At 37.8% G+C, this 72,089-nt stretch overlaps 4 protein-coding genes across 5 annotated transcripts; 3 read left to right on the top strand and 1 right to left on the bottom strand.

Moving 5' to 3' along the window:
• On the top strand, positions 1-3,390 carry LOC113295131. Its single transcript, XM_026543481.1, has 5 exons — positions 1-226; positions 289-1,029; positions 1,185-1,870; positions 2,003-2,883; positions 2,991-3,390. Exons 1-5 carry the CDS (start codon positions 1-3, stop codon positions 3,388-3,390), a joined length of 2,934 nt encoding a protein of 977 aa, XP_026399266.1.
• Positions 3,391-4,125: 735 nt separating this feature from the next.
• Positions 4,126-5,167, top strand: LOC113295130. Its single transcript, XM_026543480.1, has 2 exons — positions 4,126-4,916; positions 5,029-5,167. The coding sequence occupies exons 1-2, from the start codon at positions 4,126-4,128 to the stop codon at positions 5,165-5,167; spliced, it is 930 nt and encodes a 309-aa protein (XP_026399265.1).
• Positions 5,168-38,680: 33,513 nt separating this feature from the next.
• Positions 38,681-41,799, top strand: LOC113298276 (aldo-keto reductase family 4 member C10-like). Of its 2 annotated transcripts, none has more exons than XM_026546975.1 (4): positions 38,681-38,815; positions 39,299-39,877; positions 40,476-40,730; positions 41,359-41,799. In XM_026546975.1, the coding sequence occupies exons 2-4, from the start codon at positions 39,311-39,313 to the stop codon at positions 41,614-41,616; spliced, it is 1,080 nt and encodes a 359-aa protein (XP_026402760.1). In that variant the 5' UTR covers positions 38,681-38,815; positions 39,299-39,310; the 3' UTR covers positions 41,617-41,799. The 2 variants fall into 2 exon arrangements, with proteins under 2 accessions (XP_026402760.1, XP_026402761.1); XM_026546976.1 differs by having other exon boundaries at positions 39,277-39,877.
• Positions 41,800-43,587: 1,788 nt separating this feature from the next.
• LOC113298275 (phytosulfokine receptor 1-like) lies at positions 43,588-47,376 on the bottom strand. Its single transcript, XM_026546974.1, has one exon. It carries the CDS (start codon positions 46,974-46,976, stop codon positions 43,902-43,904), a length of 3,075 nt encoding a protein of 1,024 aa, XP_026402759.1. The 5' UTR covers positions 46,977-47,376; the 3' UTR covers positions 43,588-43,901.
• Positions 47,377-72,089: the final 24,713 nt, after the last annotated feature.

The following is a 72,089-nucleotide window of genomic DNA, read 5'->3' as shown; positions in this document are numbered from 1 at the left end:
ATGAATATTTTGAAGAACCAGTGGAAGCTAACTGGAGATTGTCTCTTAATTCCTTTGGGTAAAGGTTTTTTCACGATTAAGCTGTCTAATGAAGTAGACAAAAATTATATCAACAACAGTACCTGGGATGTGGAGGATCAGGTTTTGAAAACTAGAAATTGGATTCCAAATTTTCGTCCTGAAAATCAAAGAACATCTCATGCTCTGATTTGGGTGTCTCTACCTGGTCTAAGTCTTGAGTATTGGGATGAGAAGACATTATTTACAATCTGTGAATTGGTAATCCAGTAAAAGTTGATGATGATACCATTAAATATGCAAATGGGTATGCTGCAAAAGTCTTGGTTGAAATTGATCCTGCAAAACCAGTTCCTAACAAATTATGGATTATAACTAAGTGTGGAAGCTTCTCACAAGGAATTATTCTTAATAAGCCTCTAAAGTTCTGCACCAAGTGTAAAATTGTAGGTCATCTATTAACTGAATGCAGGTTTAACAAGCATCCTCATATAGATCATCCTTCTGGAGAACATGGGAGAAATGCTGGAGGTCCTAAAGAAAATTCATCAGTTGGAAGTGTTGAAAAAGTAAATGTTCCACCAAAAATGTCTCAAAAACCATTTGATATTGCTCCAAGTGGTCAAGGCAGTTCTCATAAGAATGGCTCAAAATCAAGCAATGAAGCTTTTACTACTAATGGAAGTTTTAAGTCTTTACAAGAAAATGAAGTTTTGGTTAACTCTGGTGAGGAAACTTTGCCTCAAGAAGGTCTTACTCCAACAAGGATACTTCAAGTGGTAGAGGATAACTCAGTCGAAAAAAGTGTAATTAAATTCATTAATGGAAAAGATGGTACAGTTTCATCAGAAAAAGTTCATGTTACTTCTTGGTCAAGGGTAGTTCAAAAGCCTTCAAATGTTAATGCTACTTCAACCAGTACTGAATCAGTTAAGGTAATAACTCAAGCTTCTTCTAGTACTGAATCAGTTAAGGCAATAAATCAAACTTCTTCTGGTACTCAAATTCCAAGTAAATATAATTTTAGGAAAAATCAAGGAAAGGGGGGCACTAATGGCCTCCATTCCAAAAAATGAAAGTATTATTTTGGAATTTAAGAGGCCTTAGAAGAGCCAGGTCTCCAAATAAATTATGGGCTCTTATAAATCAGTTTAATCCTTCTGTAGTATGGGTTGCAGAACCCAAAGTAGTATGTAATTCTTCATTTTGTAATAAGTTGAACCTACCAGGTATAAAAAGTATGGTACACAATTCAGTAGCAAATAAGAAAGGGAATATATGGTTAGTTTGGAATAAAAATTTACCCACTCCTTCAGTAGTATCTATGTCAAGTCAGATAATAACAGTTGAGATAGGAAGTTTTCTAGTATCAGGTATTCATGCTCATGTTGGTGAAGTTCAAAGAATATTTTTTTGGTCTGAGATGGAGATGATTAGTGGTTTAAATCTCCCTTGGTTAGCCATTGGAGACTTCAATGTGATTACTTCAGTTGATGAGAAAATTGGTGGTAAAACTCCAAATAAAAGAGCAATGCTGGATTTTAATAATTGTTTAGACACATGTGAATTATTACAAGCTCCCAGAACTGGCATTCAGTATTCTTGGTCTAACTGTCAACAGGGAAGTAAAAGGATACTATACAATCTTGACAGAGCAGTTTTCAATCAATTATGGTTACAAAAATTTCATGATTGGGAATATAAAGTGGGTTTAAGAATTGCATCTGATCATGCTCCATTGTTGGGGGGTTGTACAAGTATACCTAAACCACAGAATGCTCCTATGAGGTTTCAGAAAATGTGGATATCTCATCCAACCTATATGGAAGTTGTGCAGCAATGTTGGTCTGAGGTAATTGAAGGAGATCCAACTTTTGTATTTCAGCAAAAATTAAGAAAACTTAAAAAGATTCTCAAGGATTGAAATTGGGAAGTTTTTGGTAATATAAATGTTCAAATAAAAGAAGTTGAAGGTAAATTGCAGGAGGTTATGGAAGTTTCAGATAACAATCCATTTGACGAGAATGCTCTTGGGAATTTGGTAGAAGCTCAAAATTTGTTTCACTCAAAAGAAGTGCAGTTGAATACTTTTTTGAAGCAAAAATCAAGAATTAAATGGGTAAAAGAAGGTGCAACAAACAATGGCTTTCTACATACAAATATCAAGATAAAACAAGCAAGAAACAACATTAGTGAGCTGGAGGATGAAAATGGTGAGATAATATCTGATCAAAAGAAAATTTCTGAAGTTTTAGTTAAACATTTTGAAAATAAATTCAAATGTCAAGAAGTGGAAAATGTGGAGCATATGGTAAATGCAATTCCTGAAGTAATAAATAGTGAAGATCAGGATATGTTGGAAGCTATGCCAGATGAGAATGAAATTAAATCCACCTTGTTTGATATGGATCCTGATAGTGCACCTGGACCTGGTGGTTTTTCAGGTTGTTTCTATAGAGCTTGTTGGCACATCATTCATAAGGAAGTTGTAGAAGCAATACAATTCTGTTGGAAAAGAAAATTTATTCCCATAGGACTTAATTCTAACTTTTTAGTGTTAATTCCAAAGACTGAAGGTGTTAGAAATCCAAATCAGTTCAGACCCATTGGTCTAAGTAATGTGAGTTTCAAAATTTTCACTAAAATTATAGCAACCAGAATGGGAAAGCTTATGCACAGGTTGGTATCTCCTCAACAAGTGGCTTATGTTAAGGATAGATGCATTCAAGATCAAATTATGTTAGCCTATGAAATGGTAAATGAGATGGAAAAAAAGAGAAGATGTGGAAATGTGGGTCTTAAGCTGGATATATCTCAAGCTTATGACTCAGTTAGTTGGGATTTCTTGTTTAAAGTCCTTATAAAGTTTGGCTTTTCAAAGAAGTGGTGTGAATGGATCAAAATATTATTTCAGTCTGCAAAATTTCAGTAATGGTTAATTGGGGTCCTTGTGGCTTCTTTTCATTGGGCAGAGGATTGAGACAGTTTGATCCCCTGTCCCCCATTCTCTTTGTATTAATGGAAGAAGCATTGAGCAGGAGACTAACACAAATGGTTAATGAAGGTTTAATCTCTTCAATGGTTGAAAGAAAGGGTATACATCCAACTCACCTTCTATTTACAGATGATGTATTTATCTTCTGCAATAGATCTAAAAAGAGTATTTTAAATCTGATGAAGTTGCTAGAAGATTACCAGAAATGTTCAGGTCAGATCATAAATAAACAAAAGAGTAAAATGTTCATTGATGGAACATCTGAGGTAAGGAAAAATCAACTTAAAGAACTTATTCAGATGGAAAGAAGTGAGTTTCCTGACAAGTACCTTGGAGTTATTCTTTGTGTTGGTAGAGTTAAAATTTCAACAGTATGACCTATGGTGGAAATGTTGCAAAAGAAATTAGCTACTTGGAAAGGAAAATTGTTATCCTTTCAGGAGAGAGTGGTGTTGATTAAATCAGTTATATGTAGCATTCCAATCTACAGTATGGCAATTTATAAGTGGCCAGCATCAATTATCAAGAATTGTGAAAGGATCATTAGGAACTTCCTTTGGTCTGGTGATGGGGATACAAGAAAATATTATAAGTTCTCATGGAAGAAAGCTTGCACTCCTGTAAAGGAAGGGGGTTTGGGGATTCCTAGACTTGAAGTTTTGAACAAAGTATTTCTGATGAAGATGATGTGGAAAATACATAAATCCAAAGAAGACTGGGATTTATTTTTTCATGCTAAATACAAAGACAAAAATGGGCAGTGGAGCAAAAAATGGCAGTTATCCTCTGTTTGTCCAGGCTTGAAATGGGCATGGGAAACTCTTAAAGAAGACATAAAATGGAGAATTGGGGATGGTAAGCAGATATCTTTATGGTTTGATACCTGGACTGAGGGTGGTGCACTTATAGATAACACTGGTTATACTGATTTTGTGAAGGACAGCATTCATTTAACAGTTGTTGATATTATTTCAAATGGAGACTGGGCAATACCAAATGACCTCCAACAACTAATGCAAAACTGGAGTTTACCTGATATTAATGGTGGTGAAGATGAATCAATATGAACCGGTAACTTAAAAGGTAAATTCTCAGTTCCAGATGCTGTCAACATGATTAGACACAAGGAACAAGAAGTTGTTTGGTCTAAGCATATTTGGAATTCTTATCTACACCCTTCAATTGCTAGCAATGTGTGGAAACTTCTTCAATGTGTGTACTCTGATGATACTGTAATGGTTAAAAATGGGCATGATATGGTGTCAAGATGTTGCATTTGTGCATCTGAACAAGATAGTATGCAACATCTGCTCTGGGAATGCAAATTCAGCACAGACATTTGGGCTTGGATATGCTCAATATTCAAATTTAGTCAGCCAAAATCTTTTGATGATGTCTGGAAATGTGCTGCACATTTTAGCTCTCTAATCAAACAGGTATGGATTACAACTGCTTGTTCCATTTTAAAAGAGTTGTGGTTCCAGAAAAATAAGTGTTACTTTGAAGGAAAAAATCCAAATGCTCAAGCTTTTAAATGCAGAATTATGAAACTAGTGAATGAAGGGGGATTGAGAATTACAGGTACCAAGTGGAATCAGAGTTATGATGCTGAAATAATTGCAAGATTTAACTTAGGTACTAGAAGCTCCAAATTTCAATGTATTAAGAGCTGCCATTGGTATCCACCTGAAAAAGGATTTGTCATGTTTTGCTGTGATGGATCTTCATTTGGTAATCCAGGTTCTGCAGGTTTTGGAGTGGTGGTAAGAGATCCAGATTTTCAGGTCATTGCTACACTTACTGGAGGTATTGGTATTTCTTCAAACTATTTGGAAGAAACTTATGGTGTTATGTGTGCAATGGAATTAGTAGTTGAATGGAAAATGCAGAAGATCATAATAGTGTCAGTCTCTAAAACAGTAATTTGTTGAAGGAAATGTTCCATGGTTTATTAAAGGAAGATGGTTGAAAGCTATGAAGAGGTTTAATCAGATAAATTTTTTACAATGTTACAGGAAAGTCAACTTTTCAGCTGACAATGTTGCAAAAAAAGGTGCTTCTCTTGCTGCAGGAGATAAAATAGTTCACATAGGAAGGACTCAATTTTTGCCCAGAGTTGAAATGCCTGATGTTGTTTACTATAGATTTTGTTGATCAAAAGAAATTGTCTTTGTTTATTTTCATTGAGTATGTAAATGTTTAATGAGCTCTGCTATGTGAGTTGTAATCTTCCAATTTGATAAATGAATTTTATGTGATTTAGCAAAAAAAAAAAAAAAAAACACGGTTTGCAAAGTTAATTTGCATTCCATATATCATAAATGTTTTAGTTCATGATTATGAGAATCATACATTACCGATTTTAGAACTTAACCACTATTTTCGAAAACTGGGTACGCGAACAGGAGTTCCGGACCTTGGCCTAGTCAAGCCGTTTGCAAATACGGTTCGCGGATAACCTTTCCGGACCCAACTCAGATAAACCGTTCGCATACTAGGTAAATCCGCAAACAAGAGTTCCAGACCTTCTCAGGTAAATCCGTTCGCATACTAGGTACCCAAACAAGAGTTTGGGACCTGAATCATCACAATACACTTCGCATACTGGGTATGCATACCGTGTTGTATCCAGACATGGGTAATCGTTCTAAACTCTTATGTCAATCATTGAAATATCCTTAGAAGACGACAGTACTGGTAATCTTACACATACCATTAGTTTCAAGTAATTTTCAAATGATCAAATGATCAATACGAAACTTCCCGAGCTAACATCAAATGACTTTTTCACACAAATCATGTAAGATGTTCAAGGTAATTTTCACATGATCATCTTTTAACTTAATCTTTAGTTTCCAACAAATAAATTATTTCCAACTAAACTCGTCAAGAATACGATGAACATAGCTAAAGCAAAAAGCTTCCAGCACATATTTCAAGAAATAGATAAGCGAGATAAACTCGGATCGAAATATCAATTGTGTATAATGTAAAAGTATATATAGCTATACTTAGTCTCATTAGAAGATAGAATAGAATAGACTTCTGAGTGATAGATAAGTTTTAGTCTCCACATACCTTTTGTTGATGAAGTTCCTCCAAGTTCTTCAGTAGATCTTCATCTTCAGTTGTAAGCGTCGTAAAGTCTAAAGCTCAACTACACAATCTATCCTAGTCCGAAAATCCTATAAGTAGACTGGAAATCAAGACTATTGTTTTGATCAACTAAACTTGACAAGCAAGCTTGAGATGGAAACACTTGCGAGTTCGACCGAGCAGTGCTCTAACGATCTCCCCCTTTGTCAATTTTAGTGACAAAACTATCAATACATATGGATTACAAAATAAATAAAATTTTAGCTTCTCATCCATCATGCTTGATTTCATTGGCTCTTCAAATTTCCTTGAATTCTTCGTTACTCCAAGTACTCCAACGATTCTAAACATGCTCAACCCAGCATCATTGTTGTTGAAGATCCGTAGCCATAACAATAAGAAAACATGTTCTCAATAATTGTTATACAATGTCATAGTATTATTATATAGAATCAAAGTCCAATTGTATCACAACTTTGAAATAATACTATAGTGACATGTATCACTCCCCCTAAGTCAATACTTCCATCTTACAACGAAAAACACTCCCCCTTACATAATGATCCGTAAACCATATGTATGTAGTGTGAATTACCAAATAATTCTCCCTCTTTTTGTTAATATAAATTGTCAAAGATACGAAAACTACGGGATCATAATGAAATTTCCAAAAGGAATTCATGACTAAAAGAGAACATATCAACTTTGTTTCGATGATTTCACAAGTCGAAACTTAGTGTATTCATCAAGGAGTTTATAAAGATATAAGATAACTCCTACAATATTCCACAGTCGCACTCCCCACAAAGATATGGAAATTAAGCACAAGTTCAATTAAGAGCTCTTTCCCATTTGATGTCATTTCCAAGAGAACAACATGAGCGCCTTACTTTTACAAGAAAAGAAGGATTTCTTTGGACATTAACAAATCACATCGATTTGTATCCAGTAAACTCGAATAAATTAACCACACGAATATATTATTGATTAATTTAACCGGAAGGGCTCAACATAAGAAAACTTACGGAACCATACAGTATTTTCACATAAAAGTGGATCATGGAAAGATCAATACTGCGGAACTTTTCAAAAGTTCATTTTATCTTTCATCAATATTTGCATAAAGACATAATAGACTTAACTTGTGAGAATATATGAGATAAGCATATTTCATGAACATAAACACATATATATCTCATAAGAAATTGCAATATATGAAATCAAAAAGATTAAATACTGCAAAAAACCATCTTCCAAATAACTTTAGAATTTAAATAAATAAATCTAAAAACATTGCAAGATGAAAATCATTGAAATAGCTATGTCTAATCATAAATAATGCTATTCCAAACCCTAGTTATCCTTTTTAAACATATAATAAATTCTCATACGAAGTTTCCTAGACGACAAAACGAAGAGACAAACTTGTAAAGAACATACAAGATGATTTGCCCTTAGAAGGTATAATCAATCTTTTTCGTACATATTTACACCAAGAATGGCTACCAAAGGTGTATAAAAATATTTTCTTAAGAAAGAAGAAAATACAAAGTCATTAACGACCATGCATCGTAGTTCACATAAGAGGATGGTGAACATTCAAGAATCCCAGAGTAACGTGTACTACTGCCCATTCTTGAACTTTCTTCTTTGTGATTCACCAACAACATTCTTAAAAAAGCTACAAATGAGCTTAGAGGAGAAGTACTCCAAGAATCCAAGTGCCCAAGTCCAAGAGAAGTGGTACAAGTGCGACGAGGAGCACTCAAAAATAAGAGACGGGACAAATACCAATCTTAAGTCATCCAAATTCAGGATTTCTCATCACCATTTTGAAGACAATTCAAAGAGGAAGAGAATGCAAAAATAATGAGGTCATTTCGAGTTCGGACGAAGAGGTTACGACCAAAACAAGTTGTCAAATATTAACGTCTACAGGCCAGTTCGCAAACGGGTGTAACTGAATTTCGTGAACTGGAGCTGTTCGCAACAGTATTCGCGAACTGAAGTACCTGGATTTTAATTTTAAATGATAGTATGTGTACCATGAAGGCCAAATATCCCGAACTAATATTTTCAAACCTAAACGTTTAAGAACCTTAAACACAAATCCAGATAGGTAGACATGAACGATAAACAAGGTACATGGATTATTGTAAGTACTTTAGGCAAATAATAAAAACATAAATCTTGCTCAAGTTTATAGACATACCTTTTTAGAGGAATCTAATCGAATTCTACAGCCTTACCAAATATTCAAAATCTTAACCAACATAATATGTGCGTCCCAATTCTTGTGCTTCCCTCACCGTATACATAACAAGACATTTCTTGGTGAGGATGCACTTCTAACACAATCAAGTTGTGTTGAGGTGAACAATGCTTTTCTCACCACAGATGACAGAAACCAACTTTTCTGCAACTATGGATTTTTCACAATCTATAGTCTTTGGCTTATTTCGTTTCTTCTTCCACCAACTATTGTGTTTCACTTTTGAATTATCATGAAAGAGATCACTTTTAGAACCTTTCATATCCAAATTCATTTTTCCAAAGAAATTTGTAACTTCCAACATCATGGATTTTTCCTTCTCCATAGTCATGGAATTTTCTAGGAGATCATTCCTTTTGACACTGAGTGCATCTGCGTCATTGAATTTCTTTGGTACCCACTAGTGAGTCCGTTTAGGAACAACCAGAACCTTCTTCGCATTACTCTCTTCTAGATTTATTATAAGAGAATTGGATTGACTATTCTTTTGCAAGTTAGCTTTTCTCCAATTGGGAGCATCCGATCTTGTCTTCATCTTTGCAAAGTTATCCTTTTGATAACCATTATGATTGTGAAAAGGATTTGTATGACGTTTATAGGAAAATCTAGGTTTACAACAGTACCGATCCCTTAGTCTAAAGGTTGGACCGTTACGACCTGTAACGTTAAGGGGATTAGCTTTAACATATGATCTTGGTTTCACAACTTCTTGTCATGCCCAAACAAGAACATCATGAAGTTTCTCATTCCTTATACGAAAATAATATCTCCTTTCCAGGTGACCTTTATTTCCGCAATACTGGCAAACATAAGGAATGTTCTTACCTCGATCTGTGTGTGCTGACTTTGGAGGTTGATATACTTTGCTCTTTTGAACCTTAAATGTCGGTGAAGGTATTTCACTTTTGCCATTAGTGGAAACTTTTTGTTGAGAAGAATCACTAGCCTTGACAAATTTTATCTCTTTGCTAATACTTGGAGCATATATTCCCTTATAGTCCAATCCTCATGTATCACGATGATTTTTACTTGCTCCTAGTATAGTGGTTAATTTTCTTGAACTAATATTGAACTTTTTCAAGTGTTCTTCCAACATCTTGATTTTATCAAGAGCAGCAGCTAAATCAGCCTCAAGGCGTTTTCCTCGAGCGAGACAAGAGCTTTCCCTGTCATCAGAACTTATTTGCTGAGAGTTAATCCTTGCTTCAGTTGCTGCAAGTTTTTCTTCCAACTTATAGAAATCTTGACGAAGATTATCACATTCAAGTGAATTTTTACTTAGGTCATTCACACGATCTTTGAGCATCGAATCGTTAATAGTATTCTAAGAATAAAGACCTGAGTAAATTCTTCTCAATTTCTTATTTTCTCGACAGAGATGGGTTAGAAAAGGAGTGACATAAGAATTCGTCAACTTTTTCATCGGTTTCAACAACTTAACATACTCTGAGATTTCCTCATCAACATCTCTATCAATATTTGAGTCAACTTCGTCAGAAAGTTCATCCAACTGTTTTTCTAGGCGTGTTTCCCAGTTATCAAAAATTTCTACATCACGAGGATGTTTAGATATTGACCTAGATGTGACAGTTCTCTTAGGTGAATTTAAGATTTGAAAAACATCTGGTAATTTCTGAACTAGTACGTTATAGAGATAGACTCGTCCATAAAATTCAGATTGCTTCAAATACAGACTTATCAGGTCTTAGAGTGTTTACCTGCTCTGATACCAATTGAAAAAACGGTGGTATAACAACCACACCCAATATTTCGTTCGACAATCAGTATGGACTAAACTCCAATATAATTCCGAGAGCACCAACTTAAAAGTGAGACTCATTCAAGAAATATATCAAAGAGCTTTATCTCTTTCTCGATACAATCAACAAATCAATGATAGCATTGATAGGTGTCTAAAATACCTTAATATTTATCTATTGTTTATTCTTTTCTTGCTAAGTTTTCTTGTAAATTATGTATCTTATGTTTGCTTTTGAGTGTTTAGGTACTTTGGAGTCATTTGGAACAAAAGAAGAGGAAACAGGGCAAAAGTGTTGGAGGCGGATTATTTCTCATTATTTGCTTTTATTTCTTCATCTCTATCTGAAAAGCATGTCAGCTTTAGTGATGCAAATTCATTGTCTGAAAAGCATGAAAGCTTTAGTGATAATAGAAGTTGAATAGAAGAAGTGGATTTGAGAAATAAAAGACGGCAGCTGTTGGCGGAAGAATTCGAAGAAGAGCAAAAGCGTCATTTCTCACATGCAGGTGCTATTGGAAGCACAATGGAGAAAAAGGAGTTGTCATTCTCTGATGGCTCGTAACAACTCTTAGGGTACATAGAGTCATCTGGGTACCCCTTATCTACTCTCACTGGGTGGCCATATCCAAAACCATTCCTACACTAAACCTAGATTTCATAGACAAATGATTTCTCAATCATTTCCCATCAAAATTTCAGAGATAAAGGTCGATGGTTGCGCACATTATTGTGTCCGAGACAGATCTGTTGCTAAAGAATCAAAAGGAGATCGAAGAAAACGAAGACGGGTTATGAAGCTTTGGTTGATGTTAGTAAGAGAATTCAGAGATTCAAGAAGAAATCATATTAGGGTTTCGATAGTTGCTGGTGATTTTGAGGATCGATGGATAGAAGAGAAGATCTCTTTGTCAGTTTAATGAGTTTGAGATATGTTCACAGTTCAGGAACATGAAGAATTATGGTTTGAACTTTGAGGAAATTGGTGGTGTTGTTGAACCGAGAAGTGGAATTGAAGCTATGATGAACTGAGATGAATTCAGTGGAAGAATGGGTTTTGGAAATGATATTCCGGTGATACTGTGAACGGATGAAAGATGTGGAGTTTCATGGGTTGAAACTGGTGAAGATACAGATAAAGTTCTTGAGCTGTGATGGAAGAAAACAAGTGAATACTGGCGATGAATTGTGGTGGTAATTGTGATCTGGGGTTGCTAGGAATGGTTGAAATAAGGTTTAATTGAATCATAAAAAGAAGAAAATGAGGGGTTTGATGTGAATCTGAAGGTTAGGGGTTTGATTTGGAGTTCACAGTGAGATGGGTTGAATTAGAAGATGCAGGAGCAATTGCAGGTGATGGGTGCAGCTGGAATGGAGGAACTCAATGAGAAATTAGGGATGTAGATGGATTTGTTGTGTACCAGGTTGTTGAAATTTATGGGTTTGATATGCTTGGAGAGATGGTGCAGTTAATGGAATGAAATGGAGTACATACTGTTGCTTCTGGTGATAACAGGTTTGTGGCGCTTCTTATTGTTCAGTTCAGTGGAGAAAAGAGAATTGAAAGAGAAGTGTTGATGTTGTACCAAGTCAAGGAAGAAATGGAGAAAAGAGTTGAGAACATCGATTCTGATAAGGAATTGAAGAAACCCATACAGGGTTTGAAGTGAATGTCCTGCAGGCGAGAACGGGTGAAGCTATGATGCTGGAATTGAATTTGCAAGAAGGAAGCAGATTAGTTGGATGGAATTGGTGTTGCAATGGCTAGACAGAGAGGATGCAAGCAGTGATGGTGTGAGCCTCAAGTGGATTTTCCAGGGAGTTACCGGTTAGATGAAGTTATTGCCGTTAGTTACAGAAAATATGAAGCTCAGGTTGTTGTTACCGTGAAACTGGAGCTGAGATTACGAAGCAATAATGCTGGTTGTTGTTGAGTTTATAGGGAAGCTGGGATGGATGCAGTTGCTGTCTTGAACTAAAATTGGTGAACGCAGGTGGAGATAATGGCTATGATGGTGCTGCTCCTGTTGGAATGGTGCGACTGCACTGGCTAGGTAATGAATGAACTGAACTACATGAATAAATAATTGAAATGGTCCGATTCTGTGTGGAAGATGGGATTGCAGTTGGAATTGGTGCCATGTTGGTTACAGTGAAGTCATGGGAGGTTGCAAGGCTGAGATTGTGTTTGTTGCAGCTTAGATGGAGTTGTGCAGTGAGCTATAGGTGATGGGATTGGAAGGTTTGAGTACGCGGCAATGATGCGGAATGAATGACTTTGAATAGATGAATGTTAGGAATTGTGTGAAATGGCTTGATTAAATGTGCAGGGAAGAGACAGAATTTGGCAAGGAGAACAACCAGAAATAGATGCGACTCTGCTGGATTTTCTTCACAGTGAGTAGACTCAGTGATTCCTGTTCCTACTCATCTGACCCGGTTCGATCCAGAGAAGAACTTGTACTTGGGCTTGACTCTTTTGGGTTGTTGCTAAACCGATCGGAAAAAGGCAGGGGAATATTATAAAACAGCCGACACTTCTCTCTTTTAGAATAATCTCTTTCTCTACTTTAGTTCTAGGGTTTAGAAACATGATAGGTTTTCTCTTCCTTCTTGTTATGAACTCCATGATTATGAGTAGATAATTTATTTTTATTGGTTAAAGATGTAGTTGGATTTTGCAAGCATGCTTTTTGATATAATGAGTTAGTTTTCTCTCCATATTATCGTTCACTTTCTATCGCGTTTAACAATTTCATGATTAACGTATTGCAATATGATTGAATGTTTGTTTAGTTAAGTCTAGAATTGATTGAACTCACATCCATGTCTATAGCTAATTTAGGGTTCATCATCAAGCGATAACCTTGAATACGAATAGCATGATATGATTATGGTTTGTAGTGATACATTCTCGTAATCATATGTAGATTTTTACCTTTGTCCGAATTGTTATGCGCAATGGATGAGAATTGCATTGATTAGCCTATTTCACAAATCTTAATGCTCTTTGGGAATTGAACTTGATTAGCGCTAGGCGTCGAGTTATTCTTTAGGTAGTATTCATACTTGTATCGTTTTACATAGAAGTGTGATGACTTAGGAAATTTATGGAGTATTCTTGCAATAAGGTATTCTAGGACTTTTGATAATAGAGAGATTAAATACGAATTCTATTCATACATTCAAAAACTTGTTTACAATTGAAGATGAAACCTTTATCCAATATTTTCTCGTCCTTGATTTGCTTTTATTTTACTTTTAGTTTATAAAAATCATAAAACCCCCACTTATAAGATACCGAAACAAATTGACATTCCAAGTCCTCTCTGTGGGAACGATCCTTTCTTGCCCTTGCTTCATTATATATTTTGAGTAGTAAGAAAGTGTAATTATTTTTGACGCCTACGACAGCGATCAAATTTTGACGCCGCTGCCGGGGAGGCAGCGGGTTGTTATTTGTTTTTGGTTTCTTATTTTTGTTTTTATTTTTTATTTATATTTTTCTTATTTTCTGGTTCTTAACCGAGTTTTGAGAATCTCGTTTCAGGTATTCTATGGACGCAACATATTGGAGCAATCAATACGGCTTTCAACCTCAACAACATGACAACTATCACCCTTATGGGGAGTACAATCAAAACCAATCATTTGGTTATGGTCAATACTCCGCGTACCCTTTTAGTTATTCTCATACATGCCAACCTTTTTATGGTGGGTATGTAAGTGAGCAACCACAAAGAGGGGATGATACTTGTGTTACTATTAATATTTCCTCTAGTTTAGTAGATGAAATGCAACAATTTATGGTCATCCTAGAGTCAGTTTGTAGACAACCAAGCATGAAACCAGTTTCATCGACCGAATATGCTCATAGTATGTTTGGCCCAATTTCTGATCGTAGTTATGATCATTCACCCATTCAAAGGGAAGATAATTGTCCTAACAATACTGAAGTAAGTGACTCTACTTTTGCCTTGTCGAACGAGCTTTACAAACAAATGGAACATTATATTCAGAATTTGGATGGATCACTCCAAGAGCTTCAAAAAGGTGTTTCCAACTTAAAAAAGGGCATTGATGAATATACAGAGGAAATGAATAGTTGTGTTGAAAATGACCAACCTTTGGAGATATTTGATGACATTAGTGTAGTTGACTCAACTCTTGATCTTTATAATGATCAAGCACCTATTCAAAAGGTACATGAATGTGATGAAACTAGTGTTCTCAAGAATTTCCTTGCAACAAGGTTTGAGTCTACCAAAGAGGAGTATGTTGAGAACGGAACAGATTTAACCAATATTGTGGAAGACCCAATTGAGCTTGCAAAGGATTGTAATGATGATGTTGATGCCGAGGCTTTAGTTGAGGCAAAGACGAATGAAGAATTGTTGCAAGTTTTGATAGGGGACAACGATGTGCAAGAGGTAAGTAATTCACTTGAATTTTCTAAGGATGAAGAGGATACCGTAATACAAAATTTGCAAGGTTTGTCTACCCTTTGCTTATTATTTCTTCTCCTTTACCTCTTATTGGTTTGAATGTATGTGCTTCAGAGATATTGTTGAATGACTTTGTTTCCCGATATCCACCATTGCAAACATTTGATTCTCATACTATACAGGTTTTGGAACAAGAAACCGTGGAAGTTCCTGAATTCTAAGTTCTTTATACACTTCCAAGTGTGGACAAGAATAAGTGTGGGGGAAACTTTTATCGGTCAATAGCTTCATTTCTGTTTTATATTACTAATATTTGTGTGAAGCTAGTGTTTGCAAACAGGTACTATGAGTGGATTCTCAACTTTTCAGATTATTGGTGTATGTGGCATTCGTCTTGCAAGTCGGGCTGACGACTTTAAACCAAGCGCTAAGTGGGAGGCAACCCATCGGTTTTGTATCTTTATCTTTTTATTTTTAAGCATTTTATCTTTGTTTTTGCATATCATTTGCGGAATTTCCCACCTTGAACTTTACTTCGAATGACTAAATTTTACATTGAGGACAATGTAAAGTTTAAGTGTGGGGGAGCATTTATATGTTTGTATAGTTAGTTGATTTGATGCCTTTAGTGAAAAAAAAATAGAAAAATAGGAAAAAGAAAAAATTGCCTTATAAACTCCGAAATCTAGCAACTTGTGCCTTACACTAATGAAAACATAGGAGTTGAGGAACCCATTAGTAGAGTCTAGTCATATGAAAACAAACAAAATATAAAAATAAATAACATGTTAGTTGTCACCATATCTCGGAGTCGTCACCATATCACGTTCTATTTTTATTTTTCCATGTTTATCTATTGTTTCTCTAAGTGATTTGGTGGGGCACCAGCATCGAATTGTTATCATTGCTAGGATGAAATTGAGTGATTCAGTTACTACAAAAAAAAAAGACCAAACCAATTTGACCAAACAGTGTACATAAAAAAAATTGACACTTGGATAGCAATATGTGTGTATTCTCCCTGTCTCCGTCTCCTAAACAAGCGTGGAATGCAGGATCCATGGGAATTACCATGTAATCTGCTGACAAGAATCATGTGCTTGGATTCAAAAAGATCCAATCATGTTGTCGATTTGAAAAAAAAATTGAAAAAAGAAAAGAAAAAGAAGTTGGAGTACAGTTCGTTGCTCGGCTCCCATCCATTCATGTAAAAACCGATGATATTTGTTAATAATAGCCCCTGGTGGAAATCATTATTGAAAAGAAAAAGAAGAAAAAAATAATATTATTATTGTGTTGAATAAAATCGATCACCGGTTCCCTTGTATATGCCAGTGAATTGATCTAGAATTAAGTTTGTCGACCGTTGGTTCCCTTGTATATGCCAGCAGCTCAATCCAATATGATTTTTAGGTTTGTTTTGGCAGTAACCTTCAAACAAATATGGAAAACACCGTTCACCTTAGTCAACAGTCCGCCACCATATACTTTCTATATCCATCTTCTTAATCTTTTCATGTCATTGTGGTTGATTCGATTCCGAGTATTGTGGTTGTGTTGAACTTTCTGATAAAGCTATGTTACTAATTTATGAATTGGATTTGAAAGTGGGTACTTCCTCCTGTAATCATTGATAGTATTCCAATTACAAAATGTTTAATGTCATTTTTAGACTTTTCACAGGTAGCTGGATTTTGGAAGTAAAGGTTTTGTAGGTAGACCTCTTTTAAACCTTCACGAGACTATAACTCGTCCACTAGGGACACCTAGGGGTTCAAAGGCTTGTTATGCGTGCTAAGTGTGACCGTAGCCTCGACGACACAGAGTTGTATGTATGTTTTAGAATTATTTTGTTTGATTTGCTCGAGGACTAGCAAAGTCTAAGTGTGGGGGAATTTGATAGGTGTCTAAAACACCTTAATATTTATCTATTGTTTATGCTTTCTTTGCTAAGTTTTCTTGTAAATTATATATCTTATGTTTGCTCTTGAGTGTTTAGGTACTTTGGAGTCATTTGGAACAAAAGAAGCGGAAACAGGGAAAAAGTGTTGGAGGCGGATTATTTCTCATTATTTGCTTTTATTTTTTAATCTCTATCTGAAAAGCATGTCAGCTTTAGTGATGCAAATTCATTGTCTGAAAAGCATGACAGTTTAGTGACGAAAAAAGTTAAAGATAAGAAGTGGATTTGAGAAATAAAAGACGACAGCTGTTGGCGGAAGAATTCAAAAAAGAGCAAAAGTGTCATTTCTCACATGCAGGTGCTATTGGAAGCACAATGGAGGAAAAGGAGCGGTCATTCTCTGATGGCTCGTATCAACTCTTAGGGTGCCTAGAGTCATCTGGGTACCCCTTATCTACTCTCACTGGGTGGCCATGTCCAAAACCATTTCTACACTAAACCTAGATTTCAGTGACAAATGATTTCTCAATCATTTTCCCATCAAAATTTCAGAGATAGAGGACGATGGCTGCGCACATTATTGTGTCCGAGACAGATCTGCTGCTAAAGAATCAAAAGGAGATCGAAGAGAACGAAGATGGGTTATGAAGCTTTGGTTGATGTCAGTAAGAGAATTCAGAGATTCAAGAAGAAATCATAATAGGGTTTCTATAATTGCTGGTGATTTTGAGGATCGATGGATAGAAGAGAAGATCTCTTTGTCAGTTTAATGAGTTTGAGATATGTTCATAGTTCAGGAACATGAAGAATTATGGTTTGATCTTGGAGGAAATCGATGGTGTTGTTGAACCGAGAAGTGGAATTGAAGCTGTGATGAACTGAGATGAATTCAGTGGAAGAATGGGTTTTGGAAATGATATTCCGGTGATACTGTGAATGGATGGAAGATGTGGAGTTTCATGGGTTGAAACTGGTGAAGATACAGATGAAATTGTTGAGATGTGATGAAAGAAAACAAGTGGATACTGGCGATGAATTGTGGTGGTAATTGTGATCCGGGGTTGCTAGGAATGGTTGAAATAAGGTTTAATTGAATCATGAAACGAAGAAAATGAGGGGTTTGATGTGAATCTGAAGGTTAGGAGTTTGATTTGGAGTTCACAGTGAGATGGGTTGAATTAGAAGATGCAGGAGCAATTGCAGGTGATGGGTGCAGCTGGAATGGAGGAACTCAATGAGAAATTAGGGATGTAGATGGATTTGTTGTGTACCAGGTTGCTGAAATTCATGGGTTTGATAGGCTTGGAGAGATGGTGCAGTTAATGGAATGAAATGGAGTACATACTGTTGCTTCTGGTGATAACAGGATTGTGGTGCTTCTTATTGTTCAGTTCAGTGGAGAAAAGAGAATTGAAAGAAAAGTGCTGCTGCTGTACCAAGTCAAGGAAAATGGAGAAAAGAGCTGATAACATTGATTCTGATAAGGAATGGAAGAAACCCATACAGGGTTTGAAATGAATGTCTTGCAGGCGAGAACGGGTGAAGCTCTGATGCTGGAATTGAATTTGCAAGAAGGAAGCAGATTAGTTGGATGGCATTGGTGCTGCAATGGCTAGACAGAGAGGATGCAAGCAGTGATGGTGTGAGCCTCAAGTGGATTTTCCAGGGAGTTACCGGTTAGGTGAAGTTGCTGCCGTTAGTTACAGAAAATATGAAGCTCAGATTGCTGTTACCATGAAACTGGAGCTGAGATTGCGAAGCGATAATGCCGGTTGTTGTTGAGTTTACAGGGAAGCTTAGATGGATGCAGTTGTTGTCTTGAACTAAAATTGGTGAACGCAGGTGGAGATAATGGCTATGATGGTGCTGTTCCTGCTGGAATGGTGCGACTGCACTGGCTAGGTAATGAATGAACTGAACTGCATGAATAAATAATTGAAATGGTCCGAGTCTGTATGGAAGATGGGATTGCAGTTGGAATTGGTGCCATGTTGGTTACAGTGAAGTCATGGGAGGTTCCAAGGCTGAGATTGTGTTTGTTGCAGCTTAGATGGAGTTGTGAAGTGAGCTGTAGGTGATGGGATTGGAAGGTTTGAGGATGCGGTAGTGATGCGGAATGAATGACTTTGAATAGATGAATATTAGGAATTGTTTGAAATGGCTTGATTAAATGTGCAGGGAAGAGCCAGAATTTGGCCAGGAGAACAGCCAGAAATAGATGCGACTCTGCTGGATTTTCTTCACAGTGAGTAGACTCAGTGATTCCTGTTCCTACTCATCTGACCCGGTTCGATCCAGAGAAGAACTTGGATTCTTTTGGGTTGTTGCTAAACCGATCGTAAAAAGGCGGGGAAGATTATAAAACAGCCGACACTTCTCTCTTTTAGAATAATCTCTTTCTCTACTTTTGTTCTAGGGTTTAGAAACATGATAGGTTTTCTCTTCCTTCTTGTTATGAATCCGTGATTATGAGTAGATAATTTATTTTTATTGGTTAAAGATGTAGTCGGATTTTGCAAGCATGTTTTTTGATATGATGAATTAGTTTTTTCTCCATATTATCGTTCACTTTCTACTGCGATTAATAATTGTCTGATTGACATATTGCAATATGATTGAATGTTTGTTTAGTTAAGTCTAGAATTGATTGAACTCACATCCATATCTATAGCTAATTTAGGGTTCATCATCAAGCGATAACCTTGAATACGAGTAGCATGATATGATTATGGTTTATAGTGATATTCGTATGTAGAGTTTGACCTTTGTCCGAATTGTTATGCGCAATGTATGACAATTGCATTGATTAGCCTATTTCACAAATCTTAATGCTCTTTGGGAATTGAACTTGATTAGCGCAAGGCGTCGAGTTATTCTTTAGGTAGTATTCATACTTGCATCGTTTTACATGGAAGTGTGATGACTTAGGAAATTTACGGAGTATTCTTGCAATAAGGTATTCTCGGGCTTTTGATAATAACGAGATTAAATACGAATTCTATTCATACATTCAAAAACTTGTTTATAATTGAAGATGAAACCTTTATCCAATATTTTCTCATCCTTGATTTGCGTACTTTATTGTTTCGTTTGCTTTTATTTTATTTTTAGTTTATAAAAATCAGAAAACCCCCCTTGTTACTTATAAGATACCGAAACAAATTGACAATCCAAGTCCTCTCTGTGGGAACGATCCTTTCTTGCCCTTGCTTCATTATATATTTTGAGTAGTAAGAAAGTGTAATTATTTTTGACTTCTACGACAACGATCAATCAACTAGATAAAAATCCGTGAGACTGATTGATATGAGAATAACTCTGATGGTACCAAAGACCAATGCCCAAGTGTCAATCAAGTTCTATCCAACAACCAAGGTGATTTATCAACTGATTGAACTACGCATAACCTGTGATATTTCAATTATACAAACAAATATAATGTGGAAAAAAAATAACACAAACACCAGAAATTTTGTTAACAAGGAAACCGCAAATGCAGAAAAACCCCGGGACCTATTCCAGATTTGAGCACCATACTGTATTAAGGCGCTACAGACTCTAGCCTACTACAAGTTAACTTCGGGTTGGAATGTAGTTGATCCCTAACCAAGTCTCACACTGATTAAGGTACGGTCGCGTTCCTTACGCCTCTAGAACCACGCCGAATTTTCGCACTTGATTCCCTTAGATGATCTCACCCACAACTAAGAGTTGCTACGACTCAAATTCGAAGACTTATAAACAGATTTGTCTCCCACATATATATATGTCCTTTATTCTTTTTGTTCCGCCTTTTGGTACAAAGATCAAGGTGAACAAGAACCAACTAATAATCCGGTCTTATACTCCCGAAGAGCAGCATAGAAATATTAGTCACCTCATAATAACCTAACTGATTAGCAGAAGAACAGTTAACCGAAGCTAGCCATATGAACACTTTTGACTTAGACATATTCATCTAACACTTCTAGATCAAATATGATGATCAATTAATCATGATAGATAACCAAATGAATCTGATTGTGTTTCAAATAGAGTTCAATTCAATTGTTCACTATCTCATAGAAATATTCATGAACAAATTGAAACAAATCGGTTTGATTCGTGATCGTACAAAGTACTTATACAAGAATCAATTCATGAACATTAAGCCACGGGTTACAAAGTTAATTTGCATTCCTTAAATCGTAAATGTTTTAGTTCATGAGTATGAGAATCATACATTACCGATTTTAGAACTTAACCACTGTGTTTGCAAACTGGGTACGTGAACATCAGCTCCGGACCTTGGCCTAATCAAGCCGTTTGCAAATCCGGTTTGCGAACAACCGTTCCGGACCCAACTCAGGTAAACCCGTTCGCATACTAGGTACACAAACAAGAGTTCCAGACCTGAATCATCACAATACAGTTCGCACACTGGGTATGCATACCGTGTTGTATCCAGACATGGGTAATCGTTCTAAACTCTTATTTCAATCATTGAAACATCCTTAGAAAGCGACAATGGTAATCTTACAGATACCATTAGCTTCAAGTAATTTTCAAGTGATCAAATGATCAATACGAAATTTTCCAAGCTAACATTAAATGACTGTCTCACACAAATCATTTAACATGTTCAAGGTAATTTTCAATCGTTTGACTTAATATTTAGTTTCCAACAAATAAATTGTTTCCAACTAAACTCGTCAGGAATATGAAGAACATAGCTAAAGCAAAAAGCTTCCATCACATATTTCGAGAAATAGATAAGCGAGGTAAACTCGGCTCAAAATATCAAATGTGTATAATGTAAAAGTCTTTATAGCTATACGACATAGTCTCATTAGAAGATAGAATAGAATAGACTGATAGATAAGTTTCAGTCTCCACATACCTTTTGTTGATGAAGTTCCTCCAAGCTCCTCAGTAGATTTTCTTATTTAATTGGTGAACGTCATGAAGTCTAAATCTCAATTACATATTCTATCATAATCCGAGACATAGCTATAAGTAGACTAGAAATCAAGAAAATAGTTTTGATCAACTAAACTTGACAAATAAGTTTGAGAGAGAGTAACGCTTGCAAATTCGACTGAGCAGTGCTCTAAAAAACACAAATGTAACAACAAGTCCATAAATCTACTAATTTATGCAATGTTCTGTGAACCAATTGACGAACCAGAAATGTCTCCTGGTCAGGTTCAACTAGGGTCACTTGGTCAGTATATAATATTAGCCAATGTCTATTTGGATATCAAAAACTCAACTTTGCCACCTTGAAATACTATTACTTTGAACCTATAACGTGAAAATTGTTGCTTTAAGGAGTATATCAAGTTATCAAATTAGAGTCACGCCAAAAACATGTCAGTCCAACTCAATCATGACTCAATTCACATTTCACTGAAGTGAATTAGTGATCGATTCTCCTCACACTCGACAAAGACAATATGAATTGACACCTCAAATCTTTATCACCTTTTCAATGTATGATCCCTTCAACCTTCTTCACACAAAGAGCTTCGTTACTTCTTCAATTTCTTAGTTTCATCGATCAAAGAGTTTGAATGAAACCCTTTCATTTTTTCAAAATTCTTTTGATGCCCACAAGTCAATTAAATTATAAGATATTTGAACTGTATGAAATTGGAGTGTTCTCTTGAAAAAGAAGATTCGGATCTTAATTAACGAGTCATCGGCTACATCAAGAACAGTTTTATGAGGATAATAGAAAGATCATGTTTGAAAGGGCCCTAGTCTTAGGTCCTCACCGACGAAAAATCCAACTGGATCAGTCGGTTCACTAGCTGGGTCTACCGGTTCACCCGGTTTAACAATTCTGTCGTGTGTTTTTTTCAAAAACTGGTGGGTCAGTATCAAACCAACTAACTTTTTAACTAGATCACTGGTTTTCTTTTTTTTTTTATAAGTAAAAAAATTATAATAAATATAGAATGATTACAATAAATTACAGGAAAAGAGGCCACAACAACCCCAAAAACCTATAAACTATTTAAATCTAAAATAAGATACATTTGGAAATTCAATTGACGTAAGAAACCAAGGACGGACTTCATATGCCATACAAACTCCATTGTCAAGATTACGCCCTCTTAGCCATAGTGTTAACGGTGAAATTTGTTTCTCTAAAAGTGTGCTCCAATCTAATAACGTCATAATTCTATTGGACGAAAACTCAACCAACTGGTCCAATCTGATTTCAAAATACTATGTAATGTTTTTAATATGCGATAAACCCGTCTTTCTCCCAGAAATGTAATGTCTTCTTTTTGAATAAAATTCTTTATCCTAGAAAAAATAAATAAAAATAATAATAATGTTTTTAATATGCAAGAGATTAACTAAACCGTTGTATACTACACTTTTCAGTAAAAAGAATGCCGTTATGTTGAAAACCATACGAAAGTATACCGCAGACCAAAGTTCGGGGAAAAGGGAATACTCCATGTATAGTTAAAGATGCGAGCCGGATATAAAACGGTACATCTTTGGTCGCCTTCAAATGACAAGACAGACAACGTTGACACACCTATACCTCATATGATTTGGACTAGAATTTTATGAGAGCTTAATTGGGGCCCCGAAAAATAATTAGGGGCCTCACATTAGAGGACAAAAAAAGTCACTAAAACCTAATTTGAGTCACCCCTTATCCATTTTTTAAAAAAAAATACTAATCTACCATTATTTAATTAGTGATAATTTTATCTAATTAGTGTTAATCTCACTTAATTTGATTTTAACCTTCTTCTTTTTCCAAAAATTTTGTTTGCAAATTTCCTTTTTTAAAAAAAAATACTAATCTGCCCAGACCTGCATGAAAAGTCGTCAAGGTAGTGAAGTATTTCAATAACGACTCTTAACAGTCGTTAAAGTTTCAAAAACGACCCTTATAATTCGTCATTACTCCTTGACGACTCTGAACAGTCGTTAATGCTTATAAAAGAGTCGTTATCTTCTTTGAAGAGCCATCAATGGCGGAAATACATTAGAAGAAGATAACGACTCTTTTATAAGCATTAACGATTCAGGGTCGTAAATCAACAAAGACGACTCATGAAGGTCGTTGACGACCCTTTAATGTATCTTAGAAGAGGATAACGACTCTGTTATAAGCATTAACGACTGTTTAGAATCGTCAAGAAACAATGACGAATTATGAGGGTCGTTTTGAGGGTCGTTTTTGAAACACTTCAATATCATGACGACTCTACCAAATTTGGTGACGATTCTCCAACAAACAATGACGTTCCTACCATTTTTTTGGACAGAGATATAGTTTTTGGTCATAAAGAGTCGTTAGTGTATAAAAAGGGGACGTCAAAACCCAAAAAAAGGGTCGTTATCTCGTACATTCTAGACATCAACGATTTTTCATACAAATAACATGCATATGAAAAATCGTTAGGGTATATAACTATGAGGTTGACGACTCTTATTTTTCAGTTGTGATGGAGAGTCGAGAGGGAGGGGAGGAGGGGACTGATTATTTTTTTGGGTTTAAAAATGAAAATGAGTTGGGGTTTAGAGTTAAGGGTTAATAGAATTTTAAGTTTTGGGTTTAGTGAAGGGTAAAACAGTATTTTCCCTATATTTTGGGGTGGAAATATATTTTTTGGGGTGAGAATAAAATTTCTGAGTCCCCTAATTATTTCTTTGGGTCCCCAATTAAACCCTGAATTTTATATGAGGTGACACATCTTGTTGCATGGACACTGAAATGATTCACCAAGAAAGAATCAACTCTCTTTCTGTATTAATCTATGATTCAGGATCCAAAATTGCATAATTCAGTAGTACTTTCATTCATCATACTTACACTGTGCCAAATAAATTGCATTTTTTTTACAATTTTTTTTTTTTTAAGAAAACTTAGGCGGAGCCTAAGGATTAGGATTGCTAATAATGCAAGTGTGGTCATTGTTTAGACAAACATTAGACCCACTGCTAACATTCTTACAAGTTATAGCCAAACTCAAAGCTTGGAGATTTTGGGTTATATGTAACAGTTTAAGACCCAATAAAACAAAAGTTACAGGTTTGATATGTAATAGGGATTCTTCATTCGATGTCTGTTTTTCCTTGTGGTAGTTTCTACTGAATCTTCCTTTGGTTGCTTGGATGTAGAGAGTGTTTAAGTGCTCCAGGATTTCACTTGTTTCAGCATGTATTTCTATGCTCATGTGCTGCTTTTCCTCTTCCCATTGAAAGGCTAAGTCTGCTCCTCCCGTGGCTCCTTCTGCTCCCACTGTCCTGTGTGTCCTCTGCTATCAACATAGTTGCCTGCAAAATCAGTGATAGTTAGTGCAGAGAAGAATTGATAAGTGTTGGGATCCTTAATAGTACAGATTTTGATTAAGAAACCAAAGCTCTGCTTGTGTTGTTGGACCCCAACAATAGTTTCAGGAGTAGCTATGTGGGATTCATTCTCAATGATATGCCCCTGAGTATTCAAGGCATGGCAATGTAACTTGTGAATTCTGTTATGATCACAGAGATGTTGTTGAATGCTGAGAGTAGTATTCTTAGCATTAAGAGAGATGTTTTGGAAAAATAGATCACATCTAGCCTTCCAAATGAACCAACAAGTGGTAGCATAAATGCAGACATTATGATTGATGTACGCATTGTGAAACCAGTCATTAAACCAATCCATGAAAACAGTATGGTGATCAAATAAGCCATGATTTCCACCTAACATTTGCTGCCAGACTTCAGTGGCAGCAGGGCAGTTGAGGAACAGGTGTGTCATAGATTCCTCCCCACTGTTGCATAATTTGCATATGGGATCAATATAGTGGAGAATGCTTGCAATTTTGGCATTAGTTGGCAGAATTTCATGAGCACATTTCCAGAGGAAAATTTTGACAGCTGGTGCCACTTCCAAGTTCCATATAGCTCTCCAGTCTCTTGTTGTTTGATCATCTCTATAGAAATTCTCTATTTTGGCTTTGTATAAAGCTTTAACAGAGAATTTTCCAGTGTTGTTGAGTTTCCAGTGAATACTGTCTTCTTCTCTGGGGTGAATATCAAGATTAGTGATAACTTGAGCAGTGCCAGGGCTAAAGATTTGCTGAATGAGCTGATTATTCCATTCCTTTTGATCTGTCATTAGGTGAGCTAGCAGTTGGATACCATTGGGGCAGTTAGCAGGTTTGATGAGTTTGTCAGTTGAAGAAGGTATCCAAAAGTCCTCCCAAATTCTTATTGTGTTGCCATTTCCTATTCTCCATTCGCAGTGTTGTTGAATGTTCTGAATACCCTCTAAAACCCCTTTCCATATCCAGGAGTCTCCATCTTTAGCTTTGGTGTTCATGCTGAGAACATTTCTTCCCAATAAATATTTGGCATCCATCAGCTGGTACCAGAGAGAATCCTTGTCCTGCTCCAATCTCCATCCTATTTTTGTTATCATGACACTGTTGAAAAGCTCCATATTCATAAAACCTAATCCACCAAGATCCTTAGGTTTGCAAATGGCTGTCCAGGCTTTTGGGTAGTAGCCTATGGGGTTTTCCAGGTTCTTTCCCCAGAAGAAATCTCTTTGCAGTTTGTTCATATCTTGACAGGTTTGCTTTGGGATTCTGAAACAATTTATTTGATAGATGCTCGCTGTGGAGGTGACAGATTTTATTATAACTGCTCTTCCAGCTGGGTTCAGTGGGGAATTCTTCCAGCTAGACAGGTTTCTCTTCATCTTATCCACTCCTGGTTTGAAAGATTGGATCTTGCTTCTATGGGTAAATAAAGGATAGCCTAGATACTTGTCATTTGTAGGTAGAATTTGAACTCCAAGCAGCTTGCAGATAATAGGCATATGAGCTGGATCAGTGTCCTTGCTGAAAAAAACTCCTGATTTGCTGAAGTTGATGAGTTGGCCAGAAGTATCTCCAAAAATGTTGAGGATATCCTTGAGATTCTGAGCTTCAATAGTGTTTGCCTTACAGAAAACCATACAATCATCAGCAAAGAGGAGATGATTTATGGATGGGGCATTTCTACAAATTTTTACTCCAGAGATGAGACCCAACTCTTTAGCATGAGACAAGGTTCTGGATAGAGCCTCCATGCAAAAAAGAAACAAGTAAGGAGACAGGGGGTCTCCTTGCCTGAGTCCTCTAGTAGGGTTGAAGAATTTGTCAGGGGAGCCATTTAGAAGGACAGCAGTGGAGGTAGTGGATATGCATTGCATAATCTTGTTGCTCCATTCAGAGTTGAAGCCAATTTTGACCATAATTGTATGCAGGAACTTCCAGTCCACTCTGTCAAAAGCTTTATCCATATCAATTTTGATCCCCATACTTCCTTTGTTGCCTTTAATACCTCTTCTGGTTCTCATGTGGTGAATAATTTCATGGCCAATGGCTATATTATCATCTATTTGTCTTCCTGGTATGGAAGCAGATTGGTAGGGAGATATGATTTTGTTGAGGTATGGTTTCATTCTTTGGGCTAGCAGTTTGGATATGATTTTGTAAGTGGTGTTACAGAGGCTAATGGGTCTGAAATGGCTGGGACTTGTAGGGTTATCAATTTTGGGTATCAAGGATATGAAGGTTGAGTTCATTTCTTTGAGAAGGTATCCTGACTTGAAGAAATGTTGGACCATTTTAACTAGGTCCTCTCCTATAATGTCCCAATTTTCTTGGAAGAAGTTAGGTGGGAAGCCATCTGGTCCTAAAGCTTTATCTTTGGCCATGCTGAAGAGAATATCTTTGACCTCACTATCTTCAGGGTTTCTATTGAGATTTTTTTTATCTTCAGTGGTAATGACTGTAGGAATGAGGTTAAGAATTTCAGTATTCATAGAAGGGGATTCTGAAGTAGCCATTTTTGAGAAGTGGTTGGTGAAGCATTGCTTTATGTCTTGGTAGTTTTCAATCCAGTTTCCAGAACTATCTTGGATGGTATCTATCTTGTTCCTTCTTAATCTTATTTTTGTAGTTCTGTGGAAGTAACTTGTATTCTTATCTCCCAATTTGATATATTGGTCTCTGCTTTTGATTTTCCAAAATTTTTCTTCAATGTCTTGCCATTCTCTGAGAACTTTCATTGCAGTTTGTAATGTCTTACTTCTGTCCTGATTGAAGAAGTTTTCTTGTAGCCAATGCAGATGTTGCTTACATTCTTCAATATTTGTCTTTATATTGCCATAAACTTCTTTGTTCCAGGTTTTGAGTTTCAGTTTGACCTCTTTGAGTTTTCTAGCGATTAGAAAAGCGCTAGAACCAGATAAGTTCTTCTGCCAACATTCAAAAATGATATCCTTACAATCCTTATGGTCTATCCAAGGACCAAAGAACTTGAAAGGGATTTTACCAGTATTCCAGTGCGGATTAGTGTTAAGTAAAATGGGATGGTGATCAGAGCCAATAGCTAACAGATTAGTGATAGTAGAATTTGGATATAGGAGGAGCCAGGACTCATTGGCTAATCCTCTATCCAATCTCTGCTCAGTGAGAGCAGGCCCACTTCTCTTATTTGTCCAAGTGAAAGGGCAGCCAGCGCTGCCTAAATCATTTAGATCCATATTAATAATCTTGTTGCTAAAAATGTTAGCTTCAGCAATGTCCAGTGATTGGGTACTGTATTTTTCAAAATCATGTAAAATAAAGTTGAAATCACCAATAACCAACCAAGGGAGGGAGTTCTTGGAAGCAGTATACTCCAAAACTTTCCAGGAATTTAGTTTACACTGAGTATTATTAGAATTACCATAATAACCAGTGAAGAGCCAGGGAGGGTCAGTAGTAGGCTGTATTTTAGCATTGATATGGTTAAGAGAGCATTCTAGAATCTCAACATCAAGATTGTTCTTCCATATCATTACTAATCCACCAGCTGTACCACTAGCCCCACCAGGACTAACATGCCAAATTTTTTGGATATTAAGTTGTTTCATAGAATTTAAAAGTTTACCATGTTTCTGTTTGGTTTCAGATATGAAGCAGATATCAGGATTAAATTTGGTCAGCATATCAATAAGAGAATTCTTAGTATATTTTTGCCCTAGACCTTGGCAGTTCCAGGCTATAGAAGTAAAGAATTGCCAAAAATAGGATACAGGGGGGTATTTAGAGGTTGGTCTCCTAGCTATAGGATCATAGTAGCTAATGATGTAACAGTATGAGGAAACAAAATGTTGGTTTCAGTTTAATCTAAGATAGAAGATTGAGAAGGAAATTACCTCAGGGGTTGGTGTTGATGAGCCAGAAGCACCATTAGTCATAAGAGGAAAGCTTGAAGCCAGAGGTTCATCATAGTTTTCTGGGAATTCTTTGAGTCTTTTGCTGTTGTCAGTTTCATTGGTTTCCATAGTCTCTGCACCCTGAGTTGATTGTTTCCTTTTTGGCATGACTTTCTGCTTGTCCAAATCCTTAATACTGTCATTATCAGAGGGAGAATCTTCTTCAGTGAAGACGTGAATTGTCTTTCTAGCTTTCCAGGCCTTCTTTTTGAACTGGACAGTTTCAGCATCCATTCTTTCCTTGATTTGAGCTAGAGTTATGGTGGTATGGGGATGGATGATTGGAAAGATACCATTGGTGTCCATAGATTGGTTGGTATTAGTGTTTGAAGGATTTTTAGCTCTAGCTGCTTCCTTGATCTTTGTTTTAGCTTGGTGATTCCTGTAGTTGGTGGAGATTTTCTTTGAGAGCTCAAGTTTTCTGTGCCTTATTTGGCTGGCAATGACATCCGGGTGTGGGGAGTTGGGATCAGCTCTAGCAGAGGCTCCAAAAGTGAGGTGTTTTGAAGATGAGGGGGAAAACTTAGCAATTGTTGTTTCCAATTCTTTTTGTTTTGCATTCCTCATCTTGATTTCAAAGACTTGAGCAGCATCAGCATCAGAGTATCCTCTATGAATGACATTTCTTCCTTCTTGAACGGATTTTTGGTAGGCATTTTGGGGTGGTGGGAGGGATTGAGGTGTTTGCAGGCTTTTGTGATTTGAGTAGTTGGATTTTGAATGTGTGGGTGGGATGGGGCAGGGTGGGGATGGATGATCTAATATTCTACAAACTTTGCAGAATTTGATTCCATTGAGAGCATAAGCAAACTCCAGCCAATGAGAGATAGTTGGGGTTTCAAAAGCTTCAATACCAAACTTCAAGGGTTGGTAACATCAATGGTAAGTTTAACTTCTAAATTTTTTTCAAATCTGTTCTTCCATAAGGTTTCTTGGCAGTTTGAAAAAACTCCAAGGTTGTAGAATATTTTTGATATCTGGTATGATGTGAGATGGGATTCTTTTGATGAGCAGCCAAACCATTACCTTAGTAAATTGTTCTTCATGAATTAAGTCTGGACCTCCAAGGGGGATACCAACAAGAACCATAAGCTTGTCAAAGACTCCTCTGGTGCCTCCATTCCTCAATGTTGAGTAATCATCTTCATGAGTGAGTCTGAGGATGAAATAATTCCTTCTTCGATTCCAAATATCAAGTTTAACTCTACCATTAAATTCCCAGTTGTTGTTGATGAAAGTACTGATTATGGATGTTTCATAACAGATATTGCTGCAGAGTTTTCCAATGAAACACCATTTCCAATCTAAAGGTTGCTTTGCTCTAATGTTGTCGGGATTTAAGAAAACCTTAGGATAAAGGTCTACTTCAGGCATATTGAGGGTTTTGTTCATCTGATCAACAAGAATTTCAATGGTTGGGTTGGAGGAATTTGATGAGGAAGCCATTTGTGGGTAGTAAACGAATAAGAACCAGTAGGTATATTTACCAAAGTGTGTTCTAACAAGGCAGGGTCAGCAATGGTAGTGCGGGGCATCCATCCAATCTTTAATTTAAAAATGATTCTTGCAGATGTCAGTAATGTTGGTACTTGGAACAAAGTTGTGGGTTGAACTCAAGTTAGTCCAAACTGGTTTTGATAGGCACTGATCAGTTGGTGTGGACATCACTTTGTAGTTCAGTTGGTGATAGTTGTTGCCGGCTCTTGTGACTAGTGGTTTCTGGCTCATGTACCTGCATACAAGGACAATAAAAATATTATTTAAAGTATTTAGAGTCTTACCTTGTCCTTCCCATTAGGGGTAGTCGATGGTAATTGTGTATTCTTCATAATGACTGAGAACGACATGTCTAGCTGAATTTTGAAATGGTGACGCAAGTTGGATTTGTTCTTTGTCTTTGCTGAAGAGTTTGTCTTTGAATTGGTCTATGATATTGCAGTTGAAATGGTCCTTGTACTTGCAGCTGGAGGAATTTGAGTGGTTAATGGTGTCTGAGTCATTTCGAAACTCATGAATTTGAATGGTTAACAATGTCTGAATCATGTCGAAAATTTGAGGTAGTTTTTGTATCTGGGCTTGTCAGGTGGGGATGTTGCAGATCCAATTGCTCAAAATCTGTCCCTTTGACGTGGAAGGAGAAATCTTGCCAGGTGTTTGTTGCCGCTTTGCATGAGCCAATGGTGGGTCTTTGCTTGTAGTAGGCCAAATAATGATGTCAGTAGGCTTGATCATGCGCCTCAAGTTGCAAGTCCGGAAGTTAATGCTGCAAGTCTGGTAACTCCAGAGGATTTTTGACGGTTGTGATTGAGAGGCTGTTGCTCTTCTTAAATTGATTAAAACCGCTGAGATGATAATTTTAATCAGTTTCTTGATCAGTTTCCTCTGAAAGAAAAAGAGAGTTCCTTTGTAATCCTTCTGTTGAAAAACATTTCTAGAGTAATCTCCTCGTTTAAATCTCCAGGCAAAGAGAAGATGGATGCAAATATGCAACCCCTGAGAGATGAGCATGAGAAGCAAAGAGTTGCCGAAGTCGAGCCTCAGATAGGGCAGACTATTGAAATCCCTCAGATAAAGCAGGTAAAATTCTTTGTAAATCAAGCAGTTCCTGGGTGAGGTTTTAACTTCCATGCATTTAGTCAAATTGAGTGCTATTTGCAGCCTGATAATTGAGTTTTGTAGGTTGAAACTGCAAGGATAAGTGAAGGTTTTTCTGGGTATAATATGCATGAATTGCATTATACATCTGATGAAATGTATGGGAGAGCAGGTTCTGGTTGTAGGGTGTCTGGTTTTGGAGGTGGGAGAGCAGGCCATGGGGAAAGGACTATGTATGCAACTGCCAGGCGAGGGAGACCACCGCAACATGTCGAGAAAGGCCGAATTCAGAATGGGGAACTTGTGGGTGTAAAAAATGGGTCGGTTATTTTTGCACTGCACCCCACAAAGGGTCGCCGGGTGATAAGGGAAGGCATTGTATTGGTAGATGATGAGCGGATTGTCTGTGGGGGGACTCAGCAGGGCTTCTTTTCTGCTCAAATACCCGATCCTGCCAAGGATCAGATTCATATTAAAGCTACAATGCCACCTAAACTAGGTCAGATCACATTTCCCAATTTGTTCATTCTTGCTCCCACTCTCAGGCAAATGGCTCAGGATGTGGCCGAGGTGTCTCAGACTGGTGCAGGAGAAGTCACACATCCACTTGAAGTTCCTCGAGATGAGCATGTAACTCCTGGAGTTGATTCTAGGATTGTGGGTCAAATCTACAGATCTGCAAAGGCTAGTGCTATGCGAGGTGAGGAGCCCCAGCTTCCTGAGTTGCCGGCTGATGACACTTTGCCTCCTGAAGCAGATGCAAGGGCTGTAGAGAGGGTGTATAAGACAGTGATGGCCAGGGCTGTGAGAGATGTTGCACTTGAGTCTGGGACGCCAAAGTCTGACTAAATAGGTAGGATTTGGGAAGCTGCACATGCTGAATTTAGTAGTACCAGACAATCTGAAATCTGTTCTTTTAGTTTGATGCCGGAAAAAAAAGATGCTACCTTGCTTATGGAAATGTTTTATGCATACTTTGTAAAATTGTAGTACTATGTTTAAGTTTTTATTTCTAGTTAAAGAAAAAGAAGTGCAATGTAGCTGATTCCTAGTTAAAAACATGTTAATAAAGAAGCAATGATCCCAATAGAAAAGATTTGGAGTGCTAACAAGGTTCAAGTAATAGCCAGGTTTAAGGGACTTGGTAGTACTAGCAGGCAATAGAGAGCATATGCTATTGGACAATAGAAAATAGAGCAAATTAGGAGTAGAGGGTAGAGAAACAAATACTAAGAGAGTCAAGTACTCACCTCCAGACGGTTTAGATAAACTAGCCAAGATAGTACACTGATACATACCAGGGGAAGGAGATGTAGAAATCCAACTGATATCCCAAGGGGCTTTGCAACTAGTGAACCTCAGACTAACTGGTTGATATTTCTGTCTCAAAAAAGCTCCTTCCATTGCTAGAATAAAAATCTGGCTTTGAGAGCTTGAGCAGGGTAATTTAAATCTAGGCAATGGGAGTTTAGTGGCAAGTTGTATTTGGAGAAAGTTCCAGTAATACAGAAAGATGCTGAGATAGGCGAAATTGGGTATGTGTTTTTGTAAAATAACCCAGGAGAGATTTTGTGTCATAATAATCGTGAGATAAGCCAGAGTAGCCTTTGATGGTTTGGGCATTCATTCCTGTGTGGTTCTTCGGATTGTAAGTTATGAATTCAGTGATTTGTGTGTTATAAGTGATTTTTGAGCTTTTTGTGATTTAGGTGGTATTTGTGATTTGTGTTGTGTAATTGATGCAATTGCAGTTGCAAATGTGAGGCTTGTGAGTAGTGTTCATGGATTGAGCTTTAAATTAGTTGAGAAGCATCAAAAGCAGAGAAAGAAAGGAGAAATCCGGCACAGAAAGAGGGGTCGGCGACTAGAAAGAGCCGTTAGAGAGACGTTGGGAGAATGGGACAGAAAAGAAACGGTAGAAAGAAGCCGAAATCGAGAGGGGAGGAATCTCAGGTGAAGGGGAGAGAGAGGAGAGAGGGGAGAGCCATGGTTTTTTTTATAGTTGGATTGGTACTTATCGTTTGTCCATAGCCTTAAGTCTCTTGACAACCAAACAGAGCAACTTCAGGAGAGAGAGGAAATGAATGTTTTGGTTAAAATGGTAGGTGGGTGGGGTTAGTTGGAGGGAGGGAAGGATTTTCAGACTTGTCTTTTTATTGTTGGAGATATTTTTCCTCGCGTTTTTAGGGGCCACTCAAAAGGATTTAGGGGCCAACAATAAAACAAAAAAGGTCACCAAAGAAAAAATGTAGCCAGCCCTTATCTCGCGTAATTCGTAATGGAAAAATTACCCTTATATATCCGGAGGATATGATAACATTTTTATCCTCCGATTGCAATCGGAAGCCAAAATATTACACAGACTTCCGATTATAGTCGGTGCAGTATTAGAATGATTTCTGTTTCATTTTTTCCATTTCTTTTTCATTTTTGAGTTGTTAGAGTTATAGAGAAGAAGGTGAATGAAAAAAGGGAAAACCAATTTTATCACTACAAAAATGGATGGATATGAAGAAGAAGGTGAGAATCATGGCGAAGAACAAAATGTTGAGGGTTCACGACCGTTTAGAGAAGACGATTTGGGGTATATGTTGAATGATCCAAACTTTTGTGGAGAGAAAAACCTAGACGACCCTTTCATGGAAGATAATGGAGAATCGCCTGATATTGAAGCTAACGATGCATGTAAAACACAGGTATTGTGTTAAGAAACTCAAATACTCGATTTGCATGCGTTTGTGTGCTTTTGTAAACAAGAAAAACCGATTATTGCATGCATTGAATGCCATGAACTACCCAGATTCGGTAGATAATTTCTCGAATAAACTTACGAATATAACACACAGAGTACCAAATATGTATATTCGGTAGTTCCAAGATAGTAGTTTACTGCCGAATATGAGAAAAAACCCCAAACTGGTTTTCCAAAAAAATCTACATTCGGTAGTTATGTAGAGTTATTTACCCCCGAATGGCCCCAAAAACGAATTCCTCAAAAAAATTCAAAACTCAGTATTCTTATCCTTTACAATCGGTAATAGTTTAACATTATTTGACTGCCGAATATAACAGTGGCCTCAAAATAAAATTTCCGAAAACTTGAAAATCAGATGTTTATCGATTAAAGTTATCTCCCGGTTATTTATATTCGGATGTTTTACTATATATTTTAGCTTCCGATTATATCATTTTTTGCACTCGGTAAACTGTGTACATTCATTTGCATAAATCGGGTGTTTTGGTAACCGATAGGATTCCGAATATAGTATATTCGGAAGTTTGACTTATTTAATAACCTCCGATTATTGTATAATAATTTGTTGCTTTCATATGGAGGCCGTTGAAGAGTTTGTTGATGATTTCTATTTGAGGCCCGACACTTCCCTATACTATGCAAACGATTTGGTATACTCATTACTACTTTTTTTTTTTCAAAATTTATATGTTAAATGGTTATGCTTATTAGATTTGTTTTGTTTTTTTATCCATTCGGTCTCTTGCTCAACTTGTTTTAATCTTTCTCTTTGATGGAATTGTTCTTGACCTCGCTTCTTAGCCTTGATTTCCTCTTCCTCTTCCTCCTCCTTCGTTGCCACTAACGATGGTTTAATTTTTTTGGGTTGTTTGTTCCTTTTTTGTATTTCTTCTTCCATTGCTGCAATTGATGTAGTTATTCGCTTGCATATTCGAAGTATGTTGTCGATTGATGATGGACTTGCCATTGAAAAGGTTTTTCATTCTGATTTTTTACTCAATAATAACTGAGAGGAGTTACCCTCCTTATATAGATTAGAGTTCCAACGGCTCTAATTTTTGAAAATATGGCCGTTGAGGTTTCTGAAAATATGGCCGTTGAGGTTTCGTATCAATGATGCACTACAATCGGTTGCTAACGATACACGTATTTCCTTCGAATAGGACATTCGGTAGCGAACTTAAATTTTTATCTACCGATTAGGTTGGTATTTTTAAACACGACTATATTATTCGGAGGCTAATTTTTTTTTGTAAAGTCCCGAATGTACGATGGCCCAAAAATCAGAATTTGGGAAAAACTGATACTTTTCAAATTTTGAACTTGCAATAATCGGAAGTCAACTCAGTTACCCAAACTTCCGAATATGGGTTGTCTAACCTTCTATATTGGCCCTTGGAACCACCTAGATCCATGGCATGGTTTGTTTTGAACTTGTAATATTCGGAGGATATTTTTTTTTGTAAAGTCCCGAATGTACGATGGCCCAAAAATCAGAATTTGGGAAAAACTAATACTTTTCAAATTTTGAACTTGCAATAATCGGAAGTCAACTCAGTTACCCAAACTTCCGAATATGGGTTGTCTAACCTTCTATATTGCCCCTTGGAACCACCTAGAGCCATGGCATGGTTTGTTTTGAACTTGTAATATTCGAAGGATAATTTTTTTTTGTAAAGTCCCGAATGTACGATGGCCCAAAAATCAGAATTTGGGAAAAACTGATACTTTTCAAATTTTGAACTTGCAATAATCGGAAGTCAACTCAGTTACCCAAACTTCCGAATATGGGTTGTCTAACCTTCTATATTGGCCCTTGGAACCACCTAGAGCCATGGCATGGTTTGTTTTGAACTTGTAATATTCGGAGGATAATTTTTTTTTGTAAAGACCCGAATGTACGATGGCCCGAAAATCAGAATTTGGAAAAAACTGATACTTTCAAATTTTGAACTTGCAATAATCGGAAGTCAACTCAGTTACCCAAACTTCCGAATATGGGTTGTCTAACCTATATTGGCCCTTGGAACCACCTAGATCCATGGCATGGTTTGTTTTGAACTTGTAATATTCGGAGGATAATTTTTTTGTAAAGTCCCGAATGTACGATGGCCCAAAAATCAGAATTTGGGAAAAACTGATACTTTTCAAATTTTGAACTTGCAATAATCGGAAGTCAACTCAGTTACCCAAACTTCCGAATATGGGTTGTCTAACCTATATTGGCCCTTGGAACCACCTAGAGCCATGGCATGGTTTGTTTTGAACTTGTAATATTCGGAGGATAATTTTTTTTTGTAAAGTACCGAATGTACGATGGCCGAAAAATCAGAATTTGGGAAAAACTGATACTTTTCAAATTTTGAACTTGCAATAATCGGAAGTCAACTCAGTTACCCAAACTTCCGAATATGGGTTGTCTAACCTTCTATATTGGCCCTTGCAACCACCTAGAGCCATGGCATGGTTTGTTTTGAACTTGTAATATTCGGAGAATATTTTTTTTTTTGTAAAGTCCTGAATGTACAATGACCCAAAAATCAAAATTTGGGAAAAACAGATACTTTTCAAATTTTGACTTGAACCTTTCACATTCACAGGATAAAGGCCACACAAGCATTTTTGTTGGTGCGGCGGTAGGTTTGAGTAGATGGACCGCATCTTGATGATCCTATTAAAGTACATAAAAAAATCCTTAATACAAATATTACGATATAACACATAGACAATACATTAATAAAAAATAGTAATTTTATTACCTCGGTTTCGTATATTTCTCTGGCCCATGAGTCTTTGTATCCAAATAGCAATTTTCCTCCATCCGCCGGTAGCCCAAGGATTGTGCCTACTGGAATACCCTTCTTCTTCAAGTGCTGAGGGACAAGATGTGATGCTTTCTTAGCAATATCCTTCTTTACACCATCTTTTCCTTTTTTGGCTTTTTGGGTACCACTTGGTTGTCCTTCTTCTTCTACTCTTGGCACTGGATCAACTGGTTCAATTTCATGGTGGGGTGTAACTTGTGGAGCAGTTGGTTCTGCACTTTGTTGAGCGGCTTATTCAACACTTGGTTGCACCCCTTATTCACTGCCTTGTTGTTCTACACTTTGTTCAGCACTTGGTTGCACTCCTTGTTGACTACTTTGTTCTTGTAAGCTTTGTTGAGCACTTGAATTATCTTTGGCACTCCTTTCCCTCCTAGCACTAGCTGTCACTTTCTTCCTCCTTTCTCGACTTTGTCTAAACAACAAAGAAAGGAACAATATTTACAAACTATACAATCGCAAGACAAAGTATGGAAATATAACCCGAATGTACACATTCGGACGTAAGAAGACACATACTGTTCCCGAATACAAAACAATCGAAAGCTAACTAAACATATTTACAACCGAATATGCATCAATTGGAGTTCAGAAGCTCTAAATTTTTCATCCTACACAATCGGAAGACAAAGCACACAACTATAACCCGAATGAACAAATTCGGAAGTAAGAAGACACATATTTTTCCCGAATGAAAAACAATCGGAATATAACTAAACATGTTTACAACCGAATATTCATTAACTGGAGTTCAGAAACTCTAAAATTTTATCCTACACAATCGGAGGTATAAAACATTATATTGTCTTCCGAATAAATACTGGCCCCAAAATGGGATTTTTCCTATATCAGAAATTTTGAGATTTTTTCAATATATATATATATATATATATATATATATATTCGGTAGTGAGTGTACTTCCGAATACTGTGTGTCTACTTAAATATATTCGGGAGCCAAAAAATTCATTAAACTACCGATTATTACCAGTTTGTATCCAGGAAGATATGGCCAATAATATTCGGCCGATAACCATCAAATATTTCTCCCGAATATTGTCGATGTTCTCGAGAAATGAAGAACACGACTACATTCGGAAGTAAATAAGCATGAATATCGCCCGAATCTGGATAAATAACCGAAAACCCTAGAAATATTTTTTCTCGATTCGTCGAATTAAAGCGAAATAAACCCCAAAAATGATAGATTCTTACCTAATTGGGGTCATTTGAAGTTGACGAAGTGTTTGACTATCGGAATCGCAACCACCGACTACATCGACGGGTACTTCTTCTTCGCGTTCTTCTTCATTTGCGACAACAATTTCTTTATTTCTTGCTAAAATCCCAATCTTTGGATCGATACCCCGAGCAACGTTTTTGGTTCTAGGTCTGTGGGTTTCATTTCCCTTATCCATTGTTTTATAAACGAATCGACGATGTTTTGATTTTATGATTCACGGCGATGTTTCGGTTGAACACAAGAACGAGGGAAAGTTTTCTTTTCTTCCACAATCGGAAGATAATATGAAACTGGAAGAACAAGAGTTGAAATGAGTAGAATTTTTTTGATTTGGTTTTTATACAGTTTTACCAAAAGGGCATTTATGTAACTTCAATATCATATAGGGTACCTCTTAACTAGAGTCTTTGGCTGGGTATAAATTAATGGCCCCTAAATCCTTTCGGGTGGCCCCTAAACGCGAGGATATTTTTGTGTCTAAATTTCTTTCTTTTTCCTCTCAACAAACAATTTTACAAGTAGAGAGAAAAAAAGAAACATTAAAAAAATACTAAAACAAGTTCTCATTCTTTATTTTGTTTTCACTCCTGGAAGAGAAAGAAACCAAGAAAGAGAAACAAAACATTTATCCACTGCTGCTATCTTGATCTTATTTGGTGAGTTTATTGAACTCTTAATTTCAGCTTTTCTTTTTCAGGATTCTGATCATCTGGGCATGTTATTTTTGTTCAGTATTGGTTCTTGGGCTTACATAAAGATTCCAAATGTTACAAGTTAGGGTTTTTCTTCTGTCATTTCTTTAAAGATGAATTCAAGATTATTCAGTAATTTACAAACAACTACACACTAAATTTTTTTTAATATGTTTGGCTGTTTTCTAGAGTTTACTGCAAGTTCTAGTTTGGGTTTAAAATTTTTTCCTTCTAAGATCATGTTAATATTGGGCAAGGTCAATGGGTTTTTCTCCATTTTCACTGTTCAATTTTGGGGTTTTGTCTTTAATCTGGGTTATTTTAGTTTTATTAGAGTAAAACTGAAGTTATCTCTATTGGAGTAAAAAATTTATTTTGGTTTTTCATTTTTATTCCTGAATTGTTCAATTGTTTTACATTTCCAGTTCTTGTTTATTCTTGTGCTAGGAGGTTGAAGAAATGAAAGCTAAAGGAGGATGTGTAGGAAATCACTTTACACTGAATAATGGGACGAAAATTCCTGCGGTAGGACTTGGGACATGGCAGAGTGGAGGAGACCTTTGCGTCGAAGCTGTAAAAACTGCTCTAGAAGTTGGATATCGTCATCTAGATTGTGCCCATCTTTATGGAAATGAAATTGAAGTTGGTGAAGCACTTTTAGAGGCTTTTCATGGTGGACTAAGTAGGGAGGAGATTTTTTTGACTTCTAAGCTTTACTGTACTACCAATTCTATCAGGAGGATAGAGAATTCGGTAAGGGTTTCTCTTAAGAATCTAGGAGTTTCTTACTTGGATCTCTACTTGGTACATTGGCCTGAGAATTCAGCCTTTGGTGACGCAACTGACCCTCCATCCAATTTGGGTAGTGAGTACAGACAGTTTTCACAGAGACTGCAACCTACATGGAAGGCAATGGAAGGCTTAATAGAGCTTGGTCTGGTTAAGTCTATTGGAGTTAGTAATTTTGACGTGCAGCAGATCAATGAACTTCTCCAATTTGCTAAAATTGTTCCAGCGGTCAATCAGGTATATAGCTTATATGGTTTCTCTTTGAAACTTTGAGTTTAAAAACTACTATTGAATCATTGATTAATAGTAGAGTCAAAACTGAATGATGAATTTGTATTTGGTTTGGTATTACATGAAATGAGCCAACTGATGCAAATGAATTTTTACCCTGTTAAATGGCGTGCAAATATAGTAGTTATAAGGTATATCATCTTGAATTTCAGCTGAATGCTATGTAATGGTATAGCTACTCTAAAGTAAGGATTTCTTTGAATCATACTCCACAAATTTTCAATCACTTTTTGAAGGAACATTCCAGTTAGCTGTCCTGTTAGATGTTTTACTCTTACTCATTTGAATGTGAGGTGCTGCAATAAGTATATACTTCCTCCAAATTATTCAGGATTTGTCAGCTTAAAAGATGAAACCATTATATTTAGCTGTGCAAGAGTGTCAGTGTTCTGATCTTATACCAATGATAATATGGTCACCCATCAGTTTACACTTGTTGTTGACGACCTTATTAACCACGTACTTTGAATTTTGATCTTAAATGGAGATGATTCAAGGGCTTTTTAAAAGTGGGTTCTCAACTAATATGTGATTGACTCATTAGGTGGAGTTGCATCCTTTCTGGAGGCAAGATGAATTAGTGAAATTCTGTCAACTGAAAGGCATACATGTATCTGCTCACACACCTTTAGGGGTACCTATTTCAAGTCAGGGATTGTCCGACACTGGATCCAGTGGTGAAGAAGAACCAGGGACCCCTCGCATATCATTCAGAAGGTCGAGATCAGTTCACGGACCTATGCTGAAAATATCTGTTGTTGCCCAAATAGCAGAGCGGCATAAAAAGACCCCTGAGCAGGTATTCTTAAATAGTAATTCCTTCATTGCTGTATCTAAGCTAGCTTGATCAGTCTTTTCTTGTAAATGCAGTTATCGGTTTATTGTGGATTGGAAACTTTATTTCTTCTATTAATGGCAGCGAGACTCAACCAAGTGATTTGTTGCTATAAAATTGTTGAGAAGTTGTCTTTAGTGTTAACAAACATATCATCAGTACATAAGGATGCGAACCTTAGAGTAAGAGAAGCCTCCTTAAAATAATTAAGTGCAATTTTATTTATTTGTGAAGGTCTTATACTATATCAACTTACCTGTCTTGGTTAAAACATTTCCTAACTCCTTACCACCTGAATTTTTCACTATAGACGAATAAGATAAATGAAAAACAGACACAATTGTTAAGCGTGTACGTGATCACCTATAACAAATTGGTTTCTCAAGCCATGAATTTTAGCTGGTAAATATTTGCACGGAGAATAAATCACAACCCTTATTAATAAACACTGTCATATTCTGTTTGTTATGATTTTCTAGAACATCTGTATCAGTCAGTATAGGCTATTAGTTGTTTGAAAAAGAACTGTCTAACACTGCGAACTGTTGAAATTGAATAATGACAGCAAATTTTGGTCGTTTAATGTTTGTAGGTTATTCTTCGTTGGGGACTACAGAGAGGAACCTGTGTTCTTCCATGCAGCTTGAAACCTGACAGAATTAAAAAGAACATTGATATTTTCAGCTGGTCTCTCTCAGACGATGAGTTTAATAGATTAAACAGGATCGAACCTCAGGTATGTTTGTATGGAAATGGTGTTGTAAATACTTCAGAGAGTGGATTTTCATCTGGAAGTGGACCCCTCCAAGCTGTGCATGAGATGGAAGATGATATGGAATACAATGCTTGATGTTTATACAAATACTGATGTACTTCATACATTTTAACTCCAGAACATATATGTTCATGCTACATAATAACTATACACCATTCACCAACACTTGAAAGTTTTTCTTCTTTTACTGCTCGTCTGTCTAAACAAATAGGGCGCTATATGGATTTATAAATAAATAAAACCTCTCTTTTTTATTCACACGGATTTTTAGTTGGTAATATTTTCAATCTGTGTTTCTTTTATTTCCATTGGTGATGACTGTTTTTTTGTTTGGTTCTCGGTCTTGGAACTGGTACATCATGTCCTAGAACGAAGATCTCCCTTGCAAGTCAAAGACTCACAAGGGTATTCCCGCTCTCGCCTCTTTGGGATACAGCAAACACAGGCTAAACTAAACTGGTGACCGGGGCATCTCAGCTGTTCTATTATGAGATGACAGTGCTCTGCATGAAAAGTGAGAAACAAATAAACAGTTCTGAGCTTATATCTGGAATGGCCCAGTGGTGGAGTGACAGAATGAGGTTCTGAGTTCAGTATCTCTATTGAATAATTTGGATTTGCAGTCGGAATAGGGATGGTTAGTTTGTGTAACTGAGGATGAAACCTGCAAAACCCGTCTATGACTGACTAATTAAGCCGAAAATAACATTCCTCATTTTTGTAGTTTATGATTGTATTCAAGGAGCTGTTTGTAATTTGGGGACAAGCGGAAACTTATTTTTTGATATGTGATAAATGAAATTACCCTGCAGCAGCATCATAACTAAGAAGAGCTTACCAAAAGGGGGATAGAAGAAACTCTGAAGGAGGGAGAAAGTGATTGAGATTTTCGTTATAAGTAGTGAAAAGCATGAGGCGTTTGTACGTGAGGGACTGAGTAGCACTTGAAACAACCATCCATCATGGCCTTTGGGGAGGAGGCAGTTATTGAGGGAGTATTAAGTGACTCCCCGCACCCCCATTTGGCCAAAAGATGGTTCCGATTTTTGTATTTCCACTAGGAGGAGTCATCATCATAAAAACCACTTACAATTTTTTCAAACAACAAATAAATTCTATCTCCATCTGGTTGGCTTGCTGTTCCATATGTTGAACTCTATATGTTGTTAACTCGTTTTTGGATCTTTTTTAAAGTGGAATTCATTAGATTTTCAGCGCCTCCACTATCTTAAAAGTGGCTTTAAAATGGTTCTAAATAACTTAATTTACCTAATTTTAATCCCACGCAGCTTAATTTTTTTGCCCATTTATGGCAAAGTTGTGTTTATGGCTACTAAACCACCTATTCAGCGCAAGAAATTAACGTCGGTCTGCATATGCCTGCTAAACTTGGGAGTTAAGATCTTGAAAATAGGCAAAGTCTTTAACTCTAAACAGCATTTTTTGACTCTCTTTCGGCGACTAGGAATATTGGACGAAATAGTTTTCTAGTATCATCTTGCGAAAAGTCTTGCTACCATTTATTAATAGTGGGCGAAAAACAAAAACAAACCTTCCTCCTTTATTCCTAACCACAATGGAATTTGCTTTAAAAGGTAATCTAAAAAGAAACCTCTATTTTTTGTCAAATTTATTTATTATACAGATTCTTTTCAAAGATATATGCAAATGGAACCAGAATCATGCAGTGGAAATGCGTCAATGTCACGCTACACACATTAAGCAAATGGAAATATAATCACCATCTTTAAGCGTGACAAAAAAGTTTCCTGGATCAATGGGTAAGAAATCTAATTATATGAAGATCAAAGTATCTTTCCTGGACTTGATTAGCCGGTCGACAGTGTTTAAAAACTGGGAATGGTACGTCGTATAGCCAATTGCTTCTCCTGCACTGTACTCTGTTTGAGTTTCTTAACTGCAATCAGTGCAATGTCAAATGTATTCTGCATGAGTATTCAAAGTTGGCTGGTTCCGCCTTACTTTTTGCATCTCAGAGTTCATTTGTTTTTCTTGGTGTTTCTTGCTGTTAATCAGAGACAGAAATGAAGGGGAGTAATAAGAATATTTCCTCTTATTGGCAAAACTAGAGAAATTTTCAGAATATTATATTACAAGTTTATGTAAGATACATATATATGATATACTTCTCTACAATTAATGAACTGAGGAACTTGTCACAACTGCAAAGCTTAGCATGTCCGCCCAAGGCTTCGGCTAAACGGCTCTCTCCTATGCTGGAAAACAAAACTTGGAATCTAAAAACTTTTATAGGTATTTACAGTTGACCACATAAAAGATATACCGTCGTCCAGGGTGAAAAACTGATTTTTCTACACAGAACTTCATTTATACAGTGGTCATACCGTCTCATCCTCCCAATCGATATTGATGTTGTCGAGCCATTTATCTACCTGCTGGGTTGACGGCCTCACTTTAGGACATTCATTCAAACAAAGGCAAGCAATCTCAAGAACCAATAACATTTCCTCATTATGCTCCTTGTCGTATATAAACGGATCAAAAACCTCAGTTTCCCTCTTCTCTATTTTCATCTGACGCACCCAAGATATCAAATCACGACAGCCTTTTGGTTTGCACATATCCATCGGCCTCTTTCCCGTGAGAAGTTCCAAAAGAACAACACCAAAACTATAAACATCTCCTTTAAAAGTGGCAACTGAAGCCAAACCATACTCAGGAGGGATATATCCCAAAGTTCCAACTAAGTCAGTACTAACATGAGTCTGAAATGGGTCAATAAGCCTTGCGAGCCCAAAATCCGCCAAATGAGCTTCAAAGTTTTCGTCGAGGAGGATATTACTTGATTTAACGTCACGATGCAAAATATGGGGTTTGCAAGATTGGTGCAAATAAGCCAATCCCTTTGCCGCCCCTTGAGCTATTCGAAGTCTTGTCACCCAGTCAAGTGACAGAGCACCATCTATTTTCTCATGTAACCAGTAATCCAAGCTTCCATTTTCCATGTAAGAATAGATTAAAAGCTTATCCGTTTTGCATTTGCAGAACCCTTGAAGAAGCACCAGGTTATCATGTTGAGCTCTTGAGAGGGCTTCAACTTCAGCCTGGAATTCTCTATCCATCTCCCCGCAGTCACCAGAAAGTCGTTTAATTGCTACTTTTCTCCCATCTGGTAGGACAGCTTTGTAAACCAGACCGAAACCCCCACACCCGATGATGTTAGCTTGATCAAAGTTGTTTGTGGACTTCAGCAAATCTTCAATAGACAGCTCTTTGGTGATCATGTCCTTGTTTTGGAAGAGATACACTGATCTAGATCCCGTTACATCCAAGTCTTTATTTGTGGAGCCAATGTTACTGAGTTCAGGATCATCTTGTGTACGGTTGTTGGTCTTTGATACAATAAAAAATATGACGGCGAGGAGTAAAAGTGCCCCTGATGCAATCCCAACAGCCATTCCTATAACATTACCTATGTTTCTGTGACGTTTCGTCACGTGTTCAGCTCCTTCAGAATAATGAACTGCGTCTGGAGGACACGAGTTAGAGTGATCAGGACAAGATAGATTCTTGTTTCCCTCAAAACTTGAAGGCGGAAAAGTTGAAAACTGACCACCTGTAGGAATTCTCCCAACCAATTGATTATTAGCAACAGTGAACCTCGATAAAAAACTGAGCTGGGACAGTGATGTAGGTATCGTTCCAGTAAGATTATTATAAGACAAATCCAATGTCTCTAAGCTCGTCATACCTGACAGTTCTGATGGAATGGATCCTACAAGCAAATTCTTTCTCAAATCAAACACATGGAGCTTCTTAAGATTCCCAAATTCTGGCCAGATAATTCCACTGAGAGCATTGTAACTCAGATCCAAAGATGGAGGGAAACTATCAATCTGATTATACCGTAAACCCCTTACACTTTGATTTCTCTTCATGAACAACGGAAAATCAGGGGATGTATCTTGCCATGACACATTACGAGACACGAGACTCGGAAGTGTGGTTAAGCTTCTTGGCATTTGTCCCGACAGAGTGTTGTTTGACAAATCTAAGTAAAAGAGTGAATCCATACCCACAAACGAATCTGGAATGCTTCCACTCAATTTATTCCAAGACAAATCTAAAAGCTGCAAGCTTCTGGAATTGAACATCCACCGCGGAATCAAACCAGTTAGCCCACAATTTGCAATTACTAGACCTTTCAAGCTCGCAAAAGTTAGATTTACATCTGCAGGCATTTCTTCATTACGGAAATTCAAGGTTAGGACCAAAGTAGATAGATTCTTACACTGTTGCAGAATTGAAAGAGCTGCCGAAATATTATGGACACTAGAGTTTGAGATTGAAAGGTAGGAGAGTGACCGCAGATTCTTGAAGCTCTCAGGGACTTGACTATGGAAAATATTACGCGCAAGATTCATGGCTCTCAGTTGCCGGCAAGAACCAAGACTAGCAGGGAGGGGTCCATGGAACTGATTTGTACCAAGATCAAGGGAATTCAACTTAACCATAGCTGTACAATTAAGATCTATAGAACCATCTAGAGAATTATTCCTCAGATTAAGCTTTTCAAGTGTTGGGCAATTTGATAATGAGGTGGGTAGACGCCTTGTGAAAAAATTAGAATGAGCAGAGAATTGTTGGAGCTTTCCGAGGTTATAAAAGGCATCTGGAAGACTTCCTGAAAAACTATTTGAGGAAACGTCCAATTGAACAAGGTTAGACAGGTTACTTATTCTATCACTTAGATTCCCTTTAAATGAGTTGTCCTCAAGTAGCAATTGACTCAAATTCCGTAAAGAGAATAATTCATCAGGTAAACCTCCGGACAGAAGATTGGAATTGAGAATTAGATGCTGTAAAGAAGAACAATTCCCAATACCAGGTGGAATTTCTCCATTGAAATAGTTAATAGCTAAGTTTAGAATAGTAATTCGAGTTGAGTTTTTGCAGATACCTGTATCAAATTGACCCCTGAAAGAATTCATCGAAACATCGAAAATTCTGAGAGACGGCAGATCAATCTCCAATGGTAATGATCCAGTAAGCTCATTAGCGCTCAAATCAAGAACCTCCAACTTCTGCAACTTAAACAATCTAGATGGAAGGGAACCATTCAGGAAATTTTGAGAAAGATTTAGTACTTGCAATTGATCCAAATCTGCCAAGGACTCAAAGATATTTCCACTTAATCTTCTATCTGAAAACTCTAACTTAATCACCCTTGATGAAGAAGAATCACATGTAACCCCAATCAATTTACAACAATCTATAGAACTATTAACAGCTGAACCCCACAATTCAATTGCAGATCCCGAACCTATGAATAAATCCTCTAATGCTTTACGATCATTTAGATTACAACTTATATTCTTGCCATACAAAACACCAACTTGAGAAAATACTGTCACAAAAACGAAGTAAACCCATACTTCTCCAAATAAACCCATAATTCCAATCAAGAACCAAAATTAAAAGACAGACAACCACAAAGGGTATGCTTAGTACAATACAAAGAATCTAATTTCTTGTAAAACCCATAATTTTTTGTAATAAACACTTGAAATTTGCTCAAAAGAACCAAATGAACAAGCAAACCCGGAAAAATGAAAATGGTATGATGCGAACAAGAAAAGATTCAAGCTTTTTCTGTGTGTGAAGAAGAAGAATGAACAAAAGAAAGACAAACCTTTCAAAGAAGAAGAAGAGATAGGAATAGAGATTGGTTTTGACTTTGAACCATTTTCTTTTTTTTCTTTGGCGTTCTAATTAAAGAAGAGGTTCTCTTTGATTTTCTTTTGCACTCATTTATGTCTGTGAGTGTGTTTTAGAGAGAGAGGGATAAACAAAGAAAAAAAGAAGAAGAAGAGAGAGACGGTTTTTTTGAGCTAGTGGGAAGAAACAGTGTCGTGATTCTACGAGGAGGGTAAAGACAAAAGTATTACCGGTGATAGCCGGTTGGTGTATTCAAAGAATATCTACTATTGAACAAAAGTCAAAGGTTGTTGGGTTTTCAATCAAATCCATTCGTCCATAGTTTTCTCCTATAAAAACTGAGTTATCAGATCTTCGTCGGGCCGACTAGGGTACTGTGAAAATTGACTCGAGCTGCTATCTAGGACCTGTCAGCCTACTTGTTGTATTAACTAACAATTAATCTCGAGTAACCGCGGCCAAAATTAACCGTATATATTAACGTAACTTTGGGGTTCGATATTAGTGACCATTTTACATCCGTTCAACAGTGTGATCTTTTGTGAACCGGAATAAGAAAGTGTGACCTTTTTCCTTTTTCTTTGGATAGTTTTGAATTCTTTTCGAGTAACTACGATCAAAGTATAAAATAGCAATTTTTTTTTTTTGGCGTTGATGTCTCATTATTTTCATACTATCATTATTAACACAACTCTACGGTTCGATATAAGTGACCATTTTACATTGGTTTAACAGTGTGATTTTTTTGTGAACCGGAATAAGAAAGTGTGACCTTTTTTCTTTGGATAATCTTGAATCTCTTTCGAGTAACTACGATCAAAGTACAAAATAGCTTCTTCTTTTTTTTGGCATTGATGTCTCATTATTTTCATACTATTACAGAATTTCGAAGCAAATCAGGGACGGTTTTTTCTTGTCCTTTTTTTTTACGAGTAAACATAAATGCCTCGTTATATACTATTTAACTGGTAGGCATAAATTTTATTTGAGTTATAACTAGGGGATACAAAGAGTGTCTGTAAATTTTATTTGTATTATTCGTAGAAGCTACCTCAAAAATTGCATGTTTCACTTTTTTAACAACAAAAGTACATAAGAAGTTTGAGTAGCCTGATAAGTTGAAAAGACTTTAAAAAAATAATCGGATAAGCTTGGCAAGAGAAGTGATTTTTTTCTTTTTGGATTTCCTTGATAAGATTGCAGGAGTTTGATTCGATGGGGATTTCCTGATTTCCAATTTGGTGGCCCCATTTAATAGCTTCAATTGCTGCTAACATCTCCATCCCTTATTGAACTGAGCCATTGCCATTTTGATCCTCACTTCCCTGTAAAAGAACATCATACTTCCATATAATGAGTGTTATTCTGCGTATTTTGGTCTAGTTGCTCCATGTGATCGCAACATTCAGCTTCAAGGTTCTAAAAGATGGAGTCATCCATTTATTTCGAGTAGTGCAGTGTATTGTGTCGGGGTAGTTTGATTATTTTTTTTTTTTGTTTTTTTGTTTTAAAAAAAGCTTCAACCAATTAGATTTTTCATCTTTGAATGTGTGTACTGGATACAGCTGAGTCCCTTGAAGTTTTTTTCGCACATAGCCTTCCAAATATTCTAGATAACTTAGGCACGTAAAATATTCCAATCACCATTTATCTTGACACCAACTTGCAGGATTAATGTTCAACTCAAAACTCAATTGATTAATAAGTGAGAGATAAATGCAAGGGAATAAATTTGCATCACCTGCACACCATACACTCCTATCAAATGGACAGCCTGCAAACCGTACACTCCTAGCAAATGAATCTAAACTACCACTGCCTGAAAGGACCATGTCCAAGGGAAGCACTCTCGCACCCCCACCACACCACCACCACCACACGCCGCCCCGAGGTGCATCTTGTGCTTGTGGGTCGCTATAACTATCAAAAGACATCATTAATTGAAATGTTTGATGCTTGGTGTTCTTATATGGAAGTTGTGTTGATACCCAAAGGTGTCAAACTGCGTATGTTTTAAGAACACGAGTTACAATGAAGCGACAACGGGGGTCATGCATCTGATAAACTTGACGGTGTATCTTAATTCCTCCCAAAGGAAAAATTTTGATAATTTTGTTTATCTCTTAATTTTATTGTTTAGTGAACTCATAATTTTGAATATGTTGTTCATAATTTGCAGTCCATTTACCTGCTGGTTTATATTCGCATGCTGCATCTGTTCCTATGTTTAATGGCTCAAACTTTACCGAATGGAGTGAACATGTCAAGTTCATCCTTGGTGTATATGATTTGGATTATTGTCTCCTTGTGGAGAAACCTTCTGCTCTTACTGATACTAGCAGCAAGGAAGATAAAAGAATGATTGAGGCCTGGGAACGTTCGAACAGATTGAGCTTAATGTATATGAAAATGACAATTGTCAGCAACATAAAGACATCCCTTCCTACTGTTGAGAATGCTAAGAGTTTCTCAAGTTAGTTGATGAACGATTTCGATCAGCTGATAAGTCTCTTGCGGGAACTCTAATGGCACAACTCACCACTATGAAATAAGATGGTGTGAAGGGTATGCGGGAGCATATTATTGAAATGACTAATATTGCAGCTAAATTGGATGCTCTCGGGATGTCTGTTGCAGAATGTTTCCTTGTGCGTTTTATCTTGAATTCTTTGCCTCCTCTGTATGGTCCATTCCAAATAAATTATAACTCACTTAAGGAACAGTGGAACATGAGTGAATTAACGAACATGTTAGTTCAAGAGGAAGCAAGACTTAAACAACATGCGAACTTTACTGCAAATGTTGTGACTCAAGGAGCTCAAAATAAAAGGTGGAATCCCAAGAAAGGTAAGAAGTTTCGATCACCAAAGAACGAAGGGCCTGTTGATGGTGTACAGGTCAAGAAGGACGAACAATTAAGATGTCATTTTTGCAAAAAGCCTGGACATTTTCAAAATGAATGTCTAAAGCGAAAGACATGGTTCAAAAACAAAGGTGAGCAAGTTACCTTTGTATGCACTTTCGAATCAAATTTTGTAGAAGTTCCTTATAATACTTGGTGGATTGATTCTGGCGCTAATGTTCATGTTTCCAATACATTGCAGGGATACCTTTCAAACCGAAACCCAAGTCCAACTGAACATTTTCTTTTAATGGGAAACCATAGTCTGGCTGAAGTAAAAGCAATAGGAACCTACCGTTATTTTTTTGTATACCGGACACTATTTAAATCTTTTTGACACCCTTTTTGTACCCTTTTTGTCACAAAATTTAATATCGTTATCAAAACTAGATGTGTCCGGATACTCTTTCAATGTAATCAATCAACGTTTTAGCCTGTATAAAAACTCCGTTCTTGTTGGTACTAGTATTATGTGTAATGGTTTGTATCAAATTAATCTTGATAAACGTTTTTCTGAGAACTTATTATCCCCGGAATGTAATGCTTGTATTGGAAGCAAACGGAACATGATTAAAGAGAACTCTGGAAACTTGTGGCATAAACGATTAGGACACATCTCCAAGGAAATAATAAATAGATTGGTGAAGGATGGGATTCTTCCAGAACTTGATTTCACTGATCTCGGAGTTTGTATGGATTGTATCAAAGGGAAAACAGTCAAGCAATCTAAGAAAGGAGCCACACGTAGCAGTGAACTTCTTGAGATCATACATACAGACATATGTGGACCTTTTACTTCTACTCCGTTTATGGGCGGAGAGTTATATTTCATCACATTTATCGATGATTTTTCACGTTATGGATATATCTATCTGTTACACGATAAATAACAAGCAATAAATGTTGTTGAAATATTTATTACTGAGGTCGAGAGACAGTTAGATAGAAAAGTGAAAATCATACGATCTGATCGTGGTGGTGAATATTATGGAAGATACGATGAATCGGGCCAAAATCCTGGTTCGTTTTCCAAACTCCTAGAAAGTCTTGGCATTTGTGTGCAGTATACAATGCCAGGAACGCCTCAACATAATAGTGTTGTTGAACGACATAATCGTACTCTACTTGACATGGTTAGGAGTATGTTAAGTAACTCAACCTTACCCTTAATGTTGTGGGGTGAATATCGTAAGACCGCTATGTATATCCTGAATCGGGTTCTTAGTAAGTCAGTTCCAAAAACTCCTTATGAGTTATGGACAGGAAGGAAACCCAGTTTAAGACACCTGCATGTTTGGGGTTGCGCAGCGGAGGCTAGGATTTATAACCCACATGAAAAGAAATTGGATCCTAGAACAATCAGTGGTTTCTTTATTGGATACCCTGAAAGTTCCAAAGGGTATAAGTTTATTGTCCCAATCATAGTACGAGAATTGTAGAAACCTGTAATGCTAGATTCCTTGAAAATGATGAATCTAGTGGGAGTAGTAAATCGCGTAAGGTTGTGATTGAAGAAAAACGGGAAGTAATTCATGTTCCCGTATCATCAGAAAGGATTGTTGTTTCCTTGAGTAATCAACAAAATGAAATTATGGAACAACAAGAAGATGATACACTACCCATAATGATAATGATCTGATAGTCAAAGAACCACAACCAGTTGAATTACGCAGATCTCATAGAGAAAAGAAATCTGCTATTCCTTCTGACTACGTGGTATATCTTCAAGAATCATATTTTGACATTGGATCAAATAAAGACCCGATTACGTTTTCACAAGCCATTAAAAGTGAAAATGCGCCTAAATGGATTAATGCCATGGATGAAGAGATATATTCTATGCACCAGAATGAGGTCTGGGATTACGTTGAGTTGCCATAAAATTATGAGAAAATCGGGTGTAAATGGGTTTTTAAGACAAAACTCGATGCCAAGGGCAATGTCGAACGATTTAAGGCCAGACTTGTGGCGAAAGGCTATAATCAGAAAGAAGGTGTTGATTATCATGAGACTTTATCACCCGTATCAAAGAAAGACTCATTAAGAATTGTTATGGCCTTGGTAGCTCATTATGATTTGGAGCTTCATCAAATGGATGTGAAAACTGCTTTCCTCAATGGGAGTTTGGAAGAAGAGGTCTACATGGAGCAACCAGAAGGATATGTAGAAAAGGGTAAAGAACATTTAGTATGTAAATTGAAGAAATTAATGTATGGACTTAAACAAGCGTCCCGACAGTGGTATCTCAAGTTTAATGATACCGTTTTGGCCTTTGGATTTAAAGAAAACATTTTTGATAGATGTATATATATGAAGGTCAGTGGGAGTAAGTTCATAATATTGGTCTTGTATGTGGATGACATACTACTAGCTAGTAATGATCTTGGTCTTCCGCATAAAACCAAGAAGTTTCTCTCTAAGAACTTCGAAATGAAAGATATGGGTGAGGAAAAAGTTTCTTATCGGTATCGAAATCACTCGAAACCGAGAATGTGGAATTTTAGGATTGTCTCAAAAGAGCTATATCGAACGAGTTCGAGAGAAATTCTGCATGAAAGAATGTTCACCCAGTATTGCACATATACAAAAAGGTGACAAGTTTAGTCAGCTGCAATGCCCAAGAAATAATCTTGAGCAAAAGGAAATGGAGAAAATTCCATATGCTTCTGCAGTGGGAAGTCTTATGTATGCAATGATTTGCACGAGGCTAGATATCATTTTTGCAGTGGGAATGCTCGGTCGTTACCAAAGTAACCCTGGTATATATCACTGGAAGGCAGCAAAGAAAGTAATGCGATATCTGCAAGGAACGAAAGATTATATGCTTACCTTCAGAAGGACAAACAACTTGGAAGTGGTTGGCTACTCAGACTCCGATTTTGCTGGATGTTCAGATAGCATAAAGTCTACTTCAGGATATGTCTTCTTGTTAGCCGAAGGAGCTATATCATGGAGAAGCATGAAACAAACTGTATACGCTTCATTTACGATGGAGGCTGAATTTATAGCATGTTTTGAAGCTAAAATACATGCATTATGGCTGCGAAATTTTATCTCAGGTCTTGGACTTGTCGACAGTATTTCCAGGCGGCTAAAATTTATTGTGATAAAAGCGCAGCAGTTTCTTTCTCGAAAAACGATAAGCGTACAAGTTCTAACGCCAATAAGTATTTGGATGTTAAATTATTATCGTTAAGGAAGAGGTTCGGAAACAACGAATTAATGTGGAACATAAAAGTACGAAGCTTATGATCGCAGATCCATTAACTAAAGGGTTGCCACCAAATACCTTTAAGGAACATATGACGACAATGGGTATTGGCCCCTCATAAATACTTGTATGGATGAATAATTGATTCCACATAAACTTTGAGATCTCATGATATATGTTGTTTCTTGTTTTTTCCTGTATTTCCTACTTGTGTACACAGACTTAAGAAAATCAATCATACAAGAACTTTTGACTAGTAAAGTGTTTAGTCTTGAAAACTAAATGGACTTATGTTTTCATTATTTTGTTACATGTTAATAGTGTAGTACATGGAAGGGAGTATTTAGATTATTGATGTATAACCGCAATGACTCAAATTACCGTGTTACTTGATAGTGATATTATAGCATATTGCAATGATTTTAACTCTCAATATTAGAGCTTGCGCATTTTTGTCTCGTATCAAGCCCCTGTTTGATGTATTGATCATGTAACAGGTTTATGGGCCAAGTGGGAGAATGTTCGAGTTTGTGGCCCAATAACCCGAAAAGTAATCAATCGGTCTTGATCCAGGAGAGAAATCATTGCCGACCGACCGCCATCGACTAATTCCAGAGAATTCTAGCTAGACGATAGAGATGTCTAGTAGGGCGGTTTGTGTTATGATCTTATGTCTTACAGGTTCCTTTGATGGTAAGAAACTTAGGCTATAAATAGCAAGGTAAGAGATACTAAGAGTTTTAGTCCTTTGCCAAATAATAGATGTTATTATATAACACCATCAGAACAGTTAGTAACCTAAGAAAATTGGTAAAAGGAATATAAATCATCGTCGGTAGTATTCTGTTGGTTTGTATTGAATCAAAACATAGAATAGGAAGAAGACTAAGGAGCTGAAACACCATCAATTATGGCTGCTTCGTCATCATCTGGTAAGTCACATTTACTAGTAATTTCGATTTATGATGCATATGTAGCAAATAATGAACAATCTAAATCCTGCTTATTATGTTAAATTAAAGTAATAACGTAAATTGTATTGCTAACATGTGGTATCAAAGCCAGGTTGATTGTTCTTGTTTGCTCATAAAAGATGATGATTCTATGAGTTGAATTATTGGTTCTCTATTTGATCCAAATGAAAGTAGTAATTTATTTCAGTTTCATGCTCATGTTCTCCTTAATGATGTTGATCACATGGAATCGTTATATATGTGTTATGGAACGAATTTAAAGTAGTAGTATGGTTAAATTTGATCTAGGCAATCATAAATCATGCTTATTAAATTTGTACTTCTCTATTGTGCGATTTCATGTTAAGAACTAAGCTTCTAAAACGGTGATGACATGGCAACTTAGCTAGGTCATATGTAGCTGTTTTGACTGACTAAGTATGAACATAAGTTGACGGTGTTGATCGTTTTGTATGAAAATAAATTTGAGTTAATTTATTAACACATTGTTGATGGTGGTTTTTAATTCAGGGCTAAATTTGTAAAAGTCTATCTACCTGACCCGGCATCAGACGTAGTAGACATTGATATGTTTATATTCCACAGGGAATTTGGAGAATATATCAAAATCTGATGAGTGTCTATGTCTCTCTTCATATTATATTGAAACTCAAGCTCCTAAATGAATTGTTCACTAGTATAGATCTTAATGAGTGTTTAAGCTCCTAGCTGCATTACTCACAAATGCCGGAGCTTGCCGAGTATTTTTCCTATGCTATGTTCCCCGGCTGAACCCTTAATATTGATATGGCATGACAATTTGTGTTCACTCGCAGCACAGTAGCACGAATTTCCAAGTATCAAGGTTAAGGTCCTTGCATAAAAGTACTCAATCGGAGAGCATACTGCTCTCTGGCAATAAACTTAAAGAACTCTGTGTCAACACATAGAATTCAATCAATTTTTGTGATAATTCACAAGATTCAGATATTACTCTGACTAATTTGCAAAAATTAGGATTTTGCGCCCAACGCAGTATATTAGACCCCGCCGGTCGAAATTAAGCTTAGGCGAACTAGGCAATTTATCCGCCATGGATTAGTATGTGCAAAATCCTACCCAAAATCAGAAAACAAGGAATAAAAGGAATCGCGGGATAGGAGCAACAACAAAGGGAGGTGTGGCCATGCCATAGGCCAGCCGACGCCACTTGCAAGTGGCTACACCCCATGTTGCCTGACCGACCCCTGTTTTCCGTCGACCAATCAGGTCGCCTTAAACCCGCCACACACACATGAGTTGTGACTGGGCCCATACTTTCCGACCCCTATTTCCCATCGACCAATCAGGTCGTTTTAAATCCGCTATGCCACTGGAAGTGTGGCCACTCCCATGCTTGGACGATCCCTCTTTTTATCGACCAATCAGGTCGCTCTAAACCTGCCATAGTATTAAAAGAGGCAAAATTGCGCCAGATGGTTACAATGCCAAATTGGCTTTCCAAAACCGCGCCAACATGCCAATGGCATGCCAAACGTGCCATCCCTGCATGCTAATGCCATGCCGCGACGATGCACTAAACGTGCATACCAAACATGCCAAACGAGCCACTTTGCCGCAGCAGCATGCTGAGCGTTGATCACAGTCGTATGCGTCAAAAATAAATTACTTTCTCACAACTCAAAATAAATAATATAGCACGGGTAAGAAAGGATCGTTCCCACAGAGAGGACTAGGTTGTCAATATGCTTCGGTTTCTTATAAACAACAATGGGGAGTTTTATGATTTTTATATAATAAACTAAATAAAAGCAAACAATAAAAAGTAAACACGCAAATCAAGGATGTGAAATATTGGTTAAAGGTTTCATCTTCAATTGTAAACAAGTTTTTAAATGTATGAATAAAATTCGTATTTAATCTCACTATCATCGAAAGCCCTAGAATACCTTATTGCAAGAATACTCCGTAAATTTCCTAAGTCATCAACACACACATTGGAGCTGCATATGTGAATTCTACCTAAAAAATAACCTAACGCCTTGCGCTAATTAAGTTCAATTCCTAGGAGCATTAAGTTTCACAAATAGGCTAATCAATGCAATTGAAATACATTGCGCAAACAATTCGAACAAAGGTCAATTTCCACATATGATTACAAGGATGTATCACTACAAACAATAATCATATCGTGCTACTCGTATGCAAGGTTATCGCTCGATGATGAACCCTAAAATAACTATAGATATGGATGTGTGTTCAATCAATTCTAGACTCAACCAAAAAAACATTCAATCATATTGCAATACGTCAATCATGCAATTATTATACGCAGTAGAAATCAAACGATAATATTGAGAGAAAACTAATTCATAAAAATCATAACTTTCCAACTCCATCTTTAACTAATAAAATATCTAACTCATGTTCATGGAGTTCATAACAAGAATAAAGAGAAAATAATTCATGTTTATAAACCCTAGAACAAAAGTAGAAGCCTCCCTAATGGAGATATCTAGGTTTAGAGAAAGAGTTTTCTATTTATATCCTTTTCCCCTTCCAAAAGGATACTCTTTCGAATATTAGGTCTTCTCAAAACCCATCTCCAATTAGTCAACCAAGCCCATGTGTGATAATACCCGTGTGAAAATCTCTGTCCAAAAGTGTTCGCCGGAATCTGGCCAGAATGTTGCCACCGGTCACCTGAGAACTGTCACCGTCTAATTCCTGTAGTTGTAGCTTCTCCATTCTCTCTACAAGAACTGCCATGGGCATATGTACTGCATTTGTTCCACTGCAAAGTATCAGCTCCACCAGCATCATTACAGCTTGGCCTGCAACATTTCCAGTTGCCATTGCTTGTAACTGCAACTACATCACTTGCACATCAGGCTACATATCTGAATCAATCAACCTCACGCTCTCAGTCGCAGCACCAACTTGAACTGCAACATTTACTAGCCTACAATCTCAATTCAATCACCACTGCAACACCTTGCTGCATCTGCTGCTGCTACAGGAAACCACAATCCATGGCTTGCGGCAACTTCAGTTCATCCAACTGACACCAGCATATCCACCAAATGTGACCTGCAACTGATTCCACTTACTCCATCTGCCATACTCATCAGTACCTGTTGTTGCAATCATACATTCATTCTTCATCGCTCAGGACAATTCCATTCTCATATTGAATTGCAACTGCATCAACTCCAGCTGTGTTGATCTAATACCCCAGCAGCATAGCCAAACATTTAGCTTTCCATTCCTGCAGCGCAAACTCGAACCATTAGCGCATTTGAGTCCCACTCGCCACTGCATTCCCTGTAACTGCAAACTTGACAGCTTCCACTCGGTCTCAATTCCACACTGCTTTCTTCATATTTGACTCTAACCAATCGAAACAGTACCACTTAACCTGCAGTTCCAGCTCAATTCAAACCAGCCATCTACATTGCTTGATGCTTGGTCAACATCATCTCAGGTACAATTCCAATCTCCGGCTTCACCAGAGACAGCAGCAGCTCAGCTTCCATTCTCAACTACAACAAGGACTCGAACAATTCATTGTCACATCCATGTCACACGGATTTAACTAGAGCCTCAATTTCTCCTCCATCTTGATTTCTTGTTCATCCCAACCTCTCAAAACCCATTAATACAGCATCCATCTCTGATCAGCTTTGCTCCTGCAACACAACCCTGCTCAGTGCAGTCCGATTCCATCCTTGTTTGACAACTACAGAAACTCATACCAGATCCATTTGTTCCAAAACCACCACAACCAGACTCAGCTCAAACCCTTACTTCCTTATTCTTCATTTACATCAACCATCGTACCACCATTACCAATTCAAACCAGAACTGACCCAAATCAACTTCCAATTCTAACCCAATTCGAACCCATCTTATCTGAAATCAACAGCAACCTTGGTTATCTTCACTGTCTCTGAATCCTAAAATACAAACCAATACAAACCCCAGCTCTTTATAAATCTGCTCATGTCTTCTATCCATCTGAGACAATCTATTGAACCCATCTCTGTTTACAATTGAAGCTCGGAAACCCTCATTTCGATTTCCATCTTCTCCCTGAGTTCTTCATCTACATCTGTGATCGAATTCATCTTCACAAATGGAACCATCTTGCTGCCAAATATTCAATTAAATCATGGTAGCACATCTGACTTCTTATCTTCGATTTCATCCTCGATTTACAACAGCCACAGTTTCTTTTCATCATCTCTTTTAGTGAACACATGATTGAGAGAAGATAAACTTCTCTGACCTTAAGGGATGCGTAGGAATAAGGCTAGTGGATATAGCCACCCTGATGAAGCATATAAGGGTCAACCAAGTAATGTCCTTAGACACCCACTCATTAGTTAAGGGACACTAAGATCTGCCTTTTGCTTCTCTAGACTAAGCCGTAGTGGTTGTGGTTGTCTCATATCTTTTACTTGGTTCAGCATCGCCTCCAATGGCAGTTGCACATGAGAATTGACGCTTTTGCTCTTTATGCTCCAAATGGACGCTTTCTTCTTCTTTCGCTCATAATGACTCCAAAGTACCTAAACATTCAAAAGTAAACATAAGATACATAATTCACACGAAAACTCACAAAGAAAGCATAAACAATAGATAAATATCAAGGCGTTTACAACGCCTATCAAATTCCCCCACACTTAGACTTTGCTAGTCCTCGAGCAAATCAAACAAAAACAATTTTAAAACGTACATACAACTCCGTCTCGTCGAGGCTACGGTTACTCTTAGCATGAATAACAGGCCTTTGAACCCCTAGGTGTCCCTAGTGGACGAATTATAGTCTCGTGAAGGTTTACAAGAGGTGTACCTACAAAACCTTTATTCCCAAAATCCAGCTACCTGTGAGAAATTTATGGCACTAAACATTTTTTATTCGATGGCGTACAATCAATGATTACAAGAGGAAGTACTCACTTTCGAATCCAATTCATTCATAAATTAGTAATATAGCTTTATCAGAAAGTTGAACACAACCACAATACTCAGAATCTAATCAACCACAATCACATGAAAATATTAAGAAGATGGAAATAGAAAGTATATGGTGGAGAAATGTTGACTAAGGTGAACGGTTTTTCCCATATCTGTCTGAAGGTCACTGCCAAAATAATCCTAAAAATCCTATTGGATTGAGTTACTGGTTCGAATACTAATATCAACACAGCTGGCATATACAAGGGAACCAGCGGTCGACAAACTTAATTCTAGATCAATTCACTGGCATATACAAGGGAACCAGTGATCGATTTTATTCAACACAATAATAATATTTTTTTTCTTTTTTTTTCAATTTTTTTTTTTTGACATCATGATTGGATCTTGTGGATCCAAGCGCATGTTTCTTGTCAGCAGATTACATGATAGTTCCCTTGGATCCTGCTCTCCACGCTTTCTTAGGCGACGGAGACAGGGCGAACACACACATATTGCTTTATCCAAGTGTCATATTTATTCCTTTTGGTCAATTGGTCGGTCTTTTTTTTCTTTTTCTTTTGTAGTAACTCAATCACTCTATTTCATCCTAGCAGTGATAACAATTCGATGTTCGTGCCCCACCAATTCACTTAGAGAAACAATAGATAAATATGGAAAAATAAAAATAGAACGTGATATGGTGACGACTCCGAGATATGGTGACAACTAACATGTTATTTATTCTTATATTTTTTCGTTTTCATATGAATAGACTCTACTAATGGGTTCCTCAACTCCTACAACCACGATGTTTCCATTAGTGTAAGGCACAAGTTGCTAGACTTAGGAATTTATTATCTCTTTTTTTTTCTTTTTAGTTTTTCTACTTTTTTTTTGTAACAGAGCTAAAAACTCTATATGAGAACACTCCCCCACACTTAAACTTTACATTGTCCTCAATGTAAATTGAATCGTCCAAAGAAAGTCAAGGTGGGAAATCTTATAACATGATATATATACACAATAAGAAAATAAAATGCATAATAAAAACCTATACTCCAACTCATAGCTATTTCTGAACAATAGAGGATAAACATTAAACAAGCTATTTAGTTGGCATCTAATCCCAACTCAACCAATATATATACCTCATTGTCAAGAAAAAAATCCATATACTTAGAAAGGCTAGTATTTATTCTAAATTATTCAAAAATCTCTAAAAGTTGGAGTTTTGATATGAAAATAGCCAAAATAAGAAAATAAAGATAAAAGACTCGAGAAATAAAAAGATAGAGATAGATACACAAAACCAGTGGGTTGCCTCCCGTTTAGCGCTTGGTTTAAAGTCGTCATCCCGACTTGCAAGACGGATTCTCCATACACCAATAATCGGAAAAGTTGGGGATCCTTCCATAGCACCTGTTTTGCAAACACTAGCTTCGCACAAATATTAGTAATATAAAACAAAAACGAAGCTATTAACCGATAAAAGTTTCCCCCACACTTATTCTTGTCCACACTTGGAAGTGTATAAAGAATATAGAAGTCGGGTACTTCCACGGTTTCTTGTTCCAAAACCTTCATAGTTTGAGAATCAAGTATCTCTAATGGTGGAAATCGAGAAACAAAGTCATTCAACAATATTATCGAAGCACATACATTCAAACCAATAAGTGGTAAAGGAGAAGAATTAGTATGCAAAGGGTTAGACAAACCTCGCACAACCTCTTGTAGCACGGAATCCTCTTCATCCTTGAAAAATTCAAGTGAACTATTCACTTCTTGTATATCATGGTCCTCTATCAAACTTTGCAACATTCTTCGTCCGTCTTTGCCTCAACTAAACTTTCGGATCAACATCTTCATTAGAATTACTTGCAAGCTCAATTGGGTCTTCCATAATATTGGTCATAACGGTCTCATTCTCAAGGTACTCCTCTTCGTTGTTCGGCACATACACTTTTGCGGATGCAAGTCTCACCATAAGGAACTTTTTTAGAACACTCATTGCATCATCCTCAAGCTCTACCTTTTGAATAGGTTCTTGATCGTTATAAAGATCAATGCTCGAGTAAGCTACACTAGTGTCATCATACTCCTTTTCATTTTCACCTTGATCGCAAAAAGACCCCATTGTACACTCCTCGGGGATGTCACCATAAATTGGTTCAAGCAATATACTTTCATGGTCATCATCACTATCATATTTAACATATGATTGGCTACCACTTCCCAAAGATTGGTCTTTCGTATAATTTTGCATATCCTCTTTTTATTCTTCAATGTCTTGTCTTAAAATGGAAACACATTTTTGAAGCTCTTGGAGTGATCCATCCAAATTTTGAAAATAGTGTTCCATTTGTCGGAAAAGCTCGTTCGACAAGGAAATAGTAGAATCACTTACTTCAGTATTGTTAGGCCAATTATCTTCCCTTTGCATGGCTGAATGATCATAACTACGATCAGAAATTGGGCCAAACATACTATGAGCATATTCGGTCGATGAAATTGGTTCCACTCTTGGTTGTCTACAAACTGACTCCATGCTGACCATAAATTGTTGCATCTCATCTACTAAACTCGAAGAAATATGAATAGGAGTACAACTAGTCTCCCCTCCTTGTGGTTGCTCACTTACATACCTACCGTAAGAAGGTTGGTATGTATGAGAATAACTCAAAGGGTACGTGGAATATTGACCATAACCAAAGGATTGGTTTTGATTGTATTCCCCGCAAGGGTGATAGTTGTCATCATTTTGTTGAGGTTGATAACCGTACCCATTGTTCCAATATGCTTCGTCCATAGTAATTGGTACCTGAAACAAGAGTTCTCAAAACAAGGTTAAAAACCAGTGAATAAAAACAAAAACAAAATAAAAAGCAAGACTAAAAACAAAAATAAGAAACCAAAAACAAATGACAACCGCTGCCTCCCCGGCAACGGCGCCAAAATTTGATCGCAGTCGTATGCGTCAAAAATAAATTACTTTCTCACAACTCAAAATAAATAATATAGCACGGGTAAGAAAGGATCGTTCCCACATAGAGCACTAGGTTGTCAATATGCTTCGATTTCTTATAAACAACAATGGGGAGTTTTCTGATTTTTATATAATAAACAAAATAAAAGCAAACAATAAAAAGTAAACACGCAAATCAAGGATGTGAAATATTGGGTAAAGGTTTCATCTTCAATTGTAAACAAGTTTTTAAATGTATGAATAAAATTCGTATTTAATATCGCTATCATCAAAATCCCTATAATACCTTATTGCAAGAATGCTCCGTAAATTTCCTAAGTCATCAACACACACATTAGAGCTGCATATGTGAATTCTGCCTAAAGAATAACCTAACGCCTTGCGCTAATTAAGTTCAATTCCTAGGAGCATTAAGTTTCAGAAATAGGATAATCAATGCAATTGAAATACATTGCGCAAAAAATTCGAACAAAGGTCAATTTCCACATATGATTACAAGGATGTATCACTACAAACCATAATCATATCATGCTACTCGTATGCAAGGTTATCGCTCGATGATGAACCCTAAAATAACTATAGATATGGATGTGTGTTCAATCAATTCTAGACTCAACCACACAAACATTCAATCATATTTCAATACGTCAATCATGCAATTATTACACGCAGTAGAAATCAAACGATAATATTGAGAGAAAACTAATTCATAAAAATCATAACTTTCCAACTCCATCTTTAACCAATAAAATATCTAACTCATGTTCATGGAGTTCATAACAAGAAGAAAGAGAAAAGATTTCATGTTTATAAACCCTAGAAAAAAAAAGTAGAAGCCTCCCTAATGGAGATATCTAGGTTTATAGAAAGAGTTTTCTATTTATATTCTTCTCCCCTTCCAAAAGGATACTCTTTCCAACATTAGGTCTTCTCAAAACTCATCTCCAATTAGTCAACCAAGCCCATGTGTGATAATACCCGTGTGAAAATCTCTGTCCAAAAGTGTTCGCCGGAATTGCTGACGTCATCGCCGGAATTTGGCCGTAATGTTGCCGTCGGTCACCTGAGAACTGTCACCGGCTAATTCATGCAGTTGTAGCTTCTCCATTCTCTCTACAAGAACTTCCATGGGCATATGTACTGCATTTGTTCCACTGCAAAGTATCAGCTCCACCAGCATCATTACAGCTTGGCCTGCAACATTTCCAGTTGCCATTGCTTGTAATTGCAACTACATCACCTACACATCAGGCTACATATCTGAATCAATCAACCTCACGCTCTCAGTCGCATCACCAACTTGAACTGAAACATTTACTAGCCTGCAATCTCAATTCAATCACCACTGCAACACCTTGCTGCATCTGCTGCTGCTAAAGGCAACCACAATCCATGGCTTACGGCAACTTCAGTTCATCCAACTGACACCAGCATCTCCACCAAATGTGACCTGCAACTGATTCCACTTACTCCATCTGCCATACTCATCAGTACCTGCTCTTGCAATCATACATTCATTCTTCATCACTCAGGCCAATTCCATTCTCATATTGAATTGCAACTGCATCAACTCCAGCTGTGTTGATCTACTACCCCAGCAGCATAGCCAAACATTTAGCTTTCCATTCGCGCATTTGAGTCCCACTCGCCACTGCATTCCCTGTAACTGTAAACTTGACAGCTTCCACTCGGTCTCAATTCCACACTGCTTTCTTCATATTTGACTCGAACCAATCGAAACAGTACCACTTAACCTGCAGTTCCAGCTCAATTCAAACCAGCCATCTACATTGCTTTCTGCTTGGTCAGCAACATCTCAGGTACAATTCCAATCTCCGGCTTCACCAGCGACAGCAGCAGCTCAGCTACCATTCTCGACTGCAACAAGGACTCGAACAATTCACTGTCACATCCATGTCACAAGGATTCAAATAGAGCCTTAATTTATCCTCCATCTTGATTTCTTGTTCATCTCAACCTCTCAAAACCCATTAATACAACATCCATCTCTGATCAGCTTTGCTCCTGCAACACAACCCTGCTCAGTGCAGTCCGATTCCAACCTTGTTTGACAACTTCAGAAGCTCATACCAGATCCATTTCTGCCAAAACCACCACAACCAGACTCAGCTCAAACCCTTACTTCCTTATTTTTCATTTACATCAACCATCGTATCACCATTACCAATTCAAACCAGAACTGTCCCAAATCAGCTTCCAATTCGAACCCATCTTATCTGAAATCAACAGCAACCCTTGGTTATCTTCACTGTCTCTGAATCCTCAAATACAAACCAATACAAACCCCAGCTCTTTATAAATATGCTCATGTCTTCTATCCATCTGAGACAATCTATTTAACCCATCTTTGTTTACAATTGAAGCTCAGAAACCCTCATTTCGATTTCCATCTTCTCCCGGAGTTCTTCATCTACATCTGTGCTCGAATTCATCTTCACAAATGGAACCATCTTGCTGCCAAATATTCAATTAAATCATGGTAACACATACGACTTCTTATTTTCGATTTCATCCTCGATTTACAACAGCCACAGTTTCTTTTCATCATCTCTTTTAGTGAACAAATGATTGAGAGAAGATAAACTTCTCTGACCTTAAGGGATGCGTAGGAATAAGGCTAGTGGATATAGCCACCCTGATGAAGCATATAAGGGTCAACCAAATAATGTCCTTAGACACCCACTCATTAGTTAAGGGACACTAAGATTTGCCTCTTGCTTCTCTATACTAAGCCGTAGTGGTTGTGGTTGTCTCATATCATTTGCTTGGTTCAGCATACCCTCCAATGGCAGTTGCACATGAGAATTGACGCTTTTGCTCTTTATGCTCCAAATGGACACTTTCTTCTTCTTTCGCTCATAATGACTCTAAAGTACCTAAACACTCAAAAGTAAACATAAGATACATAATTCACACGAAAACTCGCAAAGAAAGCATAAACAATAGATAAATATCAAGGCGTTTACAACACCTATCAAACGTGCCAACGTGCCATAAATAACGCGCTTACGTGCTATCCCACCTTCTGTTCATGGCCAACGCCATAACAGACTTCAATTAGGGTATCCTAATCAGAAACACGACCTTGCTTTACTGGCGTTAATCGAAACTCTAATTTCCAGTCTTGGCACAAATTACGCCACGTCGGGTTCCACAATATGCCACGAGCCATGCGGGACCCAGGAAACCCTAAGAATGGTGCCATACCATAGCCACTCATAGCAACCCTTTCTCCTGTGGTCGTTTCCACATTATGGCCTTGTTATAGTTCCTTTGGCATGGTTATGGCACCGTTTGCACAAAAACATCGTCGTGTCGTGGCCACATGCCACACGCACTAATTAGGGTTCGGCATGCCAAACCCTAATTTAAGTAAAGTTGTTACGCCAACCAAGCCAAGTAATGTTACCCAGAGCATTGGGATTGATGTGGCAACTGGAACTAATGTTTCCAAGCCATATTTGGGCCCAACACCAATGTGCCAAAATCTAGCGTCTAGCGCCACCGTGCCATCGGCATGCGCTAACTATGCCAACCATGCCATTGTCCCACGGGCATGCGCTAAATATGCCACTACGCCATTGGCATGTGCCAATGGCGCCATTGTGTTATTATCGGGCGCCAATAGAGTGTGGCCATAATCAATGGCCACCCTTTCTCATGAGTTACTATCTCAGTCGTCCAAATTCTCCACAGAATTGACAGGCCTATGACAAGTCTTAGGAAACCAGCCAAGACAAGCCTAATAGCATCACATGTTATTCTCCTGCGTCAAGTCTCCTGACTTTGACTTGCCACACATAGCAATATGCTACACGTTTTCCACGAAAACACTCGAGACATCAAACACGTCACAAACTGAGGGATGCTCATCAGGGTATTGGTCTGGCGGTTTACAGCGTGCGGCGTGCAACACACCCATTATAAGAAAGTGTCAGAAAGCAGGGAAGTTAGTGGCGGCAAGAAGTAGTGGGTGTAAACTAACTCGTTTCCTTCATAGTGGGAACGTGGTTTCCGGCATTTACACATGGCCCCATTTCTCCATCACTCCATCATTCCCACTTTCTACGAGATCAGGATGCGTTCAATATGACTTGTATAAATAGGTTTTACCTATTTCAACCAGAAACAAGTTTTGGTCAGAAAAATAACACAGTATCCAGAAAAATACCAAAGAACTGATAGCTTACATTCTTCAAGCCAATTCAAAATTCTGATACAAGTCATAAAATAGCCACACCTTCAGAATTAACCATTCTGGTCTCAACACCTTCTTCGTTTCCCTCCCTAAGACCAACCCTTCTCCTTCACTTTGTGACTGAAGCAAGACTGGAACGGTCATTTCTTGGTTTAGGACAGGACTGTACAGATTGATCTCTCGAATCTAAAGTACTCCCGTGCAGTGTATTTGTTTTAGGTTTAGATTTGTTTCTCATCCACACACCCAAATTTACCAAAACCAGCTGAAACAGTTTTTACCCATAAACAATTGGCGACCACAGTGGGAGATTAATCTCTCGGTTGCAAAGCCAATTTCTCAATTTTCATTCCAATTTTCCCAAACTCAAGATGGTGGATCTTAGGTCTAAATTCAATCGTTAACCAGAATTCACTTCAATCACCAATCCCAACTTTCCGCCTCATGAGTTACCCCAGCCATCCCAAACACTTCCAAAGCCGCTAATGCTCGAAATCCAATCACCATGGAAGGTATGGCAAAAATATTAAAAGATGTTGTCGTAAATCAAGCTGATATTGTCAAGCTGCAAAATGAGATGTTTTGTCTCTTAAAGAGTATGGCAAACCGGATGTAGCAAGATCTGGCAAACATTCGCTCGGAGAACGCCACCAATTTCAGAGATGGCACAAAAAATGTTGAATCCTTGTCTGAGGTATGTGCCCCCGCCACCGACGATGCAAACATAGTATGTGGACATATCCAACGATAGCAAAAGGGAATGACCAACACCAATGAGCCGCCGCTACTCCTATATTCCTTCGAGCATGACGCCTCCAATCATCACCAGGGCTGCTACCACTTCTTCGGCAGGACGAGAGACTGAAGGATCTAGAGGAAACCAACCTCCCATTACCATTGTCGATTTAATGGAGAGATATGAAGTTCTTGCCAAAACTCATACAGACATGGCCACAACTCAAAGGAGCGAAACAACGAACATCCGAATGATTATATCAAGGGATTCAGAATCTAGGCGTTAGATTGTCATGATCCAAATGTGACTGGACATCAATTAGTGGAGTTGTGCATTAATGCTTTCTGGGGACTCTGTTCACGAAACCGTGTAATCTATGATGGAGCATATATTTTCAGCCCTCAACCGTGTTGCATAGGGCAGGCGATTGTCTTCAATTGAAGAAGCTACCCCGAAATCCCAGTCTCTCTTGGAAGGTACGGATGGTAAATGTAACGGGGACTCCTAACCACTACTCACCTGAAAGGTGTCGAGTTTGAAAGCGCACTGATTGACGTGGCCTCCGACTTCAACATTGTAACCATCAAGACTCTGAGAGTTGCAAGGGAAAATCAAACAGAAGTAGCGTATTCTTTCCCAGGAAGAGAAAACGCGACTTGTCAACCAGCATTATTTGTGCGTCGTCTTCCCATCTTCCATATCGTATCAACTCGTATTTCGAAGTCAAGGGTTAATGACGCCCTCACTGGAGTTCTCTCTAGGAGTCGCTTAAACGTTTTCTCCATCAGCCGCTCCGCTTCAACGTTCTCTCAAGAAGCCGCTCCGCTTTAATGTTCGCTCCAGAAGCCACTCCGCTTCAACGTTCGCTCTAGGAGCCGCTTCAACGTTCTCTCCAGAAGCCGCTCTTCTTCAACGTTCGCTCCAGCAGCCGCTCTACTTTAACGTTCCTCCAGGAGCCACTTCAACTTCCTCTCCAGGAGTCGAAGCCGCTTCAACCCCTCCTTCCTGCCAAGGTTCGTTCTTGTAGCCGCCACTTCTTCCTTCCAAGGATCGTGTCGTAGCCGCCACACTCCTCCCTATCAAGGATCGTGATCACATCCACCCAAGCTGCTGCCAAGAACCGTTTTTGCTCGTTTATTGATACCATCCAGAGCTTCACCATAGTAACAACCACTACAAAGGTAATCCGTACTTCTCCATATTTGTTTCACATGGAAGAAGTAATAGAGCCACCAGTACGGATGCAGGATGCATGGTGATATCTTTATCATGGTCAACCCACCGACCATACAAGATAGAAACATGTAAACCACACTTGGGGACTGAGAATCTACACGGAATCCCTTCACTGTCAAAGCTCAGAAGACACGGTCAACCAAAAGTCATAGCCACGACAAGGTCATCTACTCTTCAAAGGTGTAGCGTAAGGATATCATCACCTCTCTGTCTGGAAGGCGCCTGCAACACTTTATGAGGCCGCGACGGATCCCAAGCCTAACCAGAGAAAGCAACTTCAGTAACTAAAGAGAAGTACGATTGGGGACTGCTCATCGCAGTCCATCCCCGACAACAATCAAAGATTCATGAGATAACTCCAGAGATGCGGCTGAAACATTTTTCTTGAAGAAACAAGGGATCCACGATTAACAACATAACTCTCTCACTTCTACCTCTTCGTTATCCAGAATATTTTATCCATGTGATGTTCCAAGCATCCCAACATCGCATCCAGGAGAGTACAATAAGCTTGTATCAAATCCCAGAGGCGCGGATTCAAGGTGATACAATCAAAGTAGGCTATAATTGGGGACTGAAGCCTCCTTCAGGGTTTAAACGCGGTCACTACCTTACCAGTGAATGCAGTAGAGGCACATCTTCCACGAGAAAATAGGCTCCGTATAATTACACATGGGGACTACCAGCATGGGATGCCTTCACTTCCCTCAACCAGGTTATTTCTGATGTCAACATCGTCATTGTTGAAGCTTTACGAGCTGCAGGAATTTCTCAACATGAAGCCATACACGTGCATCAAAGACTCCAAAAGCACGTCGCAGAGATATTCACATATCCGTCCACGCCATCAGATCTATGGTCAGACATAAGTGTAACTGGGGACTGCTCATCGCATCCCATTCGATACAATAGTCCAAGATTCATAAGATGGTTCAAAGGATGTCGCTTGGAATAAAGTTCTTGAAGACTTGATAGCAGCACGTTGGCAACGGAACGCCTCTCAGATCGTCTACTTCACCCAACGACTCTGAAATATTTCGACCATACAAGCATCCACAGCGTATCATCATCGCAATCACAAAGACAATAATAAGCCTTCCAGATATCGGCTCAGCAGTTCAGACACCAAATAACTTATAGTCAAGGACGGATCAACGACGCAGCTACACTCTCCAAGATTAAACCTGACATGATCATTGCCGAACATATATTTCATCCATCCATCCCAGGTGTGCAATGTAGTTTGGTAAATTTTGAAATCCAATGGAGAGGTTAGATACTCATTCTTCTGGAGACAGAGCCTTATTACACATTATGGAGAAGATCGATGGTACTGTTGGGTGGTTGCATGCGCAAAAGAGAAAAGAGAACCTACCTTGAGTTCTCCTGGGTCGCCTTGCTGCTGATTATAACTATTGGAGATTGTTTTGTTGCCATTTTTGTCGCTGCTGACAAAGAACGTCATTCACACCGAGTTAAATGTCCAAGTTTGATCAACTACTCACGGATATCACACTCGCAGCTAAAATACGAAGATAAGATGAACTTACCTTGTCGCTAACGATTGGCACGCCTATGATCGAGCTGCTGCAAATGAACACAAGAAGAAGACGAGCGAATAATAAAAGGGGAGGAAGTTAGCACACCCTTTTACATTCAGAGTGCTTTTAGAATTCGAGTAGAGGAGGGTTTTTCTTTTGGACCATGCACGGAAGAAGGAAGATGGGCCCGCAACGCCAACGCTCCATGGCACCAACCTCCATGACCGAACCAGCAGCGCACCAACACGAGGAACACCAGTCGCTCAACCTCCAATACTTCGTGGCCAGGCCAGCCGCTCAACCTGCAACGCTCCGTAGCCAAGCCAGCCGCTCAACCTGCAACACTCCGTAGCCAAGCCAGTCGCTCAACCTACTCCGTGGACAAGCCATATTCTCAACCTGCAACGCTCCGTGGCCAAGCTAGCAGCACGCCAGTACAAAGATCACCGACCACACATGCCTATTACCGAAGGTCAATCAAACTTTTACTGGTAACTTCTGCATGTCTTGCCTTTTCGATTTTACTCCCGTCTGTCACCATCTCATGCTTACCCCGTAACAATGTCACTGTTACGTGCTAAGCAGGGGACTTAATATTGATGGTGGTTTTTAGTTCAGGGCTAAATTTGTAAAAGTCTATCTACCTGACCCAGCATCAGATGTAGTAGACATTGATATGTCTATATTCCGCAGGGAATTTAGAGAATATATCAAAATCTGATGAGTGCCTATGTCTCTCTTCATATTATATTGAAACTCAAGCTCCTAGATGAGTTGTTCACTAGTATAGAGCCTAATAAGTGTATAATCTCCTAGATGCATTACTCACTAATGTCGAAGCCTGCCGAGTATTTTTCCTATGCTATGTTCCCCGGCTGAACCCTTAATATTGATATGGCATGACAATTTGTGTTCACTCGCAGCAGAGTAGCACGAATTTCCAAGTATCAAGGTTAAGGTCCTTGCATAAAAGTACTCAATCGGAGAGCATACTGCTCTCTGGCAATAAACTTAAAGAACTCTGTGTCAACACATATAATTCAATCAATTTTTGTGATAACTCACAAGATTCAGATATTACTCTGACTAATTTGCGAATATTAGGGTTTTGCGTCCTGCGCAGTATATTAGACCCCGTCGGTCGAAATTAAGCTTAGGCGAACTAGGCAATTTATCCGCCATGGATTAGTAGGTGCAAAATCCTACCCAAAATCAGAAAACAATGAATAAAAGGATTCGCGGGATAGGAGCAGCAACAAAGGGAGGTGTGGCCATGCCATAGGCCAGCCGGTGCCACTTGCAAGTGGCCACACCCCATGTTGCCTGACCGGTCCCTGTTTTCCGTCGACCAATCAGGTCGCCTTGAACCCGCCACACTCACATGAGTTGTGGCTGGGCCCATACTTGTCGGCCCCTATTTCCCATCGACCAATCAGGTTGCTTTAAATCCTCTACACCGCACTGGAAGTGTGGCCACACCCATGCTTGGCCGATCCCTCTTTTTATCGACCAATCAGGTCGCTCTAAACCTGCCACAGTATTAAAAGAGGCAAAATTGCGACAGATGGTCACAATGCCAAATTGGCTTTCCAAAACCGCGCCAACATGCCAATGGCATGCCAAACGTGCCATCCCGCTCCGCATGCTAATGGCATGCCAAACATGCCATGCCGCGACAATGCACAAAATGTGCATATCAAACATGCCAAAAGTGCCACTTTGCCGCAGCAGCATGCCGAAACTGCCAACGTGCCATAAATAACGCGCCTACGTGCTAACCCACCTTCTGTTCATGGCCAAACCCATAACAGACTTCAATTAGGGTATCCTAATCAGAAACACGACTTGCTTTAGTGACGTTAATCGAAACCCTAATTTCCAGTCGTGGCCCAAATTACGCCACTTCGGGCCCCACAACATGCCACGAGCCATGAGGGACCCAGGAAACTTTAAGAATCGCGTAATACCATAACCACTCATAGGAACCCTTGCTCCAGTGGTTGTTTCCACATTATGGCCTTGCTATAGTTCCTTTGGCATGGCTATGGCACCGTTTGCACAAAAACATCACCGTGTCGTGGCCACATGCCACACGCACTAATTAG

Source organism: Papaver somniferum, chromosome 7 (genome assembly GCF_003573695.1).
Source record: "Papaver somniferum cultivar HN1 chromosome 7, ASM357369v1, whole genome shotgun sequence".
Classification (NCBI taxonomy): domain Eukaryota; kingdom Viridiplantae; phylum Streptophyta; class Magnoliopsida; order Ranunculales; family Papaveraceae; genus Papaver; species Papaver somniferum.
Note: the sequence above shows the minus strand (reverse complement) of the source record. Positions and strands in the feature narration are given on the sequence as shown.

Excerpts from the sequence above, each read along its gene's own strand:
- LOC113295131 (XM_026543481.1), top strand. The coding sequence starts at position 1 with ATGAATATTTTGAAGAACCAGTGGAAGCTAACTGGAGATTGTCTCTTA. Across the intron at positions 1,030-1,184 it reads TTCTGGTACTCAAATTCCAA|TATGGGTTGCAGAACCCAAA; the intron begins GTAAATATAATT and ends ATCCTTCTGTAG. Across the intron at positions 1,871-2,002 it reads TGCAGCAATGTTGGTCTGAG|GAGGTTATGGAAGTTTCAGA; the intron begins GTAATTGAAGGA and ends GGTAAATTGCAG.
- LOC113295130 (XM_026543480.1), top strand. The coding sequence starts at position 4,126 with ATGATTAGACACAAGGAACAAGAAGTTGTTTGGTCTAAGCATATTTGG. Across the intron at positions 4,917-5,028 it reads ATGCAGAAGATCATAATAGT|GAAAGTCAACTTTTCAGCTG; the intron begins GTCAGTCTCTAA and ends ACAATGTTACAG.
- LOC113298276 (XM_026546975.1), top strand. The coding sequence starts at position 39,311 with ATGAAAGCTAAAGGAGGATGTGTAGGAAATCACTTTACACTGAATAAT. Across the intron at positions 39,878-40,475 it reads TTGTTCCAGCGGTCAATCAG|GTGGAGTTGCATCCTTTCTG; the intron begins GTATATAGCTTA and ends TTGACTCATTAG. Across the intron at positions 40,731-41,358 it reads ATAAAAAGACCCCTGAGCAG|GTTATTCTTCGTTGGGGACT; the intron begins GTATTCTTAAAT and ends TAATGTTTGTAG.
- LOC113298275 (XM_026546974.1), bottom strand. The coding sequence starts at position 46,976 with ATGGGTTTATTTGGAGAAGTATGGGTTTACTTCGTTTTTGTGACAGTA.